The sequence below is a fragment of the Centruroides vittatus genome, unplaced genomic scaffold, assembly GCF_030686945.1.
Source record: "Centruroides vittatus isolate TY-2023 unplaced genomic scaffold, ASM3068694v2 contig_489, whole genome shotgun sequence".
Taxonomy (NCBI): Eukaryota; Metazoa; Arthropoda; class Arachnida; order Scorpiones; family Buthidae; genus Centruroides; species Centruroides vittatus.
The window spans coordinates 77,613-149,213 of record NW_027122277.1 but is presented as its reverse complement, the minus strand read 5'-3'; the positions used below and the strand labels follow the sequence as shown (position 1 = coordinate 149,213).

The window sequence follows — 71,601 nt, the reverse complement described above, 5'->3', positions numbered from 1 at the left end:
TTTTAATATATTTTTCTTTTCATTTTTATTCTTAACAATCGCCATTATGTTGTGCACGGAAGTCCTTGAGTACGCGACTTTATCCAGTGTATTATTATACGACATATTTCTTATTTTTAATGGGTTTATTGATTTGAAAAATGTTGTATAATCATCAAGATGATACTATACAAGAAACGGTTGATGTATCTTTCCTTTTCTTTGTTTTTTTTCTTTTTTCTTTTCTTTTATTTAATTTAATAAAATAACTTGCTGTTGCCACAGGGTATACGCTAGTTAAAATACTTATTTTTAAAAACGTAATATACTTGCATAAAATTATTCATCTCTGACTATTTACACTATAACTTACAACATGAATTCAAATATTTGAATTACAACCAATCACAGATTAGATAAATTCAAATCTAAATAATAGCCAATTGGCAACTAAATAAATTCAAACAACGTTAATTGATTGGTTACGTAAATAATTTGTAAACTGACGTAATTATGCTTTATTAACGTAAGGCGATAACGTCACCAAGAGCCATATTTAAGTCTCGTAATACGTAAACTTTGTCAATGTATTAAGAAACAATGTAAATAAATCAAAATACTTTTGCAAAAATTGAAACTTTTCTTTATTTTTTCTAGATTACAACAGTTAAGTTCGAAAATTTTACACAAATTTTTTTAAAAAAATAAAAAAATTATTCAATTAAACAGAATAAAAATCCATTAAAATTTCATTGCGCCATCTGCCGAATCTAACTGTAAATAAATGGTATAAAATTAAAATAAAATAGTAAATAAATTGCTCAAAATATCTTTATTTCAACGAGTATAAAATGTAAAGTAAACAAAGTTTTAAAATTAATTTTTTATATTAAAACTATTTATAGTTTACATAATATAACATACCAATTTCCATTTAGGCTAATTAAATTTCAATTGGTTTTTTCTGCACATCTCTATAAAATAATTTATAAATAAATGAGCATAAAATTTCAAATAAAATCATAAATTAACAGAAATAAAACAATGAAAACTTACTTGTAATTTCTGAATATATTTCAGTTTGATAACAGGATCTTCAACTGCCGCATGCAAACATCTTTTATAACTTTCTACTTCCTAAACATGCAAAATTTATCAATGTTAGAGCATTTTATTCAATTATTTTCATATAAAATCAAGTTAAATTATAAAATATTTTTAATAAATTGCATAGGAAGAGATCGATATATATATATATATATATATATTTCTATTAAAAACCTACTATTATAAAAGATTGATGCAACTAGAATGCACAAGACATAATAAAACGCTAATAATGTAATAAAATTATATAAAATCTTTAATTTTAAACAGTAATTTATAAATTTTGTGCGGTATTAAATGCTCTAATAAACTATATAAGTTAATTGTAGAGAACACGTGTCATTACAATTCACAAAAACAACGTGTTAAACCATTTAAAAGATATTAATTATAAAATTGCCTTAACTCGTTACATCTTTAACTGCTAATACAGTATTATTTAAAAATTCGAGGAGAATATTCACCTCATCCGAAGCCACGGAACAGAAGAAATCCCTTCTTCCGACGGAATCGTCGACATGGAGCTGATCATTGATACTCTCGAGGCATTTACGATCCTCTTCTAAAAGCTGCGTAACAGATTAATTATTAATAGTTCAGTATAAAATGATATTGCTGTATGATATACATTACCTCTTCTTCAATTTCTTCCTTGATGCAATCCATCAGTTGCTCGATATTTTCGTGGCCTAGAAGAAATGACAAAGAGTTAAAGAAACGTAGAGGAAATGAAAATTTTATTTAAAGATACTCACTGCAATATGCTTTATGAAGTTTTTCGGTAAGTGCATCACCCGTAACAGCAACGAACAAGAAGCAGGAAACAAGAAGCCACAACATCTTCCCGTTCGGCATGGAAAATTTACAATTCTTGTACCGTGAAACGATGAAGCCGCATTGAAATTTTGACGTCTTTTATACAGTTCAAAATATATTTAAAAAAATCACATGACTAAGAAAATAGTGTATTGAAGCATATTATTTTCTCAGAACAATCTTTCAAGGTTATACGAAATTAAATCCCCTTCTTAACAATCTGTTAGGCTGCTAAAAAACAATAAAAATTTACATTTTAGAATATTATATCCCTGAGAAATAATTGTAATTATTATTATTATTAGATTTTACTTTCCTGGCTGTTATATATAAAACAGGGAAAGATATATAAGATCCCTCCAAAGGTTTTTACATTTTTGGAATCAGAAGACCTTGAAACGTCGAGAAATGAAAAAAATGAGGGTTTTTCTGTATGTGTGGATGCTAGTGTGTGTAGGGGGCACGATTTTGTTCACCCTTTTTGAAGTTTAATAACTCCTGTACTTTATGTCGAAAATGTCTGAAATTAAGCAGGGAGGTTTGTATATTAGGGAGATCAATGCGATTAAATTTTGGTGATAAAAGATTGACGGGGTGGAGAGATAAAGCGGGTCATGTGTATCTCGAGGAGGGTCGAACGTAATGAAGATTTTACTGGTTATTAGCATTTACATTTTTTTTTCTTTATAAAACCCATCCTTAACAGATGGCGCCATCAAATGTTGCCGGGAAAGTTAAGCAACTGGTTGCTGGATTATTACTTTAAATAAATTCGAATTTTAATAAGTTTAATCGTGCCGTACATTTTTTAAGACACGGCCAAAAGTTATTGCCATTTATTGCACGGTAAAAAACGAAGAAAATAATTTAATTTTTAATAAATTATTTATTTTAATTGCCTGAAATTTTACGAGTTAAAAACATTAATTTAATTTAAATTTTACATTATCTTCATTGTTTAATGTCTATAATTTAAAGTGTGAATAATAGTCAATTTTTGTTTGCCATTCATTATCTTAATAATAGACCGTGTAAACAATGAAGACAAACAATACGAGAGTTTTATATTTGAAAGCGAGCCAAATAAATTTATTTTAGTGAATGTATTCATTTTTTTTTAAATTATAAACCAAGCGAGAAGTGTAATACACCTTTCGATAGCCACCATTTTCTTATAAACGAAGAAGATTTATGATAATAGTTACGTTAAATTCAATTTTAAAGGTGCAGGAAAATGTTGATTATAATTAGGAAAATGTCATTAAATGAGAACTTGTTTAGATATATATTAATGAACAGTTATTTTACTTTATTTTATTTTAAATAAATGAATAACGTCTCGAGATATAATTTTCTACCAAGCGTGTTTAATGAACAAATACGAAGATAAAACGGCGTAGAAGTTGAAAATAATGTAAAGTATACATATTTATTTTTAAATTAAATAACTGAAATATTATTTGATTCTTTAGAAAATTAAACAATAAACTCATAAATGCAATTAGTTTACTTTCAATTAAATATTTTTATTTTTTCATCAAAAAAATTTATTATTTCCTTCTACATTCTCATCAATTGTCTTGATTTATTTTCATTAAATATTGACAGAAAACGTTTTGATTTACTCGTTTAAAAATGTTTCTAATTAAAACTAGAAATAAAAATTGTACAAATTAAGTATTTTTTAATACATTCTTACAATAGGTAAAGCTGATATATTTAAGTATATTTATGCAATTTACACGAATATAAACAGTAAAAAATCTTATCTTTTAAAATTCAGAATAAAAAATTATACATTTTTAAGATTTTTCCATAATTAATCGATCCAAAATTATACTTTTACAACTGTAAATGTTGCACTGCTTATATACTGTATACTTGATTCCTGTATTATTATTTTTCTTCGATTTCCAAACATTTCTATAAAATAATTAATTATATAAAATCGAACAGTAAAATTTATACAAAGTAACAGGTTTTTTAAATATTTAAACTTACTTTCCAAGCTTCGATAACCTTTTCCATTTCATCCTCTTTGTGATAATTCTCATCCAAACATTCGAAATAAGCATGAATATCCTAAAAAAGTATAAAAACAGTTATAACTTTTAAATTTACTGTATTTATTGTATTAACATAAATTTGTCATTGGGTATAGCTACAAAAGACTATAATCTAAAGAGAAATTTAATAATTTTTTGGCATTAAAGTGTAATTTAATTTATAAAAGATTTTGAGTTAAATTATTAAGGTAATTTTACAACGTTATTATTACGTTAATTATACTAAATTAATGAAAAATTATTGAAATTTTCCAATAAAATCATTTAATATTAAGCAATTTTATATATTCCTTACCTCCTTTTTAGCTTCGTCACAAAAATAATTCCGTTTCTGTTTAATATCTGTGACATCGATATTAGGATTGACTTGAGCAATACACTCTTTAGCCGTCTTTACGAACTGTTTATTATATTATTCATTTATTTATAATAAATTTTCAAATTAATATATATATATATATATTATTTATGTATTTAAAAAAAAACATTCTACCTCTTCATCAATTAGATCATCAACGCATTTTTGCACTTCTTCAACATTATCGTGATCTAAATAAAATTAAATCAAAAATTCGAATTAAATTATACATTTTACTTATTTAATTAGCAATATATATATATAAACTTACCACAATAAGGTTTATACAATTTTTCGTAGGATTCGTTAGCAAAGACAGCAATAAACAAGCAGGAGGAAAGGATCAGTAATATCTTCTTCCCGTTTGACATGATGAATTTGTAATTGTTCTTCGTTGATTGTCTTGTTGGAAGCTTTTACGTCTTTTATATAACCCCTGCTTACGTTAAAAACAAAATAAAAGTAATAAAAACACCATGTGATTTTACAAATAATTTTCTTCGAAGAATCCATATTAAATCAAGCCGCGTACCTATACACGACTTAAAAGTTGCATTTACCTCAAGGTTAAACGTGTTTAAATCATCAAAAATTTATAACTTTACAAAAAGAGTAAAAATATAATCTAATATAAAATTAATTATAATTTTAATGATAAATTTATAATATTTATTTATTGTATAAAGTTATGTAATTTATCTAATTCTCGAAAGTAGTTTCCTCTTTCGCAATTTAACTTCGGAATTTTGCGCATCGTTTCTTTGTTATATGGAAAAATAAGAAAAATTTATAACCGATAAAAAGTTTTATTTTCGATTATTATACATAATTACCAACAAGAAAAGTCTTGTACGAATTATCCGAATAGAAAGATCTGTTTAAGTTGTGTCTGTCTCTTACAGTCTATAACGTATTGATTACATAAGATATAAATAAAATTTATTTATTTCTCTATGTAAATTAAAAATTTAAGATATAATTTTCCACAAAACGTGTTTAAGGATCAAACAAAATGCAATAAAACAGTGAGAGAGAGGTGAAAATAATACATTTGACTTTTTAAAAATTAAATAATTGCCAGTAAAACTTTATTCTTTATAAAATAAAGAATAAATTCTATACCTGTGATTAATTTACGTTTATCAATTGCATTTTTTAAATTCAGAAAATTAGTTGTTTATTTTATTAAATTAATGCCAGACATTTTTCATTAAATATTGACATATTTGTATCATTAAGAAAAACCAATAAACTGCAAAAATATATTTTTATTTTACTTTAAATAATTGTAAAATTTGAGTAAAATTCAAATTATCATTCGTCCATTTCGTTACAAAATGTCTTCTAGAGTTTAAGGTGATAAAATGCAAAGAACAACCCTCTTTTATCTTCCCGTCAGTGTCCGCTGTTTGGAGGTTTGACTGTACTAAGCGAACAACGCTGAAAAAATTTCATGTAAAATTGATAGAACAAAAAGAATTCTTCGAGGAAATCTCCTTTATATTTATTAAATAAATTTATTTAACTCGCAAGTTTTCGCTTTAAAAAAAATCCAATTTAGTTTTAAACGATAAGAAGTTTGATTTTAATGAGAACTTTTAAAATAAATACACGAAATTTGATACGAATATCTTATAAATTAGGAAGGAAAAAAAGCCTAAAGAGTTGTGTATTATTTTATTTATGTCGTTAGTTTGCTTCACTTTCAACCTATTTCTCATTAAAGATTAACCTCAAAATTTTTCTCTTTAAACTATTTCGACTTTAAATAATTAAAATGAAAATTAAAACGTCGAGAAAAAGAAGAAAAAAATATTAAGAAAATCTCGAATATTTAATGAGATCGAACTTAATGACGATTTTACTCGTTATTGGCATTTACAATTTTTTTTAAAATAAAAGACATCGCTACCCTGAAAATTAAGTTTTATCCATTTTATAATAGTTAAAAATATAAAATATTATAACAGATGGCGCCACCAAATGTAACCGGGAAAGTTAAGCAACTCGTTGCTGGATTTTTAAACAATTATTTAAGGTGTTATCAACTTCATCTTTGCTCTGCTCTCAACGCTTCTTATTTATTTTAATTCAATGTATATAATTCTTTAAATAAAATAAATAAATAATTTATTGGTTTTTTTAAATATAATAATATATTTTAAATATTAAATTTATAAGACTGTTTTGATATGAGGCGGATAGCAATGGTCTAGCGTAATAAAGGGCGATTGCTGAATCATCGAGTTTCTCATTGTCGATAATATTCAAGTTCCTAATTAAGTAAAAATAATTGTAATTAATGGGTAATAGAACCCTTTATTCTTTACATGTTCTACATTTTTAATGCAAAAGTTCTTAAATAAATAGCAAATTTTACACTTTATCACGCTTCCATTAATTTAATTCACTCACCTTTTCAGTTGCTTCATTACAGAAAAATTCTTTTAGATTTTGGAATATTAATTTATCTACTGTGGACTGTTCTCAAGTATGCATTGATCAGTCTTTTCTGCGTGATAATAAAGTAATAAATTTCTAAAATAATTAATAAAAAAATTAAATTAAAAATTTTCTACCCTTTCTTCAAGAAGTGAATCTATACTTTGAGCGATCGCATCGATGTTTTATCAGCGAAAATATCGAAGAAAATAGCATAAAAAGGCGAAAATTTTAAATAATTTATTATAAAATGAGATTTTAAAGGTATATTTTCCTTATATTTAACACCAATCTGCAAGCAAACAGCAAGAGGATCAGCATCATGATCAATTTCTTTTTTCTACGGATGCTAAGCTTTTTATACGTAATATCGTTGTATAAAATTTATAAATCGAATTAAATAATTATAGAATGATTAATGATATAATAATTCCTTAAAGACAATAAGAAATTAAAGTTCGTTGCATACAATTTAAAATTACTGCATTTAAATCAGCTTCTTTAAGATTGTGAGTGCTTAGAGATTCCTATTGATCTATTTTTTTTTATTAAAAAAAAAATAAGAAAGAAAAATTATTTTTATATAAATCTCTTATCAAAAATGAGTATAATATTTTGTGATAAATTGAGAAAATAACTTCATTAAAGAAGAAGGAGAGAAAAAAATATTAAAATTTCATCCAAACAACTTGGAAAACATGTTTTTGTTACAGATTTTAATGAGATAATTTTTTTTAAATTAATTTTAATTTTCGAATTTAATGTCTTATTTAATTAAAGAAGAGAAAATTTTAAAAAATATATATTTATATTTAAATTTATTTAATTTATTTTTATTTAATTTTTAGTAACATTTTTTAAAATTTAAATTACTTTTAATGAATGTACAGTACGAAATTATTAACAGTTTATTTTAAATCTTTATTATTTAATTATTATTAATTAAATTTCTGTTTTAAATTTTTATTGATATAATTTAATTCTAAAAAAATTAGGCGAATTTTTAAGCAAAATTCGTACGAAATGTATTAAATATCAACTTTTTATTCTTCATTTTGAGGTTGTAAACAATACTTTTTCCTCGAGGAAAGGTATTTACATATGTAATTAAAATTAATTTTAATTTTAAATTCTGATGCCTAAGAGTACGATTAACACGAAAAAAAGACTTCGATTTAAAAATTTCATTTTATTTTCTCTTTAAATCTTATGGAATTATCAATATTTCATAATCACTTAACAAGAACATTAAGTTTTCGGATCTTGATTAAATGATATTAAACCAGTTTTGCATCATTTTCATAGAAATAATCCGGCAAGTGATGTTATTTCGAGTGTTAATTCTCGTCTATACATCGCTGTAAATGAAAATATAATTAGTAATTTAGATAAAATTTGTTCTTTTAATAAAAATAACCAATGCTAATTAAAAATTACGGATATAATCTTCAATAATTCTTCAGTATTATCTAAATTTTCTGCACCATCATCCAGGCATTTGACGAACTCTTCTCTATCCTAGAAGATGTTGAGATACATCAAACTGTTTTTAATTAAAAGGAAACAGTTGTAGAATATTCCAAAATTAATTTTATATACCTTTTTATTTGCTTCATCGCAATAATAGGCCTTCCTGGAGCTAGGAATACTTAAATCTTTATCCGGGTTTATCTTCTTAGCGCATTCTGTACCAACATCCATAATCTGCATAAAATATAATAGATGGAATCACCAAATGTTACCGGGAAAGTTAAGAAACTTGTTGCTGAATTTTTTTTTTAATAGATAAAATGAAATTAATTATTTATAGATACCGCTTGCATTTTATTATCGATAACACACGTACGAGTAGCTTCGGGATTCTTATGAACTGGAAATAAACAGCATCATTTAGCAAATGAAACTGGAGAATTTGAGTTAAAAACATAAAAAATTCTTTTAAACTCGTTTAAAAGCTTGTGATTTAAGTTAATTACAGAATAACTGAATTGTTTTTTATTATATGTACATATATATTTCTCTTGTACGTAGAGTAGTTTTGCCTATAAAGTATCAATAGTTTTTACGATACAAAGGTGTACTTACCGCAGTATTTATCGAAAGGAATTTTACTCTCACCACTAACTGATATTATAAAAATTAAACAGAAAATGGCTAGAATCATTTTTTCTTCTTGTTTACTTTCTCAAATATCCTTTATAACATTATCTAACGAGTATGGATTTTCTATCCTTATATACGTGAACTTTAAGAACAATAAACAAGGAAAATTCCATTTAATTCTTATTTATAATTTACTTTAATAACTTTAAAATTATCTTTTATATTTATATACTGTACTTTACAGGAATTTTAATTACTTTAATAGTTTCATTCGATTTTATTTAAAAAAAATTATACACGATTTCTCTTCAAATCATTATATTTTATCACACATTTTAGCAATTATTTCGTTACTGGAAACTAAAAAAATTAATAAATTGAGAGGTAAATAAACTAGACATTTTCACATGTTAGAATACAAGAGATTAGGATAGGGAAGAGGAAGATGAGTTTCAAGGAGTGATATTTTGGCACCAAAGAGAAATAAAAAACAGTTACAGAGATACGATAGGTGAGTGAAACAAGAGATATGGAATAGTAAAAAATATTTGAGAACACACAGTGACAGATAACAAAAAAAAAATAAATAAATAAAAAAGACGTGGAAAAGTGTCATCATATAGAGAATAGGAAGGAAAAAATCATTTTAAATTCCAGAAATGTCAAATTACATTATTTATATAACATTTTATAAATTAAAAATGTGTTTATGAGCTTAAAATATTCTTTTTAACTATAATAATTATAAATTTAATCCACGATTTAATGTAAGGAGGCTTCAGATAAGAGCTTTAAATTGAGAGTGAAGCATAGGTTATAATACAAGTCCAGTTTATTTGGCAATTCTTACATCTTTACAACTAAAAGGTTCACTTTTTTTAAAATAAATTCTATAAATTTATGAATTTCTTAGTTAAATGTATTAATAAGAATACTTTGCAATCAATTAATTAGCAAAAATTAATCGATGGAAAGAACTTCTTTTAAAATTATATTAATAAGCGTTCAAACATTCCTGCAAATAAAGAAGAAAATATTAATTATATGAAAGGAATTAAAATGTAAAATTAAAGAATAAAATCATAATTAATTTACATCTAAAAGTTTGAATGCTTCGGGATCATTTAAATCTCTAAGATCTTCGATAAAGCAATTTTCATATTGATCACGTTCCTTGAAGTAACAATAAAAATAAATCAAAAATTGTATTAATAACGAATTAATAAAATAAAATCATAAATTAATAAGATTTAATAAATTATTTATATTTTTAACTCACTTCAGGTGATGCTTCCTCACAAAAATAATCTCTTCTCTTCTGATCGTCGTGCAAGAAAAGATCTGGCTTCAGTTTTGCTGCACATCTACAAGCGATGTCATTCATCTGTAAATTATTATTGTTCATTTTTCTATTTAGGTTTATCAAACATTTAAAAATAAATCATTATTCTTTATAATATAAATAGCTATACTTAATCATTTATAACCTAATCAAGTTTTAGTGAATATTTACTGAATAATTGTTCTTTTTTAATAATTCAATAAGAAAATTACATAAATTTTAACATAAAAATCTAAACACAATTAAAGGAAATACGAGCAATTATTTATTGTGACATAGTCACAATGCCGGGTTGCAAATTTTTAATTTAAAATATATTGGCTCTCCACCTCAAATTACTAGTGGCTCGCCCTGTTACTTTTCCTGTTTGCATGGAGTCGTGCCGGTCATCTATATAACTCCGTTCTTGAGACTAAAGAAAGACAGACAGACGGACGGAGGAACAGGAGACAGTGCGAATTTATAGGTCTGCAATTTTTTCAAATTGCAGCCCAATTAAAATTATTACCCATTCCTCTACCCTGGTCTACCACACATTTACGAACTTTAGCGGAGTCGTGATGAGCTAAAACATTTAAATAATGTAAATTAAAGAAGGTGAGAGTAAAATTTGATGTTTAAAATCAAATTTTCCAACTTACCGCAATATTTTTCGAGAGAAGCTTCAACCAAAACGTTCGATAATAATAAAAAAAAGCTAAGAAAAGACGGGACAGTTTTCAATATTTTTTCCATTTTTTTCCCTACGAAATTATCGTACAAAATATATTTATATATTTTAAAATGTATAAGAAGATTGACAAAAGGACGAATCTTCTTTATTTATATCCATTGGTTTGATTATTGAATAATAAGACACGTGATGATGTAGCATTTTTATTCACGTCATTCAATAATCAAATTGTATTTATTGGTTTATTTTTTCTGTGTAGAATTATTTAAATCTAAGAACAAATTAAATTAAATTTTCCTGATTTTTTTATACTAAAAACCAAATTTTGAATTTATTATATATGTATAAAAAAGCATTGCTAGTGTCATTCTTATGCACCTTGTAGAAGGAGAGAGAGAGAGAGAATTTCTATAAGATCTACATAAAGTATTGCTTCATATATATTTATTTTTGTATACGAAGTTATTTTTTACGTTGGGAAATTACAAATAAACAGGAAAAGTTGAAAGTACAAATTGGATATACGGGTTTGTTGAATTTCTTTGCAAAATAAACTGCAAACTTACGATTGTTACATAGATCTTTCTATATGTAAGAGTAGCTTACACACGACGCCAATGAACGTTTTTCTTGCAAATAAAGTTAAGAAATTCAATTTTTAAAAAATGTTTTTATATTTATTTTACTAGTAAAATTTATATATATATTTTTTCCTCTCTCAATATTTTCTTTTTATTTCTTGAGAAATGTCTTCACGTTACTTCTAACTTCTATTCAGAAATAACTTCCTTTTATTAGATAATTGTTTGTGTTGTTGAACAATGAGAGGAAAAATATTTTTATTATTTACTTCTACTTGAGAAAACCCAATTTTGTAATAAAAATAAAAGCTAAGAAATATTCGAGAAATTAATGCTGCTTAATTGCGCCGAAATTTATTTATTTATTAGAATTAAATTTTAAAAATTTCATTTTAAAACGGTTTATTTTTACTTTCCCGGGTGTTACAGAAGGAAAGTATGGCCTTGGTCAATAAATGACCCCCAAAATTTTTACATTTTTGGACTCAGGATACCTCGAACCTTCGAGAAATGCTATAAAATTCGGATGTTTTTTTCTGTATGTATGGATGTTATTGTGTGTGGGGTACGATTTTGTTCACCCTGTTTGAAGCTTAATAACTCCCGTGCTTTTTGTCGAAAATTTTAGAAATTTTGCAGGGAAATTTTGCAGGGAAATTTGTTTATTAGGGGGATTGATGCTGTTAAATTTTGGCGATTAAAGGTCGAGAGGTGGAGAGATAAAGGGGGTCGTGTTTATCTCCAGTAGAGTCGGACTTAATGACGATTTTACTCGTTATTAGCATTTATAATTGTTTTTAAAAACCATCCCTACCCTCAAAGTTATTTTTTTTTGCCATTTTATAATAATTAAGAATATAAAATTTAAAAAATAAAATATCATAATAGATGGCGCCACTAAATGCTTACGGGAAAGTTAAGCAACTCGTTGCAGGATTCCTTTTAAGAATCTGAACGTTAAAACTATTATTTTCTTTGCAGTTTTGAGAGTTAATGAGGGTTTAATTTAATATTTAAATGAGTTTTGTTATGATTTAAAAGGCTTAAATTGTTAAAAAGTAATTAAATTGTAATAAAAACTTCCCGTTTATAATATTAATTAACATAAAATCTTTTTATTAAAACGAGGAAAAAGAAAATAAAATGGCCATGATTAATGGTGGAAGGATTTTAAAAATAGATACCATCTCACTTTGTGTTGATTCTTCATAGATTTAGAATCTTTCTGGTATAGGACAATAGATTTATATCGCGATAGTATGTGTGAAAAGGCCTTCTTTCTATTGTTAAGCCTCCAGTAAAAGTAAGGTCAATAGAAGAATAAGATTTAATAGAAATCGATCTTGGATTGTCCTGTGGTATCAAGCGGTGTCGCTGTTATAAAAATAGATAGAGATGATTAATATCGGGTTAATTTGGTGCTTAATCATGTTAAAAAAAAAGTGTATATTCTCGTAGTCTTGCATCTAATCAACAGAACCACTACATTTCGGCATTCTGAATTTTCTTGCGTCTTGCACTATTAGAACAGTATTAAAATTATTTAAAAAATCTAGCAACGAGTTGCTTAACTTTCCTGGCAGCATTTGGTGGCGCCATCTGTTACGTATTTTATTTTAAAAATATAAAAACTTGGAAGATCATTTTTCAATCGATTGCGATTTTTCCTCTGTTATACATAACAGACAGAAAAGTAATAATAGATAAAATTAATTATTATCGCATTAATTTGTCTTAGAAAAGTTGGGAATAGTTTTATATATTCACAAAACAACATTTTCACTCGTTAAATCGGGACTTTCTGAGATAAAGTTGCAATCTCACGGTATTATCACTGTGATAAAGAAAAGTTTAAAATGGTTAAAAGTACATTAATTTAGTTTAGAATGTAGAAAACCTTAAGCGATCAACCAGTAGATCGCGACCCCCGAAATTTGCAAATCGTATAAATGGATAACGCGATTTTCCAACATACTAAGGGGTACGGTCGACTAAAAGCATTGGAAAATAGCTACAAAACTAACACTTTCAATCATAATTATTTTTCAATATGTTGTTTACAGTGTGACTATATCATTCGTCCGAATCACGTTACCTTGAGTATAAATAGAAAATTTATAATCCCCACAAGCTTAACCAACCAACACGCTTAAACTATTACTGTTTAATCATCGATTTTACTTTTGCGAAACTCCATAACACATAAATCACTCTCATAGTAACCTCGTTATTTACTTGGATTTTGTACCAAACTTATACATTCTAAATAAATATAAATACCAGCTTAGAAAATACAGTACAAAATTACTTTTTGTTATCTCTAGAGATATTTTCTTTATAAAGAAAAAAAAAGAATATAGTAAATTCTTAAAATATTTGAGTTTATTAATCTCATTTTATGCAGAAATTAAAATGCTGACAAGTATAAAACACTCGTACAACCTTTAATTACTTTACTTGAGGAGAAAAATTCATAAGAAAGTTTACAATCTTCTCTTTCTGATTCACTCGAGCAAATAGCTAGATAAAAGCAACTTAAATAAATTATTATTTCGCTGAATTAATTATTAAATGAGCAGAAAATAAATTAAGTAACATGCAGATTAGTGCGAAAATCACTTTTATATTATCTATTCGTCACTCTGACCGTACAAAATCTTGATTATAGCTTTACTTACACTTGTTTTGATAGGTATTTTTTCATGAGGATAACTTCGTAAACATTCTTACTTTACCAAAACAGCATTACTGATTGCCTCCAGGTTATAAATTACATTAGTTCTGTATAAATAATGCCATTCTCTACGATCTTTTCCGTAACAAATATTTTCTTCTTGATTTTATTAAGGGTGACAAGAAAAATTTAACATTTTCTCCAGTAAGAATTCTATTCGATTTACTTAATTTAATTCTATGAGCCTATATAAAAGAATAATTTAATATTATTTTATATTCATACAAACTACAATTAAACCTGCTAATGTGAGCACCTGCATAAGATGACCATTTTCAACTAATTCTATATATTTTTTAATTAACAAAAATTGTCAAAAATTTATGTATTTTCTTAGCTTTAGCATATGAAAATAGTTCAAGGCGAACTTGCCATTGACGAAATAGTCATATGCCTTAATTACAGTCAAGTTTGTAATCTTATAAACATCAAAAGTTAATTCGAATTCTTATATAATTGAGTATTATTCAATGTTCGAGTTGATGATGATTCATGATACACAATAGTTGGCTTGCAATGATGCGTGACTTTACGACTTAATATCTTTCTACATGGCTAATCTTTAGTAGCTATAACTTCAAATATATGAAAAATATCTCTACAAACTGTGTAAAATCTTTTACATTAAAAATTTTATAAACAAATGATTCGGGCACTTCCTCAATTATAAGAGTATAAATTATTATTCCTCGAAATATATTATAAAATCATGTGATTTGCTCATTAAATTTTTCTTCTAATCAATTTTTATTTAAAGTTTAAATGTTCTAAATCAATGCATAAGACTAGGACCCGAGAGAAGTGAGATGAGGCCTTCTTCCTCTGCGAAAGCCGTAAGAATAAATGAATAAAAATTCTTTTATTCTCATCCATTTATCAAAATAAATTTTAATTTATAGCATTTATAGATATATAAAACACTAAATTTACATGGGGACTAGGCTCTATAATAAGAGACCAGAAGAGCCATTTGGCTATTTTACATTTATAAATTCTAACTCATTTCTTAACTCTAGTTTGTTTTTATAATATACTGAGGGCCTCAAATAGGTAAATGGCCCGGATCCTTTTCGACTTCTGATAGGCCCTTTCCAAACTCGTTAAACGAATCCTCCTATTTTCTTTAAGCTCAATGTCTTAAATTGAGATTACGTTCCTAGAAATACATTTTTAACTATATTATAATACACAGAAATGAATAACAAAAATAATACTTAACATTTAAATATAGCATTTCTCACAGTCATAATAAAAAAATTTATATATGTCGTGAAATCTAGGAAGTTGTAAATGCCATTTTTATAACAATTTATTCCATATTGGAATTGTATATCTTAGACATATATATTTCGATATATTTTAAACTAATAAATGCTTCGAAGTGAAAATATATCAGTGTAGAACTATATATACTGTACTTCACTCAAATATGATATACTGTACTGCACTCGTACCTACACGTACTACCCTCAGAGTAACCATTTATAGGTTGTTTATTCTTCATTCTTTGTCATAATATTTTTAGAATTATACCAGAAAAAATCTTTTATATTCAAAAAATCAGGTACAAACTAATATTTATTACCCGAAGCAAAAGTTTTATAAAGTACACAAAACTCGAATAATGTTATATTTACTCAATTTTATGCGTGAATGGAATTTGGTGTGCATTGTTATATAATGTTCTTAAAACTTTTAAACAATTTTATAATTAGATATAGTATTTATCGTCAGATAAAAATATATTATTCACAAAGTTTAGTGTACTATATTAAAATTTTAATTAAATTTCTATGCAATATTCTTACATTTTTAATAATTTTATTTACTAGAATATTTAACGTGAATAATGTTTATGAAATTTATTCACAATATTTTCAACGAAACGTATTTTTTTCTGTTAAAGTACTTTACCATACTAAAATCGGTGAGCATCTCTTGCCGCCGTGTTTTAAGAAACGAGTCTCTGCGCGAGACACATTTATATCAAATTAATACTTTTACACTTAAAAACATTCAAAAGAACATTATTATTTATTTATTGCATAAAATTAAACTGTATTTAAACAATATAACGATTGATGACTTATATAACGATGTTAACAGAAAAATTCCTTACAAATAATAACCATTTATCAAAGACATTTTTAAATGTAAGATATGTTTTCAAATGTATTCATTTACGACTCCATTGTCGGGTAAAAAGGGTCTAAAGACCAATATAAAATCACGTTTCTGTGAGCACTAGCACAAAAATTACCAGATCAGAATATCTGTACACACTTGAAATACCTACATACACGTTCTATCCCAAACCAAAACTGTGGGAGGAGGAGTATGGTGTATACACCGAAGCCTCAATTTCCGAGCCGAGTGAAAAGAAAACGAAGCGAACCACGTTGTATTAAGTCGATTTTGTATGCCTGATTCTAATGCTCCATTATAATGCCCACTTTTTCTGGTATTTTAAGACTAGAAAAGGTGGGTATTATAACGGAGAAAACACATAGTGCTTTGTAAAGAAAACGTCGAGTATATTATCTATTTACTCTAAAAACGGGTATTAGTGGAGAAGTGCCAAATATTTCGGGTCCTACAATGCTTTAAAGTTTGATAATAAGCAACGCGTTGATAGCGCGTTGCTTGACTTAAGCGCCATCTGTCTGTGTTTACTTTATTATTACAATATTTTTATTATCATTATTTTACTTTCAGCCGGAACAGCCGGAAATGTATGGCAATCGATCAAAAAATGACTCTCCCGAGTTTTACATTTTTGGACTCAGGGGACCTGAAACGTCGAGAAATACAATAAAATTCGAATTTTTTTTCCTTGTATGTATGGATGTTAGTGTGTGTGTAGGTGGCACGATTTTGTTCATCCGCTTCGATGATTCACTCCTGTGATTTTTGTCGAAAATTTTTAAAGATTTGTTTATTAGAAGGATCGATGCTATTAAATTAAGGTTTTGAAGCAATATAAAAATCCAGCGACAAATTGTTTAACTTTCCCGACAACATTTGGTGCCGTCTGTTATCATACTTTATTTTTTAAAAATTTTATATTTTTTACTATTGTAAAATGGTAAAAAGCTTAATTTTGAGGGTAGGGACGGGTTTTTTAAAAATTGTAAATGCTAATAACGTGTCAAATCGTCATTAAATTACGATACATTTCGTATTACAACAGTAACCGTCAAAGAGGTCGAATATAATTTTCCTAGCAATAATTACGTTCGGTATTATTAATAAACACTTAAAATGATTTCTACACATAAGATTACTTTTTAATAAATCATTTACTAAAATAAGCAACTGAAGCAATGTTCAATTTAACAAACAATTATGGCATTGAAATTTTATAAAGTCCTGCATAGCACCTTCTAATGTTAATTATTATCCGTTTTATTCACTTCTAAGAAAATTTCAATTTATTTTTGGTCGAGGACTTTTTAAATAATAAATCATTGTAAAAAATTGAACCATTGAGAATTTAGAATGTAGGAAACAAATTTCGCAAGTAAAGGGGTATAAATATTAGATGAAAATCTACAATATCTGCAGATTTGTACGAAAACTTACAAGTATGAAGATCTTTCTGGGTATAGTTATTGTTTGCTTTGCCATTTATTCGATTGAATCCCGTTCGGAAGTGGAAGATTTTAATAAGGAATATTGCGGTAAGTGCAGCTATAATAAATAAATGAGCTATAAATATATTAATTAGTTAAGACTTACCTTTTCTGTAGCACTAAGAAATCCTGCTCAATTACGGCATTGCGTACGAGAACGTGGAGCCGGAGAAGTAAGAATTATTCTCGTCGTTACTTGTTAGAAAGTTTTAGAAAATTTATACATAAATTTTTAATATTCTTAATTGTGCAGGCTGTAGAAATATTTCGCAGATGCATTCAGAAAGTGAAATATTATTCTTCTACGGATGATTTAACTCGCTTCATCTGCAAAACTAGAACCGCAAAGGTACGGTACTTCACATACAGGATTTAAACGATCTCTTGCAAATTTTATTGTTAATTTTATTACAGTGCTTAAAATTTACATTTATTTAAAAGGAACACGAAGAGTTTTTAAATTGTTTTATACCTGCTATGCATGCTGAAGCTAGTAGAAACCATAGATTCCTCGATGTCGTCGAGGTAAGTAAGAGTTTTGTTTGCTGGGCTGCAAGTTTAAAAAATTTTAGACCTATAAATTCCCGCTGTCGCTGTCTGTCCGTCCGTTTGACTTTCTATCTTTCTTTAATCTCGAGAACGGAATTAGATAGATAAAAGCCGAGACCAGATATAGAAAGATTAACTGTATATAAACTTTCGATGTCAGAAGTATATGAACTGTTCGAAACCAGAAGTCACGTTGTTTCAATTCAAAAAATTTTCCCTGTAAGGAGTTAGATAGATGTGACGGCACGACTTCGTTGCTAAAGGGAAAAGTATGATGTACAGGGGCATGACGCTGATTTGAGGTGGAGAACATATCTTTTCAATTAAATAAATTTAAAAAATATGATTAAAAATTGCAGTCCATGACACAATAAAATAATTGCTCGTTGTAGATTATAAAATTTAATTTATAAATGTTAAACATGTTTTTAAACAATATTTTCCAGGACTGTATGAAGAGTGTCAGAAGACATCATTAAATGATTGCAGAATCTTCAGTAATATTAAAGGTTACGAGAAATTTTTAACAGTTGTTTTTATTGTTTAATCTTATTGCAGTAAAATAAAGCTTACTTCAGATTTAATTTGTGTTTTGATATTTATTTACACATAAGTTAAACAAGCTGCATCTTATGAGTCTCTAGCTTAGAGCCTCATATTTATACACGATCGTTAACTGGTGGAGGGTAAAGGCCTGTTGTGTGTTTTAGCTTAGGACAGCGGCAAGTCTAAGACTAATCCTACAGATTAGAGAAAATTATGCTAATTTAATTACAAGATCTTATATAATATTTATTAAATAAATAAATAATTCACTAAAATATTTATTTATATACAAACAAAGTTATAAGTGAATTTTTTTTAAAGTTTTTCTACAAATAATAAAAGAAAATTATATTTTAAAGCAACCTTCACAGTTTAAATGGCGTACAAAATAACTAATACATATGTAAAAAATATATAAATAATCAAATTAATCATTATAATAGTGCCTTATACTTATAAGGCACTATTATAATGGTTAATTTAATTATTTATATATTTTTTTAAATATAAAACATTATATTAATTTCAAATTGCTTCGACAGATGGCGGAACACGTAAAGAGATCAGTAATATATTTTATGTCACATTTTATTATTTATTTGTGCATTTTTAAAATAAAAATATACTTAATTAATGTATAGAAAACTGTACACAAAAGCTAAATAAAGTTTTAATTTTAAATCATTTTAAATATACACAATTACACGTGTATTTAGCATATTAATATTTAAAATTTGAAAAAGAGCCCTTAGTTATTATATATAGAAATCTTTTTTAAAATATTTCCTATATATTTTCTATTAATAAAAAAATAGTAAATTATATAAGGAATTAAACTTCTAACAAGAAAATGATCTCGATAATCCAATCCATATTTATAGGAAGTTATTTCATTTTTTTTCTTGTAATTTGAGGTTAAAGAAAATTATTTTTTACGACTTTAAAACTAATTTTTATTTTCGATATGGGGCTTGGGCTATTGACAAATGTGGGCTTATTCCTCTCGAACATCATAAAAATAGATTTACATTACTTATCAAAAGGTAATTTACTTTATATAACTTTTTCATCATTTTTTTTTTTTTAATGGAAAAGAGGTACTTCAGACTAAATGGCTCTGTTGACATCCTCTCAGAACACATGAGCGAGATCTTATACAGATGATTATGAGGCCACGATGTCGTGCAAGAGATAAAAATAAAGAAAAGGAAGAATCAATTAAAATAACTTTCTTCAATAACACATAAAATATAAACCCGATTGAAAGTAGTAAAGTGATATTTAAACAAACCAAGAACTTTAATTAAAAATTAAGCTATGGCATTAATTAATTATAAATGCCGGAGAAACATCACAGAAACTAATTATACTTTAACTAGGAAAGATATATTAAATCTTCAACTTTGAAGTGATATTTATTTGTGACTAATATTATCAAAGAGATGTAAAGTTTGACTTCTAACTTCCATCTTAATTCCTACAGAGAAAATTAAAGTATAAATACCATTAAAAACGATTAAATTTTAATAATTTATACAATATAGTTTAAAAAAATAAACAAGTAAAGCATACAAATAATAACATCAATAAGAATATTGAACAATATATGTTTACCATGCAAAGAGCATCTCGTATTAAATTTATTTATTTCTAAATTCAGTAGAAAAATACTGTGGATTTATATATAAAAAAGGATCAGGTAGAAAGACAGGATGAGAGTTATAATTGCCTTCTTTATCCAAAATCGATGAGATGCTAGAGAAAAATCATAGATTTAGCAATTTCTCCTTGCTACATAAATATCTGTTTGCAGTTACAGAATATCGATATATTCGTCCTGAAATGTAAACAATATTTATGGATGTATAACAGAAATTATAGGATTTTTTGTTATATTTTTGAGTAAGAAACTGGTGATTAAAATCAATTCTCTGCCTTGTCTCCACGTAACTTATGATGATATGTTTTCACAGAAAATGTACGAAAAGAAATTTTGGAGAGGAAAAACGCATAGGAACATAATCAGCAACTGAAAATATGCAGTTATTTGCAAATATTTACGTTTGCTACGAGAAAACACGCAAAACAAAAGATTTTTTTTTTTAAATCCAATTCTGGACTCTTTATAAAACTAGAATTCCAGTGAACATAAGCATCATATAGACAACGATATTATTAATAAGTTTATTATTTACAGTTTAAACGAAATTTTTAACATTAACTTCGCTTGCATCAGAATCATTATCATAATTTAAAACCTAATAACAAAAATAACAACTTGAAATTTTTCTTGTACATGTTTGGAAGTGGCCGTTGTAGAGAGGTGGCCGTTATTGAGACTGTATTCTGTAAGTAGAATAATAAGAAAAGTGAATATTTAATTAATTAAGATATTTCAATGTTTATCAAATTGCATAAAAATAAACTATATGAAATAGTTTTTTCAATGATATAATAAACGAGGTCAATTATTTATTGTGACATGGTCACAATTCCTGGCTGAAATTTTTAATCATATTTTTATTGTTGGTGTATTCATATTTTTAATTTATTTAATTTAAAATTTATGCTCTCAACATCGAATTAGTATGATTTGTCCCTGTACATCATACTTTTCCTTAAACAAGAAAGTCGTGCCGGTCATTTATCTAACAACTTACGAAGAAAACGTTTTAAATGGAAATAAAGTGACTTCCGGTCTGCATCGGAAGTTCGTATACAGTTGAGCTTTCCATATCTTGTCTCATCTTTCATCTATATAACTTCGTTCTCGAGATTAAGGTAGAAGAACAGCCAGACTAACGACAGAGGGAATTTATAGGTCTACAATTAAAGAATTCCTTCATGACAAATAATTACCAAGATCAGTGAAAATAAATTTATTTAACGTTAATAAGAATTTATATACGGAGTATTAAAATTACTTTAAATGTTCACATTTTACAAAATTTCATACAGTGATAGAATTCATAAAATCCACAAAACAACGGCTATAAATTACCAATAAAATATTTGATATTTTATTGATAATTGATTATTTCTCAAAATATTTCATTTCAAAATATTACACATTCAAATTCTACATAATAAATTGCTCATTTATTTACTTGTTAGCACGTGGCATATCAATACTCAAAAGTTTCAATTGATTAATTCGTTTCGTAATTATACGTTGAGAAATTTAATAAAGTCACTTTATATGCTTCATTTATCAATTGTTACAAAGTCATTTGTTGCTTGGATACAGTTCCCTCAAGAGTTGTTACGTTTTTGCAAAGGTATCACGAAAATGCCGATTGGTTTACCATATTCGTGCAAAGAATTGCGAAAAATTAAATGCAGGTCAAAGAAATCATAAATCTCTTGTGTCAAATTAGTCCGACTATTAAACTGTGCATAATTACTCGGCGAAAGTGAATATAAATACAGAATGCATTTCGGTTACATTACAATATAGTGCACTTCTAGCAGTTACCATGAAGACTGTACTTGCTGTAGTTGTTGTTTTCCTTGTTATATCTTGCATCGAATCGTGGACTCCGGCAGAAATAGCCGAATTAACTACACAATATTGCCGTAAGCATTTTATTTAAAGATATATTCGTATTTATTTATTTATACAATTTCAATATAAATTCTACATAATTACAGGAATAAATGACCGTCGAGCAGTCAACTATTGCGTGAAAGAAAATGGAATAGAAATCGTAAGATCGTCTTTATTGTTTTCAAATTTCAATTTAAGTAAAAGTAATGCATTTGAGTAAATATTTAAACGATTGTTCAGATCGTCGATTTATTTCGTAACTGCGTGAGACAAGTCAGGTATTACGACACACTGGACGAATTGAAGAAGTTTATTTGTAACACCAGAACCGAAAAGGTATTGTGTTTAATACTATAAAGATGGATATAAATCGATTTGCGATGTTTAATATTTATATTACATACAGGATTACGCAGAATATCAGAGATGCATAACTCCCGCATTTATGGCAGAAAACAAAGCCAATCCAAATTTTCTCGGAATATATCAGGTATACTTGACGTTTCGTTTAATTCTTTTAAGTTTAATTATTCTGATATAATTATAATTTTAATTATAAATTTGTTGTTACTGATACAAATTTTGTCTCGTATCTTTCAGAAATGCTTAAATCAAGTGGAAAGAAGTGAACATACTTATTACTGAATACTCTGATAACTAATAATCTGTTAATTCTTTCTGTATCAAAGTATCAAATAAAATATTTGCATGTAATTTTTGAATATCATATATCTGTTACTTTATAATTACTTTTCAATCATCTACTTATTAGGCTGCAATTTGAAAAAATTGTAGACCTATAAATATTCACTGTCGTCTGTCCGTCTGGCTGTCTTTTCTTCCTTAATCTCGAGAACGAGAACGGAGTTGGATAGATAACCGGCACGATTCTATTGCTAGTAGAAAAGTATGATATACATTACAAATTCCAGGTGGAGAGCATATATTTTAAATTAAATAAATTTAAAATGTGATTAAAAATCACAGCCCGGCATTGCGATGACGTCACAATAATTGCTCGTTATTCGTATATTTTGAGTTTTTTTTTTTCTGTTTGTTTATAGATAAAATATGTATTACTAGATACATTTTCTTCACCGTTTTTCCTATTATCTTCATTCGCAATCCTTCTAAATTCCGGTTGCTAAAATCGTATCATTTATATCATATTATAAAAAGGTTTATAACAATTTCTCGGTAAAGATTAAATATGTAGAAATAGATATCTTAAACATCAAGCTGCAATTTTCAAACTCAACTTGCGTATTAATTAGTATCAGTAAAATGAAAATAGACGATAAAAAATCTTAATCGGTAGTATTTGGCAACTCTCCTTGCCTACTTAATTGCAAAGCGATGTCATTATATCGACATACGAAGCGTTGTATATATTTATAAATGTTATGAGAGACAAAACTAATTGTTAAGGACGTTTCATTAACAAGCAAGTTACTATATTCTTTCACTAGATAAATATAGTTCCTGTAATTCTTGCAGCATTCTGTTTTCTAGCTCCATCGCCTTCTCTAATACTTGCCACCTGTCTTCAATTTCTTGCAATTTGTCGTTTAATTTTGCAATTTTCGCGGAAGTTAATAACTATATTGTCTGCGATAAATGTGTCCTAGTTTAAAATGTACTTTTTATATTTTCCTTCATCTGTTAATTGGTGCTACAATCCGAGAGATGCGAAACATATCTTTTAATTTAAAATCATTATAATTTAAAATTAAAAAACGCATATTTTAATACAAATTCTCAGTAAACAAATAGCTTACTTCGTGTACATTAAGAAGCCACTTTATTTAAACTTCAAAAAACCCTTGTACTCCAACAGTCACTACTATTATTTCGATTTTATGAAACTGTACAATATGAGGTGAAGAGAGGCAAATTATCCGAAATGTACTTCCGTTGTACAAAATAAAGCTTATATTATTTATCACAATAATGTTCGTGTGTTATAAGTTTTACATAGCAGTTTTGTTCTTCTCCCTAAGAACAAAAGAAACGAGCAATTATTTATTGTGACGTGACCATGCCGGGATGCAATTTTAAATATTTTTAAAATTTATTTAATTTAAAATGTCTGCTCTCCATCTCAAATTAGCATTGGCTTTCCCTGTACATCACAGTTTTCCTAATAGCAATAGAATAGTGCCGGTCATCTAACTCCTTTCGGGAAAAACTTTTTTGAAGTGAAATAATGTGACTTCCGGAACAAACCAGAATTTCATATATAGTTAATCGGGCCTCATGTCCCTAATCTTTCTATATCTGGTCTCGGCTTTCATCTATCTCTAAAAGACTTAGTATTATTATATGAAATTTGTAATTAGTGATTAAATAGTATAACTTTTTAGCACTCTTCAAACATGGCGACTTATGAGTATACTATCAATATTTACTGCTTTACACTTTTATGAATGTTATTTAATTTGTTCTCTATTTGTTACTCAATAGTTTTGAAGTTAACATAGCACAATTCATTGAATTATTCTCGAAAAGAAGCTTAACAAATCAAAATATTGTTTGTCTTTCTTTTGTTATTATAGATATTAGATTTTTTATTCAGTTTTATATATAAAATAAACAGGACTACTTTGATTTCTTTTTCCATTATTAATCAATATTAAATGCAAATCTTAATTGGGCTGCAATTTGAAAAAAAATGTAGGCATAAATTCCCACTGTCGTCTGTCCGGATGACTGTCCTCTTTTAATCTCGAGAAAGGAGTTATATTGATGAAAGCGGACACGAAATATGGAAACCGTGAAGGTAGTAGGCCCCGATTAACTAAATATGAACCTTCCATCAAACCGGAATTCAAGCTATTTCAATTCCAGATTTTTCCCCAGAAAGGAGTTAGATAGATGACCGGTATGGCTATATTGCTAACAGGAAAAGTATGATGTACAGGGGCAAGCCAATACTAATTTGAGGTGGAGAGCATATAATTTAAATAAAATAATTTAAAATTATGATTAAGAATTACAGCCCGGCATTATGAGCCACAACAAATTGCTTGCTTCAGAATGAATTCCTTTGATTCAAATATTAATAATATTTGGATATAAATTGAGGAAAAAATATATGAATTAGTTGAAACAAATTATAAACTAATTTATGTGCATAGTTAACTGACTTATTTATTGACATAGTTTGCATTTACAATCGTAAATTACGAATTGAAAAATGTGGATAAATTACATGCCATAATAATTATTACGTAAAATTAATATCCTATGAATGATGATTAAACATGCTTGTCGATAATAATGACATTGTTAAAGATAAAGTTATTAAAAATATGCAAATATATATGGAGTATTAAAATTACTTTAAATGTTCACATTTTACAAAATTTCATACAGTGATAGAATTCATAAAATCCACAAAACAACGGCTATAAATTACCAATAAAATATTTGATATTTTATTGATAATTGATTATTTCTCAAAATATTTCATTTCAAAATATTACACATTCAAATTCTACATAATAAATTGCTCATTTATTTACTTGTTAGCACGTGGCATATCAATACTCAAAAGTTTCAATTGATTAATTCGTTTCGTAATTATACGTTGAGAAATTTAATAAAGTCACTTTATATGCTTCATTTATCAATTGTTACAAAGTCATTTGTTGCTTGGATACAGTTCCCTCAAGAGTTGTTACGTTTTTGCAAAGGTATCACGAAAATGCCGATTGGTTTACCATATTCGTGCAAAGAATTGCGAAAAATTAAATGCAGGTCAAAGAAATCATAAATCTCTTGTGTCAAATTAGTCCGACTATTAAACTGTGCATAATTACTCGGCGAAAGTGAATATAAATACAGAATGCATTTCGGTTACATTACAATATAGTGCACTTCTAGCAGTTACCATGAAGACTGTACTTGCTGTAGTTGTTGTTTTCCTTGTTATATCTTGCATCGAATCGTGGACTCCGGCAGAAATAGCCGAATTAACTACACAATATTGCCGTAAGCATTTTATTTAAAGATATATTCGTATTTATTTATTTATACAATTTCAATATAAATTCTACATAATTACAGGAATAAATGACCGTCGAGCAGTCAACTATTGCGTGAAAGAAAATGGAATAGAAATCGTAAGATCGTCTTTATTGTTTTCAAATTTCAATTTAAGTAAAAGTAATGCATTTGAGTAAATATTTAAACGATTGTTCAGATCGTCGATTTATTTCGTAACTGCGTGAGACAAGTCAGGTATTACGACACACTGGACGAATTGAAGAAGTTTATTTGTAACACCAGAACCGAAAAGGTATTGTGTTTAATACTATAAAGATGGATATAAATCGATTTGCGATGTTTAATATTTATATTACATACAGGATTACGCAGAATATCAGAGATGCATAACTCCCGCATTTATGGCAGAAAACAAAGCCAATCCAAATTTTCTCGGAATATATCAGGTATACTTGACGTTTCGTTTAATTCTTTTAAGTTTAATTATTCTGATATAATTATAATTTTAATTATAAATTTGTTGTTACTGATACAAATTTTGTCTCGTATCTTTCAGAAATGCTTAAATCAAGTGGAAAGAAGTGAACATACTTATTACTGAATACTCTGATAACTAATAATCTGTTAATTCTTTCTGTATCAAAGTATCAAATAAAATATTTGCATGTAATTTTTGAATATCATATATCTGTTACTTTATAATTACTTTTCAATCATCTACTTATTAGGCTGCAATTTGAAAAAATTGTAGACCTATAAATATTCACTGTCGTCTGTCCGTCTGGCTGTCTTTTCTTCCTTAATCTCGAGAACGAGAACGGAGTTGGATAGATAACCGGCACGATTCTATTGCTAGTAGAAAAGTATGATATACATTACAAATTCCAGGTGGAGAGCATATATTTTAAATTAAATAAATTTAAAATGTGATTAAAAATCACAGCCCGGCATTGCGATGACGTCACAATAATTGCTCGTTATTCGTATATTTTGAGTTTTTTTTTTTCTGTTTGTTTATAGATAAAATATGTATTACTAGATACATTTTCTTCACCGTTTTTCCTATTATCTTCATTCGCAATCCTTCTAAATTCCGGTTGCTAAAATCGTATCATTTATATCATATTATAAAAAGGTTTATAACAATTTCTCGGTAAAGATTAAATATGTAGAAATAGATATCTTAAACATCAAGCTGCAATTTTCAAACTCAACTTGCGTATTAATTAGTATCAGTAAAATGAAAATAGACGATAAAAAATCTTAATCGGTAGTATTTGGCAACTCTCCTTGCCTACTTAATTGCAAAGCGATGTCATTATATCGACATACGAAGCGTTGTATATATTTATAAATGTTATGAGAGACAAAACTAATTGTTAAGGACGTTTCATTAACAAGCAAGTTACTATATTCTTTCACTAGATAAATATAGTTCCTGTAATTCTTGCAGCATTCTGTTTTCTAGCTCCATCGCCTTCTCTAATACTTGCCACCTGTCTTCAATTTCTTGCAATTTGTCGTTTAATTTTGCAATTTTCGCGGAAGTTAATAACTATATTGTCTGCGATAAATGTGTCCTAGTTTAAAATGTACTTTTTATATTTTCCTTCATCTGTTAATTGGTGCTACAATCCGAGAGATGCGAAACATATCTTTTAATTTAAAATCATTATAATTTAAAATTAAAAAACGCATATTTTAATACAAATTCTCAGTAAACAAATAGCTTACTTCGTGTACATTAAGAAGCCACTTTATTTAAACTTCAAAAAACCCTTGTACTCCAACAGTCACTACTATTATTTCGATTTTATGAAACTGTACAATATGAGGTGAAGAGAGGCAAATTATCCGAAATGTACTTCCGTTGTACAAAATAAAGCTTATATTATTTATCACAATAATGTTCGTGTGTTATAAGTTTTACATAGCAGTTTTGTTCTTCTCCCTAAGAACAAAAGAAACGAGCAATTATTTATTGTGACGTGACCATGCCGGGATGCAATTTTAAATATTTTTAAAATTTATTTAATTTAAAATGTATGCTCTCCATCTCAAATTAGCAGTGGCTTTCCCTGTACATCATAGTTTTCCTGATAGCAACAGAGTCGTGCCGGTTATCTATCTAACTCCTTTTGGGAAAAATTTCGAATTATTTGACTCATTTATTGAAATAATTTACATTTATAAAGGTAAATTACGGATTGGAAAATATGGATAAATTACATGCCATGATAATTATTATGTAAAATTAATATCCTGTCGATGCTGATTAAAGAAGCTTGTTGGAGATAAAATTATTAATAATGTGCAAGTATGTATGATGTAATTAATATTCGAGGCTATATATTATAATTGTTATCAATCAATCAATCGATCGTTTATTTGATTTGACTTTCGCCTTTACAAAGGGGGTACAGAACTACAAACAACATTGTTAAATTACAAACATTATTGTACTATTTATTATTTAATTACAATTATATATTACTTAAATTAGTAAGACTACGTTAACATATTTAGTGAATAATAAAAAATTTGTAAATTTTATACAACGTTACAGAACTTAAATTATCATCGATTAGACAAGTCATATTAAAGTCATTGTCGAAGAAGAATTCTTTAAGTGTTCAGTAAGTTCACTGTACAGAGAAATGGTTCTTAACATTTTCAAAAAATCAATTAGACAATTAGAGTAAGCTGATATGTTAATTCTACGACCGTTTAATACAATAGTATATTTATTAAATCGTAATTGCATTATTAAAGATTTAATCTTATAGTTTAAATTTGATAACAAATAGTGTCGAGGTGTGTATGGGAAAGAAAGAAATGTTTGGAAAAACTGTACTTTTTCTCTATATAGAGAATGTCTTGAGCCCAATATTTATCTTTCAGTGACTGGAAAAGTTCAGCTAAAACAGTTTTTTATCAAGAAAAATAAGCATAATACGCAAATGAATAACCTAAATCAAACAATAAGCGTTCGACTAAGCAAGACCAAGTTATGACCAAATATTTACTATACAGGGTGGGCCTGCGAAAACGAAACGGCAGAGTGTTCGTGTTCGTCCAAGCAAAGCGCTCGGACAGGTCGATTTTACTCTCGAGGGGACATCTTTTGCAATAAAGTTTTTGCCATTCTGAATATTAACTAAACAAACATTTTTTTTCGAAATAAATGTTTGTTTAGTTAATACAAAATAAATGAGTTTTTAAAATTTTTTGTTGTCTTTTGTATTCAGAATCGCAAAAACTTTATTGCAAAAGATGTCCCCTCGAGAGTAAAATCGACCTGTCCGAGCGCTTTGCTTGGACGAACACGAACACTCTGCCGTTTCGTTTTCGCTGGCCCACCCTGTATATTAATGTTAATTTGTTAGACACCAATTTTCTGAGGACAGATTCTGGAAATTCTAAAATTTTAAACCAATATCGAAAAAAGCCTTTGTTAAACAAATAGCCAAGTGCGGTCTACCGAATCCAAATCTCAAAACGGATCAGGGCACCGAGCGATTAACATGAAATATCGATCCGATAAATCTCAATTGAGGCTTCTCTAATTCATAAACAAAAGACGGACCCCAAATCGGAAACACAAAACCCAGACTTGAACGTATCAAAGAATCGAACAGTCGAAAATATTATTGATGGAAGACTGCTTCATTTTAATCGTAAGCGATTTTTGATAGCCGACAGTTGAGACACCGATTGACGCGAAAATGATTAGAATTGTACAAACCAATGAATATTACGATAAATGACCTTGAGACGCGTCCGTTACAAAAAAACCGTTAAGATTATTCAAATAGCGTTTAATTTGGCTCATTGCAAAAATGGATGCGAACAACGTGCATTATCGACACTTGTTTCTTTTCTTTTTTCGTAAACGCAAAAATGCTGTACAAACAGCAAAAAAGATATGTGATGTTTATGGTGAGAGTGCTGTATCAGAATCAACTGTTCGAAAGTGGTTTGCAAAATTTAAAACGGGTAATTTCAGCCTTGAAGATGCTCCTCGCTCAGGAAGACCTCCTGTTATTGAAGAGGACCAAATCAAAGCATTATTGGATGAAAACCCTCATTACACAACTCGAGAGATTGCAGACATAGTGAAGTCATCAAACAGTACTGTATTTCAACATCTAAAGAAGCTCGGATACGTGAATCGTTATGACATTTGGATACCTCACGACTTAACGGAAAAAAACTTACTGGATCGCATCTCCATTTGTGATTCTCTTGAAAAACGAAATGAAAATGACCCTTTTTTGAAGCGTTTAGTGACAGGTGATGAAAAGTGGATCATTTATAACAACATCAGCCGAAAACGATCGTGGGGTAAGAAAAATGAATCACCATTAAAAACTCCAAAGGCCGGTCTTCATCCAAAGAAGGTCATGCTCACTGTCTGGTGGGATTGGAAAGGAATCCTGTACTATGAGCTGCTTCCACAGAATCAAACAATTGATTCTGATAAGTATTGTTCCCAATTGGATAAGCTGAACATGGCAATTAAAGAAAAACGTCCGGAACTGGCCAATAGAAAAGGCATTGTGTTTCACCAAGATAATGCCAGACCTCACACGTCTTTACGAACACGCCAAAAATTATTGGAACTAGGCTGGGATGTTTTACCCCACCCCCCTTACTCACCCGACCTTGCCCCGTCGGACTACCATTTGTTCCGTTCTCTACAAAATTCCCTTCATGATAAAAACTTTGATAGTTTGGAAGCTTGCAAAAACCACGTGGATCAGTTTTTCGCGGAAAAAACTGGAAAGTTCTACGAAGAGGGTATCATGAAGCTGCCCCATAGATGGCAACACGTCATTAAAAACAATGGCGCATACATAGTGGAATAAAAGTATATTTTTAGTATTAAAACAATTTCTTTTATTTCTCTTAAAAATCGCTACGAACTTTCCGAACAACCCAAATATTATTCGATAGAAGACTGCTTCATTTTAATCATAAGCTTTATTAAATTATCAAGTTTAAGTTTATATTTCAAGAACAATTTATCTAAGTGAAAAGAAAACGAACTCTCTGGAGTAAAATAGATACCCAAGTATTTGTAAGACGACAAACATCCAACTCAGAATTACTTAAATAAAATTTATCACCTTTTCCCAACCTCCCCCCTCTCCGAAAAACCATTACTTTAGATTTAGCTTCATTAATATGAAATTTATTAATCCTACAATAATCCTGTAAAAGGTTAAGCTTCTTCTGAAGGGCAATAGGAGAATACGTAAATATTGCTATATCGTCGGCAAACAAAAGATAGTTGGCTCTACCTCAGATGATATAGATATACCCAGCATCATAACTGTGAAAAAAATCCGGAAGATCGTTGACAAATAAATTAAACAAAATTGTACTAAGTGGTTCGTCCTGTGAAAGACGTTAATTAGCAATTACTGATTTTCAGATACAACGATTAACTTCAATTTGAAAGACTGTACCAGAAAACAATTGTCTTATAGGATTAATAAAGAACAAGAAATACCTTTTAAAAGAAGAAATCATTTTTGAAACTTTATTAAGAGCTTTCACCTAAATAGAGTCACCATTGAGTTTTTGACAGATGATAAAATTTCAGATGCCAAGGATCGAACCTCTGATGAATCACCGTTTAATCCGGCGATAACAATATTATTTCGCTGACGCTCGTTAAACGACGAGTCCGGGGGCCTTTTTATACTCTCTTTGAGTGGTAAAGGGCCTTAAACCACAAAAAAACGACGAGTCCAAGAGATATAAAAAATAAGAAGACTGGGCAGTAAAAAATATTTTATACGGTGTGTTTGACGAATTCCGCACAGCTCTGATAGAAAGTATCAAAGATCAATAAAAAGAACGATATTCTCATAAGGTTTTTTAAGACAATGCAAAAATTGTCAGCGTACAAAAAGGCGCTATCAAATTTGGCAGGTTATACATAAAAGTACTTTTTGTTTCATTTTCTACTTTCGAAATCTTGCCACTTTTGTCGAATGCTGACGCCTTCTTGGAAAATCCGTACGTAACACGAGACTATGGGAATTCCACGTACTACAGTATATATTATTAAATACTATTTATACATTGCTAATTTCAAGTACTTTTATCATTGATATTCAACCCAATACTATGAAAATTCCAAAATGTTCATGTACTTCTTAAATATTAATTTTTTTTCTTCATTTGTCGATGTCAATTAATTAAATTAATTCGATCAGGCTTCGCCTTTAAAATGTTTATTCTTCGTGAAAGTAAAATAAAAATATTTCAAATTAAATGATTTATAAGAAACTAAACTTTCGTTGTTGCTTTTTGTATTAAACTAAATTACACGAACAATTATTTATTGTGACATGGACACAACGCCAGATACAATTTTTAATCATATTTACTTAATTTAAAATATCAATATATGCTTTTCACTTAGTGTCTTCCCTCTGTAGATTATACTTTTCCTGTTAGATCTCTATTTCCGATTGCTAGCGATCATCTATCTAACTCCTTTCGAAGAAAAATTTTTGAATTGTAATAACTTGACTTCCAATTTGCATCGGGGCACAGTTAATACAGTTAATTGGTTAACAGTTATTACAGTTCTCGAGATTAAGGAAGAAAAGACAGCCAGACGGACAGACGACAGTGAATATTTATAGGTCTACAATTTTTTCAAATTGCAGCCTAATAAGTAGATGATTGAAAAGTAATTATAAAGTAACAGATATATGATATTCAAAAATTACATGCAAATATTTTATTTGATACTTTGATACAGAAAGAATTAACAGATTATTAGTTATCAGAGTATTCAGTAATAAGTATGTTCACTTCTTTCCACTTGATTTAAGCATTTCTGAAAGATACGAGACAAAATTTGTATCAGTAACAACAAATTTATAATTAAAATTATAATTATATCAGAATAATTAAACTTAAAAGAATTAAACGAAACGTCAAGTATACCTGATATATTCCGAGAAAATTTGGATTGGCTTTGTTTTCTGCCATAAATGCGGGAGTTATGCATCTCTGATATTCTGCGTAATCCTGTATGTAATATAAATATTAAACATCGCAAATCGATTTATATCCATCTTTATAGTATTAAACACAATACCTTTTCGGTTCTGGTGTTACAAATAAACTTCTTCAATTCGTCCAGTGTGTCGTAATACCTGACTTGTCTCACGCAGTTACGAAATAAATCGACGATCTGAACAATCGTTTAAATATTTACTCAAATGCATTACTTTTACTTAAATTGAAATTTGAAAACAATAAAGACGATCTTACGATTTCTATTCCATTTTCTTTCACGCAATAGTTGACTGCTCGACGGTCATTTATTCCTGTAATTATGTAGAATTTATATTGAAATTGTATAAATAAATAAATACGAATATATCTTTAAATAAAATGCTTACGGCAATATTGTGTAGTTAATTCGGCTATTTCTGCCGGAGTCCACGATTCGATGCAAGATATAACAAGGAAAACAACAACTACAGCAAGTACAGTCTTCATGGTAACTGCTAGAAGTGCACTATATTGTAATGTAACCGAAATGCATTCTGTATTTATATTCACTTTCGCCGAGTAATTATGCACAGTTTAATAGTCGGACTAATTTGACACAAGAGATTTATGATTTCTTTGACCTGCATTTAATTTTTCGCAATTCTTTGCACGAATATGGTAAACCAATCGGCATTTTCGTGATACCTTTGCAAAAACGTAACAACTCTTGAGGGAACTGTATCCAAGCAACAAATGACTTTGTAACAATTGATAAATGAAGCATATAAAGTGACTTTATTAAATTTCTCAACGTATAATTACGAAACGAATTAATCAATTGAAACTTTTGAGTATTGATATGCCACGTGCTAACAAGTAAATAAATGAGCAATTTATTATGTAGAATTTGAATGTGTAATATTTTGAAATGAAATATTTTGAGAAATAATCAATTATCAATAAAATATCAAATATTTTATTGGTAATTTATAGCCGTTGTTTTGTGGATTTTATGAATTCTATCACTGTATGAAATTTTGTAAAATGTGAACATTTAAAGTAATTTTAATACTCCATATATATTTGCATATTTTTAATAACTTTATCTTTAACAATGTCATTATTATCGACAAGCATGTTTAATCATCATTCATAGGATATTAATTTTACGTAATAATTATTATGGCATGTAATTTATCCACATTTTTCAATTCGTAATTTACGATTGTAAATGCAAACTATGTCAATAAATAAGTCAGTTAACTATGCACATAAATTAGTTTATAATTTGTTTCAACTAATTCATATATTTTTTCCTCAATTTATATCCAAATATTATTAATATTTGAATCAAAGGAATTCATTCTGAAGCAAGCAATTTGTTGTGGCTCATAATGCCGGGCTGTAATTCTTAATCATAATTTTAAATTATTTTATTTAAATTATATGCTCTCCACCTCAAATTAGTATTGGCTTGCCCCTGTACATCATACTTTTCCTGTTAGCAATATAGCCATACCGGTCATCTATCTAACTCCTTTCTGGGGAAAAATCTGGAATTGAAATAGCTTGAATTCCGGTTTGATGGAAGGTTCATATTTAGTTAATCGGGGCCTACTACCTTCACGGTTTCCATATTTCGTGTCCGCTTTCATCAATATAACTCCTTTCTCGAGATTAAAAGAGGACAGTCATCCGGACAGACGACAGTGGGAATTTATGCCTACATTTTTTTTCAAATTGCAGCCCAATTAAGATTTGCATTTAATATTGATTAATAATGGAAAAAGAAATCAAAGTAGTCCTGTTTATTTTATATATAAAACTGAATAAAAAATCTAATATCTATAATAACAAAAGAAAGACAAACAATATTTTGATTTGTTAAGCTTCTTTTCGAGAATAATTCAATGAATTGTGCTATGTTAACTTCAAAACTATTGAGTAACAAATAGAGAACAAATTAAATAACATTCATAAAAGTGTAAAGCAGTAAATATTGATAGTATACTCATAAGTCGCCATGTTTGAAGAGTGCTAAAAAGTTATACTATTTAATCACTAATTACAAATTTCATATAATAATACTAAGTCTTTTAGAGATAGATGAAAGCCGAGACCAGATATAGAAAGATTAGGGACATGAGGCCCGATTAACTATATATGAAATTCTGGTTTGTTCCGGAAGTCACATTATTTCACTTCAAAAAAGTTTTTCCCGAAAGGAGTTAGATGACCGGCACTATTCTATTGCTATTAGGAAAACTGTGATGTACAGGGAAAGCCAATGCTAATTTGAGATGGAGAGCAGACATTTTAAATTAAATAAATTTTAAAAATATTTAAAATTGCATCCCGGCATGGTCACGTCACAATAAATAATTGCTCGTTTCTTTTGTTCTTAGGGAGAAGAACAAAACTGCTATGTAAAACTTATAACACACGAACATTATTGTGATAAATAATATAAGCTTTATTTTGTACAACGGAAGTACATTTCGGATAATTTGCCTCTCTTCACCTCATATTGTACAGTTTCATAAAATCGAAATAATAGTAGTGACTGTTGGAGTACAAGGGTTTTTTGAAGTTTAAATAAAGTGGCTTCTTAATGTACACGAAGTAAGCTATTTGTTTACTGAGAATTTGTATTAAAATATGCGTTTTTTAATTTTAAATTATAATGATTTTAAATTAAAAGATATGTTTCGCATCTCTCGGATTGTAGCACCAATTAACAGATGAAGGAAAATATAAAAAGTACATTTTAAACTAGGACACATTTATCGCAGACAATATAGTTATTAACTTCCGCGAAAATTGCAAAATTAAACGACAAATTGCAAGAAATTGAAGACAGGTGGCAAGTATTAGAGAAGGCGATGGAGCTAGAAAACAGAATGCTGCAAGAATTACAGGAACTATATTTATCTAGTGAAAGAATATAGTAACTTGCTTGTTAATGAAACGTCCTTAACAATTAGTTTTGTCTCTCATAACATTTATAAATATATACAACGCTTCGTATGTCGATATAATGACATCGCTTTGCAATTAAGTAGGCAAGGAGAGTTGCCAAATACTACCGATTAAGATTTTTTATCGTCTATTTTCATTTTACTGATACTAATTAATACGCAAGTTGAGTTTGAAAATTGCAGCTTGATGTTTAAGATATCTATTTCTACATATTTAATCTTTACCGAGAAATTGTTATAAACCTTTTTATAATATGATATAAATGATACGATTTTAGCAACCGGAATTTAGAAGGATTGCGAATGAAGATAATAGGAAAAACGGTGTAGAAAATGTATGTAGTAATACATATTTTATCTATAAACAAACAGAAAAAAAACTCAAAATATACGAGTAACGAGCAATTATTTTATTGTGACGTCATCGCAATGCCGGGCTGTGATTTTTAATCACATTTTAAATTTATTTAATTTAAAATATATGCTCTCCACCTGGAATTTGTAATGTCTTGTCTCTGTATGTACCGTACATCATACTTTTCTACTAGAAATAGAGTCATGCCGGTCATCTATTTAACTCTTTTCGGATGAATTTTTTGAATTGAATTGACTTTCGACGTAAACCGGAAATTGGGATTTAGTTAATCCGGGCCTCCTGCTCATAATCTTTCCATGTTTGCTCTCGACATTTTTTTCCCTAACTCCCTTCTCGAGATCAAGGAAGAACAGACGGACGGACGGACGGACGGATGATAGTGAGAATTGATTGGTCCACAATCTTTTTCAAATTTCAGCCCAATTATTAACGCGTTTTTGTTTATGTTAACGTAATTAATCGATTAGAAACGGAAAACTTAAACGTATTATTTAGCAAAAATTAAAACAATGTTATCGGTAAAATTTTTAACAAGATTGTAGATTCTAAAAATAAAATGATTTCTATGTTAAAACAAGTAAATAATAAGTTATAATAAGTAAATAGGTCTATTTTATATAACCTAGAATGTCATTTAAAAACACATTTACAGAAAGGAGATAGATCTGCCTACATTATACAGAATACAGATGAATTAATCAATGGTTTATTAAAAGGTAACATTAAACAATCTTTTCGCATTATGAGCCTGGATGTTAAATCAATGTGCCCCTCTATTTCTTTAGAAATGATTAAAGAAACTATTAGTAATTATAAAATTCCTGAATACATGTTGAATCTCAGAGAATTTGTTTTTAAAAACAATTACTTTAAAATTTCTACAGGCTACTATTGACAGAGAAAAGGAATCGCTATGGGATTGATAGTTGGACTAAAATTGGCTGATATGTGTATGATAAAAATAGATGAAAAGATATCACATGTTCAGGTTATTCAATATTACGCAAGGTATGTTGAGGATATACTAATAATTTACGATTCACAAACAGTAACATTTAAAGGAATTGAGGAATATGCAAATAAGCTGGATAAGAATTTAAAATTTTCAAGTGAAGAAGAACTAAATCAAGAAATGAATTTTTTGGGCATTACTATTAAAAGAGAAGATACGAAAATACTTTTTCGTAAGTATGAAAAACTATGCAATACAAGAAAAACTATAATTATTATTCATATTGTCCTATAGAAACAAAGAAGAATGTATTTCCTATGGAATTAAAAAAGATACTAAACAGGACGACACTATATGAAGAAATAGAAACTGAGACGAGACAACTATTCAAAACATATTTATTAAATAATTACTGTATGCTGTACAACTGTTATATACAAAATAGATATAAAGTTAAGAATAAAACAGTAGATAATTTATATATTAAGTTTCCTTATATAAATAATTTATTTGAAAAATATAAACAAGTTCTTAAAAAACTTTCTATGGTCATAGTGGCAAAGCATAAAAATAAGATGACGAATATAATTAATGTTATAAATAATGAAGATCAAAATATACAGAAAAAAACAACTAGAAATTGCAGGAGTTATTTATAGACTACGTGAACATGTCTTAGACCAAAGTATTATATTGGAGAAACAGGAAGGAAATTGAAAATACGTTTAAAAGAACATGAAACAATCATTAGGTTAAAAAGCCAAGAATCACCGTGGTATTTACATTGTAGTAGATTTAATTGTAAAATAGACAGAAATAATGTTAAAATACAGTATTATATAAAGTTAAACATTGTATTAAAAGAAGAATTATTGAACATTTTTGTATCATATCATATGCAAATGTGATAAATCTGAATACCGGAATGAATGTAAATGCATGCTGGGAAGAGATCACCCGGCATAAAAAGAACAGCAACCGGCAGTTAATTGTATCTACTGATGAGGCCTGACTGCAAGGCGATTTGGACGTTTTGAAATTGTGGAGAATGGAATTTGTTAAAAATAAAAGTTTAGTATTTGTTCGTTACTTCGTTTGTCTGTCTCATTAAGTCTCTCGAAGTCGGATGTAAAGAATACTCTTTACATCCGACCGAGTATATTTACTTGTTTTATCCTAGAAATAATTTTATTTTTAGAATCTACAATCTTGTATTATTTAGCCACTTATTTGTTGATTTTATAAGTGAGTACTGAGGCAATGAAAGATCTTGTCTTTTAGTACTCTTTCACAACTTTTATGAATGAATAATGCATATTTTATGCACTGGATATTGCAGAATAAGCAAACCAGTCTTCCCGGCTACTAGAAACAATGCTATCTTGTTATTTGTTTTAAAACTGATTTCAATTATTTATATAGTCATAAAATGAAACATTATCACTGACATGCAGATTCTAAAGAGAATAAATGTGTCACATAAATTATATATGAGTTAGGTTAGATGCGTGATAACGAATGCCTTAAGGGGCTGTTTATAAATGACGTCCACACCAGAAGGGAAGGAAGGGCTTACGACAAGTGGAATAAGAGAGAAAGAAGGAATTGAGGTTTAGAGGTCCGTTTATTTCATTAAGTTTTATACAGTTTATGCATTTATTACAATAAATTTGAAATAAATATGTTTTTTTGTATACTTATGGTATCTATAATTCGTGAAGTGGTAAAGGTTTTAAGGAGGATCGAGTTTTGTTGGACGTCCGAAGAGGGGAGGGGGTTGGACATAGAGTGACAAGGGGAGAGGAGGTTAAAATACGTAATTTATGGATAAACCGTAAGCTTGCATTCTCAAATCTTACCTTACGATTTAAGAAACTTCCTGGTTGTACGACTTAGGAAACATGATAACGTTTTCGTTGCTCATTAAATTTTTACTTTTCCGGCTGATATATATAATAGAGAAAAGGTATAGCGATCGATCAAAAAAATGACACCAAGATTTTTTAGATTTTTGTACTCGGGAAACCTTGAAACATCGAGAATGCAAAACATATTCGGAGATAATTTCTGTATGTATGGATGTTATTGTATGTGGGGGGCACGATTTTGTTCCCCTTTTTTCAAGCTTAATAACTTTTGTGCTTTTTGTCAAAAATTTCTGAAATTTTGCACGGAGGTTTGTTTATTAGAAGATTGATGCTATTAAATTTTGGTGATTAAAGGTGGAAGGTGGAGAGATAAAGAGGGTCATGTCATATCTCCAGTAGTTTCGGACTTAATTACGATTTTACTGATTATTAGCATTTATAATATTTTATAAAACCACCCCTATCCTCAAAATTAAGCTTTCTGCCATTTTTTGAATTATGCCAGTGTCGTTCCTTTTACAATATACAACACACTTCTTCGTTCTCAGTGTTTCGTTTTTTGAGAAAATAATTTTAGTAAAATAAATATAGTATACGCAGTAACTCAGATTTATTTTTAAATGTAAATAACTTATAGTTTAAATTTTATGAAATAGGAAGTGCAATGTCTTGCTCTTTATTTTAAAATCATTTAAATATTTATTTTTAGATTGTAGAAAAACTGTCTTTGTTGGGCTGCAATTTGATAAAAATGTACACCTATAAATTTCCACTGTCGTCCATTCGTCTATCTGTCCAGCCTAAATTTCGTAAACGAGGTTAAGTAGATGAAATTCAAAACCAGTTGTGAAAATCGTATATGCAGGAGGTCCCAATTAACTATGTAAAACTTCCGGTTTGTACCGAAATTCACATATTTCAATTCAAAATTTTCCCCTGAAAGACGTTAAATAGATAACCGGCACGACTCTATTGCTGTTGATCTAATGCTAACAGGAAAAAGTATGATGTACAGGGGCTTACTAACAGGAAAGGTATGGCGTACAGGGGGCAAGACACTACTAATTCGAGGTGGAGACTGGAGAGCATATATTTTAAATTAAATAAATTTTTAAAAAATGATTAAAAATTGCAGCCTGGCATTATGACCATGCCACAATAAATAATTGCTCGTTAAAATTATTTTCTTTTGTTTGATCTGCTGTTTTATATTTACATTACATACACATACGAGATAATTTAATAATTTTGTTCACAGAGGAAATCTAAATACAATTCGATCATGTATATTTTCAGTCAACTAACACACACGACGGAAGAGATTTGTATCACGTGACAAAGACTGATTCGATCTTACAGATCAGTCTATCTGAAAAGAGAAGTACCGTATATGAAGCTTCAGGTAATGCTGCGAGTTAAAAATATTTCATAATTCAATGTGCTGAATTTTCAAAGATGGCGCCATCAAAATTTTAAATGCTGCCGGGAAAGTTAAGCAACTCGTTGTTGGATTTTTGTTTCTTGTAATCTCAAATTTTATGCTTAAATGTCAGAAATTTTAAATCGATCATAACAGTTTTAATTTTTTAATACATATTCTATACATACTGTATTACGTTCTATTTTATCAAGGAATACGAAACTACTTTCCGTACTTAGACTAATGAGCATCGTCTCCATTCCTATTCTCGGAGAGACTCTAGTTATTTAAAATGGTCTAAATATTATATTTGAACGTTTTTATGTACTTTTACGAACAAATGTAGGGCCAAGTCCCACACCATTTGGCCTTCACCATTGTGAGCCTAGCAGAAATCACGATTGGTACGATTAAAATGGCCTTCTTAGTGCTTACAGAGTATAAAGAGTAAGAAACGAGGGAAAATATTAAACGTTTAAAAAACAATTAACAAAATATTGAAATAGTTTATTTTAATAGTTTAACATACATTTCGAGTTACACAATTAAAAGAAAATTATATAAATATTTATTCGTGTCCTGAAACTTCGTCTAAACATTTCTGAAATTATAAAAATATATTCATTTAATAAAATTTAAATTTGTATACATTTGTTAATTGAAGGGTCAAAAGTCAAAAGGGTGAAAACTAAAGTAATTGTCGTGAAACGATGCATAAACTAATCCTAAAGTGTCTATGGGCCAATAAGTGAATATTACTTATAACCTTTTGACTTTCAATTCTTCAAGTATTTAACTAAAACTAAACGTCATCTCATTGAATACCTGAGTGATTTCCAAGAGATTTGGATTAACTTTGCTTTCTGCATTCGCTGCAGGGGCAAAGCATTGTAAATACTTTGCATATTCCTATATACATATAAACAAAAACAATTATTAATAATTCAAACCAATTAATATCCATTCCTGTAATAAATAAATTACCGCATCGGTTCTTGTGTTGCAAATAAATTTCTTTATTTCGTCCAAAGTTTCGTAATATTTTACTTGTCTGGCACAATTACTGTAAAAATCGGCAATCTAAAAACAGTGTATATATACAAGATTAATTACGATTATTAATTTTAATTTAGAAAGAAGAAAATGCATTTTACAATTTCCACTCCATTCTCTCTCAAGCAATAGTTGAATGCTTGGCGATTTTTCATTCCTTTAATATTAAAAATAAATTAACATTTGCGTATATATATATACTTACAATTATCCAAAGTTTATATTATACTCACCACAATATTGTCTAGTTAAATCATCAACGGTTATTTGACGTTTTTTGTTGTAATTCTCGTATCCAGAGACGGAAGCGAGAGCGACAGAGAGGACAACTAATGCAAGAATTGTTTTCATTGTTTCCTATTGGCAGTTTGATATTACTTACTTCAACAGGAATACATGGCATTTTTATAGCCAGTTTCGAACAATTTACAGAATTACCTCAAATTTAGATATAAATCTTTGTTTTAAATGACACTATTCTCTATTTTCCTCGAAATAATTTTAAACATACTTCATACTTTACAGATAAGGCGAAGTATTTTTATATTATCATAATTAGGACTACAAAATCTACTATAAACGTTTTAGGTGATAAATTGCTTTGTCATAATAAGTAATTGAAGTCTGTATAATAACTCATATCAACGTTTAAATTGTTATCAGTTTTAATAGTCTGCTAAATATCAAATTAACGAGTTGATTGCTACATTAATTATTATAGTAATGCGGTACACGTTTAATGAACAACGTCCTGACAAGCGTTGATTATTGATGGAAATTAAATTGTTTATTTAATAAATTTCTAATAATAGAGATGATTATTAAATATAAAAAATACACAACTTATTTAAAGTATTATATTATCATAATTCAAGAATTTCGTACATTGTATATATCTTTAAACACTACTGAGATTATATTGTATCCTATTGTCTTAGGTCTTGTAAATTTCTAGTCATAATTAACAGAGGTGATGGGCCTTCTTTGAATTAATGCGAGATTTAGCGTTATTATATAGCTAGAAAAGACAGTAAATACAGTTTACAGTGTAGGTAGGATATCTTCTGGAAGATTGTTTTCATATTTATATTTTAAACTTATAATATTAACAAAAAATATCTTTAAATGACATTATTAAGGAAAAGAATTATTTATTGAAAAAATTAACCGGCAGGAACTCGAGGTGTTAAGTAGTAGCCTGTAACAAAGTAATTTTAGTTTCGAATCGAGAGAAAATTAATATTAAAAAACAGCAGCCGAAATATACGATTTCCAACGTCATGTAATAGTTTTTAGTTAAATTGTGTATAAATATTTTCGAGGAAACGTTTAAGTATATTCATTATGTATAATTACATATAATTTGACTGGAAATAACATTTACACATTTCTAAGAAATCAGGGTCATATAATAAATACGATATGACCCTGACCAGGATATTGATAGAAGAGAACCTAATTAAAGAATTAATTACTAAATAGCCTTTTATAATAAAAAAATTAATTATTGATTTAATAGAAACTAAATTTATAAATCAGAATTTTATAATATCCAAATTTTTGGCAAAAGCTACAAATCAATGCTACAAATGCTAACGGAAAAGTATGATGTGCAGGGGTAAGACACTACTAATTTGAGGTGGAGAGCATATATTTTAAACTAAATAAATTAAAAAGATGATTAATAATTGCAGCCCGGCATTGTGACCATGTTACAAGAAATATTTGCTCATTTATGGCTTAATCTTTTATCAATTATATATTTTTACGGTTGAATGTATCTTAAAATTCTTCGAAGTAAATTATACAATTATTACTAAACGCACGCCTTTCACAATGTAAACTGTATAACTATAAATATGCAGAAAATTCGAATAAAAATATACTTTAATCGAGTTGAAGAAACAATCAACAACACAATGAAGATCGCATTAGCTATAGTTGCTTTTGGCATTGCTACTTCTTTCTCCGAGTGCCGTTCCACTTATCCTGTTACTGTAGAAGATTTGGATAGACAGTATTGTGGTAAGTACTGTATTTATTGTCTATAAAATATAAAATATCGATAAAATTGTTATATCAGACGAGCGTTTACCGATAGACAATAAAATAAGCATATTTTTTGTTGGTTAGAACTACATCATCCTGAACGTTTTCGATACTGCATGTTGGAAAATGATGCCGAAATAGTAATATTATTTATTTATTATTATTTTAAACTAATATTAAATTTTTATAAATTTGTGTTTCATTTTAAATTAATTAAATAGTCTGTAAAATTGCATCGTAACTGCGCCTTACAAGTGAAATATTATCAAACTTTGGGAGAAATAGCTAATTTTATTTGCAAAACAAGAACTGACGAGGTATTATAATTTAATAATTAAGTTAGTTTATTTCTTTTCATCTAATCTAATTTAAAATTATGCTACTTTGAAGGAATATGCAAAATATTTAAGATGCTTCGTTCCCGCTTTGGAAGTAGAATTTCATGCTAATCCAAAATTCATTGATATTGTTCAGGTAGGGAAGAATTTTTAGAAGTGTTAACGAAAATATAAATAAAAATGAATTTATTTATATTAAAATTAAACAATTTTTATTAAACTTTTTGATTTTATTATTTAACATTAATAGAAAGGAATATAAATAAATATTTTAAAAATATTTTCCAGAAATGCTTGAAGAGTGCTGCAAGTGAATAAACGACAATGTGTTTAATATATCAAACAGCTTTCTAAGATATTAAGAAATATGTTTATATTAAGATATTGTTTCAATAAAGTTTATTAGTAATAATCCACAATGTGTCATTGAAATTTGAAATCAAGCAATATTGCCTCATTGAATCCGAGAAATCAACTGTATCAATCAGTATTCTAAATTATATAATAATATCCTTTAAAACTATGAAAAGAAACGAGAAATTTACTGAATTTTCAAATATTTAATATTTAAATTTATTATTTTTATTAAATGTGTTTAAAATTACAGAAAAGTAGTCAACGTGTTTTTAACTCAAAAAGAATGATAAATTTTGTGTAAAAACCACTGCAAGACTGCAAAATTTCGACAAAAAGGGCAGGAGTTATTAAGCTTCAAACAGGGTGAACAAAATCGTGTCCCCCCACACACTAACATCCATACATACAGAAAAATTCTCCGAATTATTATTAATAATTTTTTTCATTTCTCGACGTTTCAAGGTGCTTTGAGTCCAAAAATGTAAAAATCTTTCAGGGTCACTTTTTGATCGATCGCCATACTTTTCCTCCGTTGTATATTGTTATATATAACACCCGTAAAGTAATAATGAATATACCTTCGTCTCAACCATATATAAAGAAATCCACAAGAATCAAAAAAAAAAAAAAAAAATGAATCGTTGAATTTTGATTGAACGGAAATTCATTCATTCTTCATTGGAAATGTATACATTTACCTTAACTGCAGATTCTTATTGATGTAATTTTAGCAATTTCTCGAATTGCACATATTAAAGGATTGTAAGAAACTCATAGAAATTAGAGAATCATTTAAAATACCACACATAATTTAGCAAAGTTTAATGCAGGATTTTAGAGCAAACCTGTACAAGCTATCAAAGATGGAACTATATAAAGTTATTAAAGGAATATTATAATTGAGAAATTACCTATAAATTATTAAGGATTTGTTAATAAATTTAAGGAATTAATTTAAAATGTTGGAATTAACGGACTAGTGTTTATATAATAAATTATTTAGATTAGGAATATTCAAGAAACCGTAAGCTTAAGTTTAAAATGTTTTAAATTCTTCTATGTCTCGGGACATGCAGGTGTGATGGGTAATGAGATGGCAGACGCTGAGGCAAAAGATGCTTATAAAGATGAAAACTTACCTCTGACTTTACAGCCTTATTCTAGAAATGTCCTGACAAGGATAATTTATGACCATCTTGTCTTTGCCTGGAACCAGTCATGGACTTCTTCAACCAAAAGAAATGTCGCCAAGATGTTCTACCCATCAGTTTATGATTTTCTCCGGAATCCAATTAAGAATTTTTCCTATTCCTTTTCTCAGATACTAACTAGACATGATAATTTTAATTGCTATCTAGTTGGCGCGTAATTTGGCCAGCAGTGCCTTCTGCTCATGCGCAACGAGTAAAGCTGAAACTGTAAAATACGTAATTTACGAATGTCGTATCTATGAAGTTGAACTCTTCAGGCTAATGCTGGAAGTCCTGTCCTTAGGATATAGTTGGCCCTGTCCAGCCCATATTCTTTTGTCCAAGGAACTGTGTGCTTATTTTTCTAGTTTGATTAAGGATATTTTTATGAAAAAAAAAGGTTAACTGCTTCCTCAAAATCCAGTGTTAGCTAACCATGCTTGATAATGCATGCGCACTGTTCATTTTCTTACCTACCTCTTGTCGTTTTATGTATGTAATTATTGATTTAGTGTAATACTCACTTCGGAGTGGTGTACTCAAATAAAAAAATAATAATAATAAATTATTTACTTCAATACTTGTCTTTCCCCTAGGCAATAGGTATTTTCCTCTTTACTAATAAAGATTATTATTGTTATCATCGAAATGTTTTAAGTAAAAATGGATCAGCTTAAGTAGTACTTTTTACATCTTTCAATAAAGTTAGTCTACAAATTCGAAAATACTTTTAAAACTTTCTTCCTTTTATAATCCTTAAAAAAATTTACAAGACAATTTAATCAGTTCTTCTGCGTAATTTTAAGCTTGAGAAAGTTTCAATGGAAATTATTTATCATATAAAAATGGATCTTAAATGTAACGACATTTGACGTACTTAAATTTATCAATTAAATATATTAATTCTTTATCATCAACCCAAACGATAAATACAAAAATTGCCAATTAAAAATCTTTATTTAAATTTTAATCGGTTATTGCAAATTATTCGAAAGTTGTAGGTCTTTATTAGTATTTTGAAACCTCCTTTAAGCATTTCTGAAAATATAAAAGTTGGTTATAAATAAATATATCAATAAAAATACTTTTAAGTAAGCTTAACGATTAAAAGTAATTATAATTAAATATTTATAATTATTATTAATGCCTAATGTAGATTAACATTCAGATAGATGGTCGGATGGCCAAGGCGATTAAGGTGCAACCCCAAGAATTTTTGAGAATGATGTCCTCTTTACTCACCATTAGCCCACTCCATTGTGGGCCTGGTCAACCCACTGGCCCGATTTTAAACAGACCCTCTTGGTGCCACAGAGCGAAAGAGGGCCTCAGATATTTAAATTAAACTGAATAACTTATGAAATGTGTCCATACCCGATAGATATCTAGAAGATTTGGATTAGCTATATTTTCCACATAGATTGCTGGATAGAAGCAATGAAAATATTTTGTAAGTTCCTGTAAGACAATAATAATAAAGCAATGAATAAATGTTAGAATATTAATTTTTTTGTTAATTAATGAATGAATTACCTCTTCTGTACTACCATTGCAGATAAAAATTTTTAATTCATCCATAGTTTTATAATACTTGACTTGCATGATACAATTGCGATGCAAATCGTTAATCTATTCGATTATTTAATGGTCAACATAAATGATAGAAAATCAACTATTCAATTAAAATGATAAAATGGTAAAACTCTTACAATATTCACTTTGTTTTCTCGCAAACAATAATTGAATGCTTGACGATTACGAATATCTATAAAATTTATGTTTAAATTTAATAATAATAGATTAAAATTAATTTCGATAAAAATTACTTACTGCAGAATTGTTTAAATAAATTATTAGCATCGATGTTGTTACACGAATGGATGGAAGCTACAGCAAAGAAGACTATAACCAAAGCTAGAAGTGTCTTCATTGTTTCCAATACAGCAATTCTTATCTATTAAACAGAAATCTACCAGTATTTATACCCAGTTCCAATAATTATTTATGGCACATTCGAAATGATTTATGTAAACGAAATTCATTTATAAACTCCTTCAACCGCGTCTAACAAAATATTTACTTCTAATATCACATTTTAATTAAATACAAACATTAAGTTAAACTCTTCATTTACAGCGTCACAGCTAAGAAACAAATTGCTTAGTCAAGATAAAGTGCTAAAAATACTTTATATATATTAAGAATTGTGCTGTTAAATTGAAAAATAATGAAAATTAATAATTTTAGATTAGTGCTCTTGAGCGCACATTCGATTCATTGTAAATTATGGAAATTTCAAACTAATGTAAGGTGACAGGTAAATACAGGTGAATACAGTGACCATTTGTGCTGCTGCCTTCAACGGTCAGATTAGCAGGTTTCACTGTGTAATAAATACTATGAATATTTCGATCAATGTCTGTTACGAAAAGTAACATTTCGGTGTTTTTATTAAAATTCCAGCTATCGTACACTTCCTCACAAAGCATCTAAAAATGACTAACTTAATGAACGAATACAACAGGCATTTTTCAGCATAGTTATACAATTCACTAACAACAATTTCGTAATGGGTGACTGATTGATTTATCATCGCCCAGAGCAAACCGCTGAACATAAGGAGGTGAAATTTGGTACACAGTTAGGATACGTCATGAAAACGCACACCAAGAAAGGATTTTTGGAAATTCCCCCGCAGGGGGGAGAGGAAGAGCATTAAGGCTTAACATGAAGAACGGCTTCTACTGTACTATTTCAGATGCGATCTTTTGTTTTCAACTACATTTAGTCTTCATTGAGTACTTAGGTGTATTAAATTGACAACATTTCAGACATTGTAAAATATTTTTATATATTTCGATTTTTCAACCAAATGTTCGAACAGTTTTAAATTCGAATTTGTTATTGCATATTGGTTCATTATAGAACGATTGTAAACGTTCCAGAAAATTGATCAAATCGAAAACAGTTCAAATACATCAACTGCTGTAAATGAATCGAATGTCGAGAATCAAATAATTCGTTTGATTCTCAGCAGTAGGTGTTTTATAACAATTACTATGGTTGTTGAAATATTGAATATAAATGGTGTTTGCTTGCAAAATTGGTGTGGGCAAAGTCGCAGGTAACAGCTAGTAGTTATATATGTTACAGTCAAAACCCGTTTTTAGTTAGAACGCGTTTTAACTAGTTGAAACTAGTTTATACTGGATGTCCTTGTTAAAACCCGTTTTGTCTAGTTAAAACTAGTTTTAACTCAAATTCATTTTTGACTAGCAGTAAATTCTAGTTTTAACTAGGCAAAACGGGTTTTGTCTAGTTAATTTATTGCTGTACATGTTTTGATTTTAGATAAAACTAGTTTTAACTTTTAACATTAGTTAAAACTAATTTTAGCTACATAAATATGTTTGGGAGAAATAAATAGTTATGTATAGTGATTCGGGAGGAAGATGCCTAACATTTTGCTTATGAAGGAAATTGTAGCGATAATTTGGAGGCCTCTAACGAAAATATCATATTCTTGAGCATGTTTTTCAAATAAAACTTTGAAGTACAGTATATGAAAAATAATTGTATATTGTGTTTGCAATGACGACTTTTTTACTGTCTGGCATTTTAGGCATCTCACCCTAAGTATCTGGGTGAGATGCCAAATGCCATTAGGGTAAGATAACAAATATAATTGCATAAAATTAATTTTCGAATATCTTAACCAAATTTAATTTATTGCATATGTAGTACAAAGTACTTCATAGTAAGTATAACAGCGCAGTATAAGTATTGTTAAGTTTCCGCCCGTTCTAACGTGCTCTATAGCTAGCTGAAAGCTTTTTTCAGTCCAATAACCTTTTTGAGAAGTCCTTATATAATTTCTATGCATATCCTGCAATAAAACGAGAAAACAAAAATTTATTAAAAATAGGCATATTGAAATTCAATTAACAAAAAATAGGCATGTTACCCCAAGAAAAATGTGGCATCTTTTCCATTTGTCAGGGTAAGGTGCCTAATGGAGTCACGTGTTCTATCATGTCCGATCGAGATCGGCGGTAGCTCACAATGGAAACTTTAGAACCTTAACTCACACATTAATTATTTTTAGCATTTTTTAATAAATTTTATTTTAACTTTTAGTTTTAAAATGATTCTAGAAACATTTCACACAAAAACTTCGTTCTTGCATTTATTCTTCTCAGATGTAGAAAATGAGGTAACGGTAGCCAACTACAGCTTTCCGCACTCAATATTGGCCCAACGATTCAACATACAAACACATGACAATATCTGACGTTACCGTTTGAAAATATCAAAAAGTAGGCATCTTCCCCCGCTTACCATCTTACCCCGAATCACTCTATATGTTACAGTCAAAACCAGTTTTTAGTTAGGATGCGTTTTAACTAGTTTGTACTGGATGTCTTTGTTAAAACCCGTTTTGCCTAGTTAAAACTAGAATTTACTGCTAGTCAAAAATGAATTTGAGTTAAAACTAGTTTTAACTAGACAAAACGGGTTTTAACAAGGACATCCAGTATAAACTAGTTTCAACTAGTTAAAACGCGTTCTAACTAAAAACGGGTTTTGACTGTAACATAAATAACAGTTAACTGAACATATATGTCTATTTTTCGGATGAGGTTTTATATAAATCACAACTACATCACTATTATTTAACCGATAATGTAATCACGGATGCAGCCACGGCATTTATTTCGGTTTAAAAATATTCATAGAAATTAAATGAAAAACTTTATCCTGATTTTTATTAATTTATTATTTATTCGGTCTCTACATTGAACGATAATTCAGAGAAAATAATAAATAAATAAATTGATTTCAATTGTCTGTAATCTTTCATTTTGTTTATTTTTACATTTCAGTCCACCGCTCTGGGAGATCCGAGATCGAGTCTTGGCTGGTCGAAAAACCCCAAGACTATTATGGGATGTGTCGGACTCATCCTTCACCATTCGCCGCCTCATTGCTAAGCTGCCAAATCCACGATGAGCTCTATAAAGGCCCTCTTAGAGTTCACAGGGCGGCAATAATTGGAAAAAGTGCGCTTTAAGAATGAGGACACCTTAAGAAAATGCCTCAGGATTTCGCCAGTTGTAAATCCACACAAGTTTCATAGTGATGAGTTTCAGAACTAAATTTTTTCTTCACGTAAATTTCTTCTGTATGTCCGGAAACGTTAGTATAGAAATTTGGTTGATATTTTTCTAAATAGCATTGATTAGAAGTACTTTAATTACGATCATCCTGTGTGTAAAAACTATAGCTAAATGAAAACTTCAGGAACGAATTGCTCAAATTGGCCGGTAACATTTGGTGGCGCCATCTGTTATCATATTTTATTATTTTTTTTAAGTTTTATATTTTTAATTATAAAATTGAGAAAAGCTTAATTTTCAGGGTAGGAATAGGTATTATAAAAATTGTTAAGATTAATAACGAATTAAATCGTCATTAAGTCCGATCCTATTGAAGATTCACACGACATCCATTATCTCCTTACTCCTTCGACCTTTAATCACCAAAATTTAATACCATCAATCCCCCTAGTACACAAATCATCCTGCAGAATTTCAAAAATTTTTGACGGAAAGCACAGGAATTATTAAACTTCAAAAGGTGAACAAAATCGTGTCCCCACACACACTCACACACATACACACACATACAGAAAAAACCTCCGAATTTTTTTCATATCTCAACGTATTTATAGCAAATAATTTTTAATTTTTCCTATTATATAGTAAAATAAATACAAAACAATGTTAAAATTCATGAATAAATAAATACTGTACACAACTAGAATTATGACGAAGATTTTAGTTTTTAATTGTAACTTTTCCGGTTGAAGAGAATATGTAATAAAGTATTATGTATATTAGTAAAATAGTATATAAAAGAGATATTTTTTAAAATAAAATAAGTTATACAAGCAGAAAAATTTTGCACTAGATTAGCTTTTTAAATATAGGAATAAAGTAACCTCTCAAAGAAAAAAAAATTAATACACTTGCAAAGATTTCAATCTTATAATTCATTTTATGCTTGAATTATTTTAATTTATAAAATAATAAACCGTGATAGCTTGATATTTTTATATTTACATTATATATTGATATATATATATATATTGTTTACTATAAACTAAATAATGTATATATATATATTATTTAATGTATAGTAGCATTCCCTGGTACTAATTAAGCGAAAGATCGTGGAAAATAATGAGAAACACAAGAAATAGTTCAAATTTTTCAAAATTTTGAAAGAAAACATTTATTATAAGGTATGTTGCCCAAATAAAGCCCATTTAATACGTTTAAAGGTGTAAAGGAAAATAAGGACGAACGAGTCAAGATAAAATGATTAGATAATGCTCCACCTGGTGACAGCTATAGTAACTATGTTGAAACACCTATTTGTTGTTACCTAGTCTTTATCGATGTTTGACTTTATGTAAATTTAATTGCAATTTATTTTATGAAATAAAATGTCTATAGTCTCTAATAACGTGTGTCAAAATCTATTAATATTTCGCATTATATCTCAGGACTGGATGACAAAAGTTTTGAACTTTGGCAGGGTTATATAGAGCATTGATGATATTAAAGCATTGATTAAAGGTCGAGAAGATGGAGCATATTCAGTTTTTTTAAATATCAGATACGATTCGAGTTTCCTAGAACAATCAAGACTAAAGGAGACTTCATTGTTTACGACGAAACAATTAATAGAAATTTCATAAAAATCTACTTAATACAAAATGATTAGAATGCCTGATAATGTGTAAGAATAGTGGCGAATAACCTGTAACTGCAAGTTTTTAAAGCATATTTACTGTTTCCTTACTGTTTCATTGTTTATCATGGTTTAAGAGAGAGGGACATCTGGTCCTGTTATCGAGTAGTTATGAAATTTCAAACACGTCATTTTTCAAGGCTAAACATTCACTGATCGTTACGTTTCGCGAAATGAGGAATTGGCACAATGATACTTAATGACGCAATGAGGAATACTTGACTGATACAACGCAACAGACTTTAGACATAAACACTCGTGGCAATTAGATGGTGATGATAAGCACAATTTTTTGTGCCCACCAATGTCTGAGTAGATAAACCACTGGACACTGGTAGTTGGTCGCAACTTTGAGCCTTTCCAATGGGATGGGGCAAAGTCGAGTGGAGTTTTTCGTGTCTTCTTCACGTGTTTAACATTTAGATTGGGAGAACTTTCTACGGAATTCCCCCTTGGAAGATCATCCTCTTGTCGCGTTGCCATATCCATGAAACCACCCGATTCATCCGCCAACTGATATATTTTTACTATAGCACTAGAACGCTGCGGTAGAAAGTTTTATTAATCAATCTTTTTTTGTATTTAAAATAATATTAATAGAATGTTCTTTGACGAGATATAATTTAATAAAGTTATCTTATAGTGTAATTTAAATCAATCGTATTTTAAATGGATATTAAGCAATTAGCAATAATAATAATAATATTTAATTATTAAAATAGTTATGCAAGTTACTCAAAACGATTTTCTTAATGACTTAAATTTATCAATTATCTTACTGATTATGTAAGTCCGAAAGTAGGTCAAATAACTTATTATAAGGTTTTTAAAACATTATTCTGAATAATAAAGCGTTAAAAATTTCGAAATTTTATTGATATAAATACAGAAAATGATTTTCATTAAACTATTCTAACAGAATAAATCCAGTGGAAACAATGAAAACTTTCTTATTTCTCATTGCTCTTAGTCTTAATATATTTTCCATCCGAGCAATGGAATGGGATTTAGTAAGAGAATTGGACAGACGTTATTGTGGTAAGCATATTCTGACGATATTCATTTTTTAATTTATTATAACTAAAACGAGATTTTTATGTGTTTAAAAATATTAGAATTAAAGAATCCAAAGGCAGCGGATTACTGTATGCTCGAAAATGGTGTAGATATTGTATGACTTATTGTAATTTAATTTATTTGAAAAATCAATAAAGCAAATTAATTTACACTCTTCAACCGATTTTATAGGCTAACCAATTATTTCGCAATTGTGTAATGCAAGTCAAATTCCATCTTACCATGGAAGAGTTAGTTGATTATTTTTGTTTTGACATGAGTGAAAAGGTAGTTCAATCAAATTAATCAGTTTTATAAATTTTATTCGTGATGATTTAATTATGCATTAAGATTCATTTTGTTATATTTTTAGGAATATGAAGAATATTTACAATGTTTTGTTCCGGCTTTAAGTGTAGAAAATAAAGTTAATCCAAAGCTTTCAGCAATTGCTGAGGTATAATATTTAATACAACTATATTAGGCCTAAACATCCCGGTATGTACAGTACATAGAAACATAACCAAAAGATGGCCTTAAATAATCGGGCTATAATTCCGCTAATTTAATGATTAATGCTAAGTAACTTGCTACTACAGACAGACGTTAGGCGCCATCTCTTAACTAAATTAATAATTATAATAATTTAGAAGCATTTGGAAGTAAATAAATGGAGGTCGTCGGTTCACGCCCGTTCTGGATCAGTTTTTTTCTTCCAGATGGTTCTAAATTATTTAATAAATTTTTAAAATTACAATTTTTAATTTAGTTAAAAGATGGCGCCTAACGTCTACCTCTAGTAGCAAATTACTTAGTATCAATCATTACATTAGCGAAGTTATAGCCCGATTATTCAAGACCCTCATTTGGTTACGTTTCTATTTAATACAACATTTTCATCTGTTTAATTAAAAGGCATTTTTCTATAAATAAAAAATATTTAGTCTATGTATTTACTTTTGCTTCAATTTTTTTCTCAAATTTATTTTTTGATAAAGTATTCATAATTAAATGTTTTTCTTTACCTTTAGAAATGTATTAAAGAGAGTGCAAACCACCAACTATAATTCATGTAAAGATTGGCTTAAAGAAATTTATTTTGAACTGAAGAAGCAAAATTAAATTCTTCTCTTTGAACAAATGACTTAAACGAAAATGTAAATTGGCATAAATCGTGAAAATAACGTATTGTGATAGTCACCAATATGTCACCATAGTCGTGTCATATATACATAACACGATTATAATATATATACAGTATATACACTTTGTAAAAATTCTAGGATGTCCAGTTTTTTCCTCTGTCTTTGTTACTTCTCTTATTGGTCTTCCTGGTTTATTGCCTAGAGGGATAGTAAACACGGCGGGAGTGGAGGGAGAATCGTACGTAATAGGTGGAGGAAAGACAAAAACAACAAACTAGATCTGCGTGCAACGAAGAATACTTTTCAATGTGCAAAAAGAGGAGGAAAATAACTAGGACTGGTGACCCCAAAAGTTGTACGAAATGGAAAAAACGGCATTATGTCTTATGGATTTCGACGTTGGTAGTAGGAGTGTACCGTTCCAACTTTACGTCGACAAAAGCCACGATAGACGACCAGATCCACCATTTTGGGGGATTCCTCTTTTGTATTGACTTTTCTCATTCCTCTTCCCTCCTCCGTATTTTTCTTACTTTTAGTTTTAAGATAGTTTAAGGCATTGCGAGTAAGAATCATTATACATTTGTGGCGATTATTACAACATTGTAACGGGATCTCGAAATAAATTTTTATTTCTTACATAACGATTTTTATTTGGGTTTTTGCCAACAAGAAATATAAAAATCTCGTAGTATTCAATTATTCAAATTATTTTAAATTTTAGTCTTCCATATTAGTTTTTAATTTTCATAAAATTTATTCTATTTCACGCTATCATCAAGCTATTTATTTTTTAGCAGCATCATCCACAAGGAAAGAGTTTTAATTTGATACCTGCGCCGTGTTTTTAGCTCCAGCTGTTTACTCAAAGTAAGTCGAACAAACTGAAACCCTCTTAAATTAATAAATAGACATACAATATATTAGTATGATAATCAGGATAAATGGTTTACTTTATCGATTATATGAGAAGTATTAGAAAAAATAAAAAGTGTGCAGAAGTTTAACAAAATAACGGCCAACAATGCTTAACAATGACAGTATTGTTATAATTATCCCATAGACATAGAGTACCTTTGCCACTCGGCCAAACCCGAACCATTGCACCTTTCACAAAACTTTCTCCAGCGGCATCATCTATGGGGCAAGAGCTTCAAGATACCTGAGCCATGTCTGTAGTCTCAATCGTTTACTCAAACTAAGTCGAAAAAGCTAAAAGCCCCTTTCAATTAATACATAGATAACTAACATAGAACACTAACATAGCCTTAACATAGGATCAGGTGACTTTCGAAATCTGGTCGCTGTTTATTCATGCATATTTTATGATACCTTTACATATAATATATTTAATATATTTAGTAATTAGATTTTAAATTGCTTTTCATACAGTATGTAGTTCATTATGATTCTGTAAAAGATTAATTAGAAAAGTGATCAATAGAAGGTTTCACCAAATCTCAAAGACTATTATAGTGTAGAGAGGCTTGTCGCCATGTGCCCTGTGCGGTGATATACCGTATTATTAAAGATAAACCATTGTAAATCCTTATCCTTATAACAACTGATTTGATATTGAAGCCATGTTTATTATTTTCCAGATATATGATATCACAAAAAACATTATAAGATTAAAAATTGCGCAACTTTTCTTTTGTGTTTTTAAAATAAGGTTCCTTAACTTTAAGTAATGCCGTTATTAAGTATGGTTAAGGAACCATATAAAGCTGAAGATTGAGATTAAGGCTTTTCCGCAGCACTTCTCAGTTCTGCAGAGCACCATTGCAAGGGGTAGCTTAAGACATTACTAATGTACTGTACCAGAAAAGTTCAATTATACGTTAAAATCTGTACAATGCCCCACTCGCGTTTAAATTTAAAAATTAAAATTAACGTGAATTAATCTTAAACGATAAAGTTTTAAATTGCTTTGTTCAATATTTACATTCCAGCTTTTACAAGCATCCAAGAAACACTAATATTTTCAAGCATAATCCTGAATCTCGACTAATTATATTTACTGTAGTATTTTATTAATGTTAATATTAAAATATTAAAATCTTATTGACATTAACTAATATTAATAAAATACAACATAACTTTATTTTTACTGAATTATAAACTCATTTCATTGTTGGCATTTGATATTTACAACAAGTGAATCGATTTCGAGAATTTCCGGTTTTTGACGGCACTAATTAAATCAAAATGCCCAAGTATAAAATGTCAGTGATTAGAAATATTTAATTAATTATATTTCATAATAGAATAAGATTCAGATTACAATTCTTATATAAACTGGAATAATAATTTTTACTTTCCCGGCTGTTGTATATAACAGAGGTTCGGTATGGAGATCTGCCAAAAAAATGACCCCAAGATTTTTACATAAATGCACTCCGGGGACTTTGAAATGTCGAGAAATGCAAAAATTTGGGGTTTTCTTTGTATACATGGATGTTAGTTTCTGTGTATGTACGGCTCCATTTTGTTCACTCACTTTGTTCACTTCACACTTAAATTATAATGATTGAATGTCGAAGAGTAGGAAGATAAAGAGGGTTCGTTCATATTTCGAGTAAGGTCGGACTTTAATGGCGATTTTACTCGTTATTAGCATTTACAATTTTTTTTATAAAACCTATCCCTACTCTCAAACTTAATTTTTTGTCATTTTATAATAATTAAAAATATAAAAATTTTAAAAATAAAATATCGTGACAGATGACGCCTTACGCGCAAATTTAAACGTTGCCGGAAAAGTTAAGCAACTCATTGCTGGATTTTTTAAATAAATAATACTTCATTCAATCGGTAGTAGAAATCAAAATAATGTTATAATTATAATTTTAATTTAAAAATGATCAGGGGAATAACGAACTTATCAATCAGTTTTTTGAACAATAGATTTCAAAGTGGGAGGAAGAAATCAAATTTATTTATTTCTGTATCTAATAAATATAGCCTACTCTATTTTTATAATTGTAAAATAATAAATGTAACGTTAAATAAAGTACAGTAATAACATTTTTATTATTTATTATGCGAATTTTAATGATGTCCCATTCTATTCATTATTGATAGAAAATTAAAATTTAGGCCTAATACAATAGAAAGGGAATTTAGGTTATTTGTGGCAACTTTCAAATTCTGGCCTACATACTTAATACTAAATACGTTTTGAATACGATTAGGTCTGAGTAATCGAATAATTTCTGGGATAAGAAATTTTACTATTTTACCACATTTTGTATGAAAGATTTAGAACTGACATGGTGAAGTATTCATCTTATTTGTTCTTTAAAAATAGAAAAACTATAAGATTAAAAAGAGAATAATCATTATAGATGAATAACCAGATAGAAAAGAGATATTCAATTATTAAATGTTTTATGATGCACTTCAAGAAGTTAATATTCAATAATTATTGGATTGATCCATTGAAAACTATCACATAAAATTTCTATTAACGAGGAGATAATGGATGTCAACACTTCTTATGTATCATCTATATACGAAATTTTAAAATGGGCAAATCTCACACGTCATTAGAAAATGAAATTTTAGGAAAAGATTTTGAGCTCATGATATTTATGATGTTAAATTCTGAAGTGGAGCTAAATAAGTAGAAAGAAATCCTCGTAAATTTTTACATGTTCTGAACGAAAGCTGTGTCTTCTGGTATCCTTTTTATTGTAACTTCATTATAATACCACGAACTACTATATAAGTACGTAGGGCGCCCGTATATTGGCACTTGGACACATGCTCCCTTTTCATCCTGGTTGCCCTTTTCCTATTCCCAAACAGGTCCCAAACAACAGAAAATTCGAGCGTATTCTGTAAATATACTAACGAATGATATTTGTCCATTGACCTATGCAACTTCGTGGTATGTTGATCAAAACCCCATTCTTTGTTTTCGAGACGAAGGTGCAACCGGCGCCACCTTGTAGGAGCACTGATCCGACGTTGAATCATAATTTGAAGCTTCTTGCATAATATACGATGCCCTTTTTTATAGCTTGTGTCCCCTCTTTTTCACAGTCTGCGGTCGCCGCTGTAAGTAAATCACTTATTTTCCGATAAATTTAATACCAGAATTCTTACCGAATAATTTATTTCTTTGGAGGAACAGAAACTACATAATAAAAAGTAAGCAATACACTTCTGATCCTTTTTATATCATGGTCATTCCGTATCTCTAAAATACAATGGACGATGGAAACATTTTAAGTTGTAACATAATTTTAAAAAATGGGAACTTAACATTTGAATGTTATTAAATTACATATTTTTGAATACATAACTGGAAAAATTCAAGCAGTTTGATTTACTAGTTTAACGTTCACAAGAAAACTATTAGACGTGTAGCGCAATCACCTGTTAATACACATTATATATACAGTAATCCGTATTAATTTCCTATTATGTCGCAATGTTTCTGTTTGTTTTCGTCATAGTTATGTATATGTCAAAATAGTAGAGGGCTTTAGCCCCCACTTGTTCAAAAATTTCTTGGCGATTCATTGGTTTTCGATGCTGGCGTTTCTATTATTTTATTTTTTTTTTAATGAAGGTAAAGAATGTCGTGACAATTTTACGCTTAGTACTGTATTTTACATATATTTAAGAATAAGTTTGTAACTAAATAAAGATGGAAATAAAGCCAAGTGTTTAATTAAAACTCAACAAAGAATTATTTTAAATTAATGCCAGTCATGAGAATTTTAACTTTAATATTGTAATTTTGTTAAGATTAAAAAAAGTTCTGAATCCATTTCTCACTCTTCCAACCCCGTGGACACAAAAAAAGCAGCATTATTAATTAACCATACCCATCAGGAAATTTTTCCTGGTCGGTTTTAATCGATTCGGTCGTCGGGCCGTCATTAGTTTTTAATTAGAAACTGGTCATTATTAAAGAAAAATAAAAGTTTGTATTAAATATTAACATATAAGAAGCCAAAATTAAAATAAACTCTAACTAGCTTCAAGATTTGTTACAACTGACTTGTGAGTTATATTGCAGACCTCATTGAACAGGGTTTTATTACAGGTCTAATTTAACATATTATTCAATTAATAATATGTTCTATATTAAAATTTTAATGGATATACTCTAATTAAAAGGTTATTATACAAAAGTTTTAAAATTTATAAGTTAAATTAATAATAGCGTAATTATAATTGCATTAATTAAAAAACGTATATATATATAAATGCATAGATTTACGAGTATTGTAGATTGTATTAATTGTCTATAAAAAATTAATTTTCTCAATATGCTGTTTATGAAGATTTTCATTTTAATTGCGTTTTGTACGGTTTACATTCAAGGACAACTTGCTGATAGATTGTGTAGAGAATACTGTTGTAAGTATCTTTAAATGTTCTTTCGTTAATTATTGAAATAATATGAGAATATTAATTATAATTTATGTCAGCGAGTAAAAATCAAGCAGGTTTAAGGTTCTGTGCTATGGAAAACAACGTGGAAATTGTAAGTTGAATTTTACATTAAATTTCATCGAAGAAAATCACGTATAATTTATTTATTCTATATTTTTCTCTGCCATCTCACGCAGATTCTCGATATATTTCGAAATTGTGTATTGCAATTAAAAAAATTTTATACATTGCACGAAATGACAGAATACATCTGCAATAATATTAATGGAGAGGTTAGTAAGTGTTTACAATTAACTTATATATTTTTATGTAAGCTAATCGAAATTTTAAATAAATAAATGTGTTTTGAAGGAATTCGTTCAATATAAAAAGTGTGCAGAACCAGCTTTAGCTGCAGCAGCCGAGCATGATGCGAATTTTTTGCCCACACTTGACGTAAGAAAATGATTACAACATCGATATTTGAACAGGAGAAATCGAAAATTGACAGAAAATAATTATATAAAGCGTATAGTTATATTACTTAAAATCTTATTGAAACGTTTTAAAAATCAATTTCTTTTCGTTTACTTACAGAGCTGCTTAGCTGTTTACAATAATTGAAGATGAAGGATAGAATCAAGAAGTTTTCATCAGCCCTTCCTTCTCTGTATCTGATTTTTTCATTTATCATAACTTTCTATCGGATATTCTGTTTTAATGATCATACAATAATTTCTTCATTTATAATTGTATTAATTATATATTTTATTTCTAAATTGTAAATAATAAAACGGCATCAATTTAATTTCTTTAATTAAATAATATTTCGCATGTTCTAGCACTTATCAATTGCAATTGTCTGAACTGTCCGAAAGAATGTCTTCATCGCGCAGTAAAAGTGACTTATTTAGTTACAAAGCAAAAAATTAGTTTTTATCGCACACAGTGATTCCTCGGAACTCGAATTCAGTTCGTTCCTAGAGGACGTTGGCGTACCAAAGCAATTTTTCCCATAAGGAATAAAGTGAATTAGTCGTTTCCAAACCTCAAAAATACCCATTTTTATTCTAAAAAATCATAATTTAAGTTAAAATAACGCAATTAAACGCTTTAATTAATTAAAAAACAACGAAAATAATAATAATAATTCTCACGCCAGTCACCACCTTGCTGTAGTGAGAGCAGTTTCTGATGAACCGCAGAGCTATGCCGGCTGGAGTATCTGCTTCTGGTAGGGTCACCAATGCCAGTGACATTTGTGGGGAGAAATGAAACCAAGAGTGACTGAACCCACATCTGTGGAAATCTAACCACGATGATAATACGATTCAAGTGTAATACCTACTCGGGTTAACAAGGTCCGCGCTCGTGAGTTAGGCAGAGGCACACAGTCGAAAAACGTGTCGCAGTTTCTCTTGGCCATCTGTGGTGAAAACAGCACTGGTTCAAGTATGGCTACTGTAATGTCCATACCAGTTTTGGAAACCAGCCTAACGTTTTCCGCCGATTTTGCCCAGTTCGCATCCCATTTGATTGATTGATAGAAATAGTGAACTTTTATATCAAGTAATTGTAATTAAACACATTGAATTACTTTTTTATTTTATTTTTTTGATTTACAAAAATCAAACGTAAAGGACAAATAAAAAATAATTTTATATACCTTCATTATATTAGCATAAGAAACATTTAAATATTTGTAAGAGCAAGAAATTACTTGAAAACCGTGCATAAATTAAAAAGAAACATATTACATATTTGCTTGGACGTTAACATTAAATTTGTTATTTCATCAAAAAAGTTGAATCTGATTTCTCAATTTAAATTCGTAATCTTTAATCTTAGATTTGGACGAGATGTTCGATCGTTTGAACTCCTATATCGGTTCAATGGCTCTTTGTCTTTTCTTTATTCTTCACCAACACTTCAGTCAGGAAGTATAGTTGAAGTTCTGTTTGACTTAAACATTTAATTTATTACCGTTAATTAGAATAATAAAAAATATAATAAATAATGTAAAGGTTTCTTTTATGTTTTATGAAATATCTATTTGTTTGACCGTTCAAATTCCTTTCTGTAAATTTATTTACCATGTAAACTCGGACCTCATCCTTTTTTCCGGGGATTGCAATATTTTTCTGAAAAATTCCTTAAACATTAAAAAAGCGCGTTAGGAGAGTTTTATCTACATCAGACATTTATGCAAAAATAATACATATTATTGCAGTTGCGGTGTTGAAAACTGTGAAATAATAATTAAAATTCGAATTTGTACATAAATTATAAATACCGATAAAATATCCTTACATTTCCACCTTAGTCATTTCTGGTTCAGAAAGTCCGTAATCGCGAATGTTTATACCTTTAATCAGCTGATTTATAGCAAATTGTTATAGCAAAAGCTAATGGTTGATTTATTTGAAAATGAAATCTTCAAGATGCTGGCTATTTTCACGATTAACATAAATTTATGTTTAATAAGTGTTGTATGTTTAAGAAGTGTTTAATAAGATGAAAATCAAAGCTTTGAGATATTATCCACCTTACGTAATGATGAACAGCTCACGTTCAAAACTGCTACAAGGCGAAGAGTTTTTGAAATTTTTAATTTATTACTTCTTATAAACACTTCTATTTACTAAACTTTTCATATTAGATAATAAATGAAAATCATGGGTTAGAAATATTATTCACGTTATCTAATGAAGCAAAATTAACACAGTGCCTAAAGTCAAACTATAAAGTTTAAAATTATTCTAAAGTATTGTCTTGTATTACTAACATCGCCTGATTAATTTATCCGTTTCGATTTTTAAACATTGAACAATAATTTTGCTTCTTATTGTACCTTTTAACCGTGTTACACTCGCTCTCGTTCGCCCATTGCTTGTCGGGTCCGTGGTGGATAATAGACGTAACTGATCGTTTAACTTCGCGCTTGTATTACAGAAATTAACGATCAGATTTACAGAGAACATTTTCAGTTTTCGTCAAAACAAAATAAAGATAGAAATTATCCCTTCTTAAATTACGTTTATTAATTAAGATACATTTGACAATCTTTTAAAATTGCTAACGGCGAATCGTGTCTCGACGTTATATACTTTCTTTCGCCTTCACCACGCATTTCTAAACAATCAAAAATAAATATTATTAATAAATTCAATATATTTTATAGCGATAATTTTAAATATATTTTGACAATTCGTAAATTCACGAACTTACAATGTAATGTGAAAATTACTGTGAGTAGAACCAACTTAAGAATAAGTTTCGGTTTGATAGTGAATTCAAAACAAATTAGGTATTTTATTTTTAATTATTTCGTTTAAATATATATAATTAATCCATATTAACTAACTTGTTGATACTTCGAATCAATTATTGTTTTCAACTCGACACTTAAACATTTAATACGAACAAATATTTCTACTCACGTGAGCTACATCTAAGAATTTCGGATCCGCTCGAGCTTCTGCCCTCATCGCCGAGTCGTAACATTTCAGATATTTCTCGTGTTCCTTCAAAACGCAGAAATAATTAATTACACGAGTAATTTCAACCGCTTTGTACAATACTGTAATTAAGTCAAATGACCAACCTCTTTAGTTTTAGTTTTACAAACGAATTCGGTTATTTCTTCCAAAGTTTGACAATATTTTACTTGTTGAGCACAATTTCGGAACAGATCGACCGCCTGCATATTAAACACATATCAGTGATAAATGATAGAGTAAAAAGTGTATAAAATGATAAATCTTACGATTTGAAATCCGTTTTCCACCATGCAGTAGCGATAACGTTCGGGATGCTCCAAAGCTGAAATTAAAAATAAGCACATTTAGGAGTAATGTAGGCTACGTTTTGATAAGAATGAAAATGCTTGTAATTTTTGATACTTGCCACAATAATCCCTGTTTAGATCTTCCACATAAACTAAAGAGCCGTCAATAGACGAAATGGCGAGAAACAGAATCGCTGAAGTTATTATAATTTGCATGGTTGTCGGTATTCTTTGTTTCTTAGTGCTGGATTCTTTCACATATTTATAGTCGCTGGGTGTCCGGATTGGTTTATATTTAAGTAGTTATCGATAAATAACAAATTGGTTTAAAAGAAATAATTATTTGAGATGCGGGTCGAGGTTTCTGATAAGGCAAATTACAGTTCGGATAACATTTTAATTGTATAGTTAAACCTTAACCCTTTTACTTCAAATAGATAGGTGTAAAAAGTATTTATGTCAACAAATCGGATGAAATAATAAGTAGTAATAATTAGTTGTTGCTAATTAATCAAATATAAATTATATTTAATTAAATTTATTTCTTTGTTTATTACAAACTAACAAAATTAATAGAATGAATCGTTATTGAATCTTTGGTTTGACGTTTTTACACTTTTTAAAATAATTTTGCTGTTAATAAATATGTTACTTTAATTTTCTATCATAATATTAGATAAAAAGTTAATTTAGGTTGATTTTGTTTAGAAATGAAAATTCGCGTAGATAATTAAATAAACGTTTCATATTCTAAATAGTTTTTAATAGTTTTAGATCAAGAAGTGTGTGTAAAGTTGGCATTGTTTGTGCTTTTAAACTAAACTTATTAATTGAATAAGTTTAAATACTTTTAAATTAACATCTGTATTGTATGTTGAAACGTCTTTTCGTCTCGACCTGGGACTTAAACTAGGTGTACAGTACATAGTATAATCAATGTTACTGAAGCGGACGAAATCGCTTTCGACTTTTACTATATTTCCTCTACTTCCACTCAGATTTCGTGTAAAGTTGTAAAACAAACAAAATCCTTTTGTTCATTGAGTTTCAATGGGTGAAAAAAGTTTCAGTTGGATGAAAAAAAATTACGTTGTTGAAAATGTTTGCAATGCTTGCGAATATTTTCACAAATCACTTATATTGGCAATATTATCATTTAATATTTTAATGGTTTATTCCTTGTTTCACGCTCGTGTGTAGTTTAATTTGAATAATTCTTGCTTGTAAACAGCATTTATTCATGAATATAGTTAAGTACAGACTACAGCAAAGTAGTTATTTGTAATGTTTAAGTATACTATTCTGAATAACTATTCGCAATGACGAAATTAAAGCATTCGAGGTCCTTCTCGCTGCTCGATGGCGGGCACTTTCATTTAAAATTAGTGGATAATCTGGAAAATTAATAAGCATTACTTAAAATAATAGAAACAAAACTTGATTTTTTCACAAATCAGTACACGCTGTTAATCTAATTCTGACAAAAATAAGATAAAATAAAATTAATTAATTAATTACGATAAAATGGACATTACTCGTTATATTCCGCATAGCGCCATCTGTTGACAAATAAATTAAGTAAATTCTAATTGTTGGTGTGTTGATAATAGATTGCTGATTTTCTGATTATTGATAATATATTGTTGGTTTTTGTGCCGACACCTGCCAAATGGCTTAATGCCTGCCTAAAGCCATCGTCACTTTGAAATCAAGTTAAAAAGCTGTGAGGGTCCATGTATTGGGAGACAGATCTGATCTGTAGAGAATTTTGCTAAACAACTTTTCAACGTCGGTAATAATAAATTTACTGAAGATCCGGATACTAATTTGATAACACTTACTACATAAACCATAAATGGATACACGGAGAGCAATATTGGTATCTAAAACAAATGTGTTGCTGAACTGAATTTGTATGTCCAAGCAGAAATGTACTTAATGTAGCTGGTGGAGATTTTAAATTCCTTATAACCAGCTGGACTATCACCTCATAACCTATAGCTAAAGGTTGAAGCACCAATAATGTTTTGAGAAATTTGAACTCATCAAAGTTATGAAATAGGACGAGAATGATCTTTTATCTTTGTCCCTCAAGCCCAAACAACATTTTTGTTTTTTGCAGTTTCATTATTATAAATATTCGGGTCAATAAGTGCAAATTTTAGTTACTAATTTTAGTCCTAAATTTTAGACCTGAATTTTTAGTTTAGGATCATTATTTTTATCGCCCTCTCTCTCAATTCCACACCGCCTCAAAAACCGGAACAAAGCCGGGCACACGTCGCTAGTCATAAATAAGTTTAATCATTACAGAAAAATTTTATTGTTAAATTTAATTTGTTGTTTAGAAAGTAACAATTGCTTAAATTAAATTCACATCTTTTAAACTGTTAGCACCGGAAACAATGTAATATTTATTTTTAATTATTAAAAAATTGTCATATTAAATGATAGAAACACATATAAACGTAATTTAGAATAAAATTATTTTATTCGTTTGTAATATAATTTAATTAGTTTAATGGTGTTTTAAGAAGGATATTCGAAATGAAAAATCGATGTTTGGTGTCATCGCGGAAAAAAAATATGAAAATTGTCTTCGTCAGAAATGATTATCAATTATATAACGTTTATTAATATTACAAGAAATTAATTTATCAACTTTCACGCCTAATACAATTGTCCATTGTTAATTCATATAATTGATATTTGATAATTATACTGTTTTGTAATTCAAGGCCGTTACATTAATTGTCAATAATATCCTTCAGAGGTCTTATAAACAGGGACAAAAAGTAATCGATAACATCAGCAATTGGATAAAACCACTATAATTTACAATAATAATGCATAGACTTGTTTGTTAATGATCATATTATTTTGAATAACTTACAGTGAAAACATGTGGTATGCATGGTTTTCCTCTAAATTTTTGACAAAAAGTTTCATCATAAAAATTGGAAAACGATGAAAACCATAATTGATCCTGGTTTTAACAGCTTTATTATTCTTGTTGTATAATCTCATTCATAAAATAATGTGTTGGTATGTTGAAATTGTTTCTTGCATTTTGTAGTTGTGTCACTTTTGAAGCAAGGACATGATTTTTACTTCGAGAAATAAATAAATAGAATTTTTTTCTTTTGTTTGAAATTTAATTTCTCAAATTGTTTATAATGTTCTCTTCTCTAGTATAAATGGAGTATTTCCATGTTTGTGATGTGGAGTTTCTTTGTGTGACTTTACGGGACTTTCGAGCAATTGGGTCCAAATAAACGGCGACCCGGTTTGCTCTTTAGCAGGCCTCCTTCTGTCGTTTTTTGAACAAATTAAATAGGTAGAACGTTTCTTCGTTAATAAAAAAGTCTGAAGAATTTCACTTCTTGTTAGCAAAAATAATATTAAATTTATGGGGGTAATACAGGCCTGTAAGTTTTCTCTAGACCAGGTTAGAAATTCCCTAATTTGTCCTCGCGACGATCCTAGACTTTTACTGTCAATTTTTATCATTAATATAGCTTTCGCGGAAAACTTCGCTTAATTAATAAATACAGCAACACCCCGAGTTACGTAACATGCGACTTACGTAACTCGAGATATTACTGTACTTCTAATACAAAATTTAAAATATATAAGAAATATTTATCTGTAATGGCGATAAGCGAGGAAAATGAATTAAAAAATGTTTGGGCTTGATAGAATGAAGTGAAGCGAGGTAAGAGAGAGTTGCCGAGGAAATGCATCTCGAAAGGTCTCCTTATAGAAATTATACCCAATTTAGATGTTAAACGTCTGAAAAAACTCCTTGTAGCTCGTTAGATATGTGTGAATCCGCCAACAACTACCAACTGATCACACTCAGTGAGAAATTCAACTTTTATCTTTATCATTTTGCAAACTCAATTCGTCAATGCAGTAATTTATTTTTGACTAAAAGTGTACAAATTATAAATCTTAAAATCACATTCATTCTGTTGAAAATTGAATGGTAAATATAATACAATAATATATATAAACAGCAAAAATATAATAAAATTATTATTAATTAGACAATACATTTTTTAATATAAACAACAGGTGTTAAAGAATTTCAAGTGTCTTACAAAATATTTACTAATATCAGCATCTCGGGACTCGGGTCTCGGGACTCTGATATTTTGATATCAGAACAAAGAAATTAATTCGGATAGAAAACATCTATTTCCGAACCTTCTTTGACTTGCGTACCCCTTGGCAGCCCATTTTTTAAAACTGTACCTGTACCCTTACACTAGAAAAATGTTTGTACTGTACTTTGGATAGTTGTATTTCAAACTTGTTGCAACTGTAAATAAATAGCGGTTACGGCAAGAAAGGGGTACAGAGCCGCTGAATTGATGAAGATTAAAAGATTAGATACTGTATAGATACAAAGATTAGTGTTCGGTGTTAGATCTACTTTTCTATTTATTACATTATTGCTCTTTGAGGTTGTTAATAAAATAAAAACTAATAAACTGTATACAGTATTTTATTAACTTTTTAAATACTTACTTAACACAGATAACGTAATTTATATACTATTTAATTAAATATTCTTCATATTTTATTAAGTTTTGTAGTTAATTAAAATTGTTAATTGATTGATGGAAAAACATCCGTAATATTGCACATTTGTATATCTTTATATCTTTAAATACCCACTTAAAAAAGTAGAAATGAAACAACACGAGACTAACACTAGATAAAAATTATGTATTTCGCCATTCCTCATTGACAATGATATGTAATACTGAATTCTTAGTGGAGTGTTAATTATGAAATTTCGATATAATCAGAACGGTAATTTGCCTTATCAGAAACCTCGACCCACATCTCAAATAATTATTTCTTTAAACCAATTTGTTATTTATCGATAACTACTTAAATATAAACTAATCCGGACACCCAGCGACTATAAATATGTGAAAGAATTCGGCACTAAGAAACAAAGAATACCGACAACCATGCAAATTATAATAACTTCAGCGATTCTGTTTCTCGCCATTTCGTCTATTGACGGCTCTTTAGTTTATGTGGAAGATCTAAACAGGGATTATTGTGGCAAGTATCAAAAATTACAAGCATTTTCATTCTTATCAAAACGTAGCCTACATTACTCCTAAATGTGCTTATTTTTAATTTCAGCTTTGGAGCATCCCGAACGTTATCGCTACTGCATGGTGGAAAACGGATTTCAAATCGTAAGATTTATCATTTTATACACTTTTTACTCTATCATTTATCACTGATATGTGTTTAATATGCAGGCGGTCGATCTGTTCCGAAATTGTGCTCAACAAGTAAAATATTGTCAAACTTTGGAAGAAATAACCGAATTCGTTTGTAAAACTAAAACTAAAGAGGTTGGTCATTTGACTTAATTACAGTATTGTACAAAGCGGTTGAAATTACTCGTGTAATTAATTATTTCTGCGTTTTGAAGGAACACGAGAAATATCTGAAATGTTACGACTCGGCGATGAGGGCAGAAGCTCGAGCGGATCCGAAATTCTTAGATGTAGCTCACGTGAGTAGAAATATTTGTTCGTATTAAATGTTTAAGTGTCGAGTTGAAAACAATAATTGATTCGAGGTATCAACAAGTTAATTAATATGGATTAATTATATATATTTAAACGAAATAATTAAAAATAAAATACCTAATTTGTTTTGAAAATAAATTATTTTGTTTTGAATTCACTATCAAACCGAAACTTATTCTTAAGTTGGTTCTACTCACAGTAATTTTCACATTACATTGTAAGTTCGTGAATTTACGAATTGTCAAAATATATTTAAAATTATCGCTATAAAATATATTGAATTTATTAATAATATTTATTTTTGATTGTTTAGAAATGCGTGGTGAAGGCGAAAGAAAGTATATAACGTCGAGACACGATTCGCCGTTAGCAATTTTAAAAGATTGTCAAATGTATCTTAATTAATAAACGTAATTTAAGAAGGAATAATTTCTATCTTTATTTTGTTTTGACGAAAACTGAAAATGTTCTCTGTAAATCTGATCGTTAATTTCTGTAATACAAGCGCGAAGTTAAACGATCAGTTACGTCTATTATCCACCACGGACCCGACAAGCAATGGGCGAACGAGAGCGAGTGTAACACGGTTAAAAGGTACAATAAGAAGCAAAATTATTGTTCAATGTTTAAAAATCGAAACGGATAAATTAATCAGGCGATGTTAGTAATACAAGACAATACTTTAGAATAATTTTAAACTTTATAGTTTGACTTTAGGCACTGTGTTAATTTTGCCTCATTAGATAACGTGAATAATATTTTTGTTTTTTTATGACTTTTTTAATTTTGTAAGTTCTGGAAAAATAAAAGCTTCTGAGCATTTAATGTAGAAATTAATTGCACAGTATAAAAAATGTTATTCGGTTAAATTCAAATGAGTTTTTCAATATACTCGTTTAATTGTTTCTACATTTCAGAAATCGCTAACTCATCACGTAATAAAAATTCGACATAATTTTCGTTATGTTTTTTTAATCTATAAATACATTAGAGAAATATGTTTCTAATTTAATTAAATCAGATATTTTTCTACTCAAATTATTTAATCTGCTGATCAGAGAGAGTAAACTTTGATTTATGTTGATAGCCAAATTTTCTGCATCTGACTTCTCGCTAATAGAATAATTAACAGGAAAAATTCGTTGACTATTTTATCGTTTTACGATATGCAATTTAGATATTTATAATACTTCAGACGTTCATAAGAATAACAATATAAATAATTGAACTGATAAAGTTAAACAAAATAAAACTTGAAAGCTTTAATTTTGACTTCGAGTTTAAAATAGCTTTTATTTTCTCGCCTGTTATAACATAATATCGTATACGTGTCAGATTTTACCCTCCGAGTATGTAGACCTATGTATGTGTTGGCATGTATTTCGTTTAAAAACTGAGAATGGGATAGAAATTAAGAAAAGAAAGTTGGCGTGGTAAGTTGTATATAATGGGCATAGAAGTTATTAAATTTTGGTGATTAAAGTTCGAGGTGGAGAGAGAGAGGTGGGAGCAGGTGTCATACCTCCAGTGGGATCGGACTTAATGAAAATTTTACCTGTTATTGTTAACTCGTTTACAGTATTTTTAGAAACTCATTTCTACTCCAAGTAAGCCTTTTTCCTTTTTATAATAATTAATAATATAAAAACTATTTTAAAATAATATCTCGTAAGACATTATTTTAAAATTGCCCTACAGAGAATTTGAACTTCCTGCGAATGTGTCTTAGGAGTTTGTGTTTCTTAAACAAGTTTT

At 28.7% G+C, this 71,601-nt stretch overlaps 7 protein-coding genes and 4 long non-coding RNA genes across 12 annotated transcripts; 4 read left to right on the top strand and 7 right to left on the bottom strand.

Moving 5' to 3' along the window:
* Positions 1–599: 599 nt before the first annotated feature.
* LOC136978128 (uncharacterized) lies at positions 600–1,988 on the bottom strand. Its single transcript, XM_067273785.1, has 6 exons — positions 1,842–1,988; positions 1,720–1,775; positions 1,551–1,655; positions 1,036–1,116; positions 904–953; positions 600–753 (listed from the first exon to the last, which is right to left on the bottom strand). The coding sequence occupies exons 1-5, from the start codon at positions 1,939–1,941 to the stop codon at positions 930–932; spliced, it is 366 nt and encodes a 121-aa protein (XP_067129886.1). The 5' UTR covers positions 1,942–1,988; the 3' UTR covers positions 600–753; positions 904–929.
* A 1,419-nt stretch (positions 1,989–3,407) lies between these two features.
* LOC136978127 (uncharacterized) lies at positions 3,408–4,741 on the bottom strand. Its single transcript, XM_067273784.1, has 5 exons — positions 4,598–4,741; positions 4,462–4,517; positions 4,264–4,368; positions 3,904–3,984; positions 3,408–3,825 (listed from the first exon to the last, which is right to left on the bottom strand). The coding sequence occupies exons 1-5, from the start codon at positions 4,695–4,697 to the stop codon at positions 3,799–3,801; spliced, it is 369 nt and encodes a 122-aa protein (XP_067129885.1). The 5' UTR covers positions 4,698–4,741; the 3' UTR covers positions 3,408–3,798.
* Positions 4,742–7,937: 3,196 nt separating this feature from the next.
* LOC136978126 (uncharacterized) lies at positions 7,938–8,957 on the bottom strand. The gene is made up of 5 exons (XM_067273783.1): positions 8,854–8,957; positions 8,583–8,638; positions 8,368–8,472; positions 8,206–8,286; positions 7,938–8,126 (listed from the first exon to the last, which is right to left on the bottom strand). The coding sequence occupies exons 1-5, from the start codon at positions 8,930–8,932 to the stop codon at positions 8,106–8,108; spliced, it is 342 nt and encodes a 113-aa protein (XP_067129884.1). The 5' UTR covers positions 8,933–8,957; the 3' UTR covers positions 7,938–8,105.
* Positions 8,958–22,722: 13,765 nt separating this feature from the next.
* On the top strand, positions 22,723–23,186 carry LOC136978125 (uncharacterized). Its single transcript, XR_010881178.1, has 3 exons — positions 22,723–22,811; positions 22,882–22,965; positions 23,076–23,186. It is a non-coding gene; the product is annotated as an uncharacterized lncRNA (long non-coding RNA).
* Positions 23,187–26,686: 3,500 nt separating this feature from the next.
* LOC136978124 (uncharacterized) lies at positions 26,687–27,150 on the top strand. The gene is made up of 3 exons (XR_010881177.1): positions 26,687–26,775; positions 26,846–26,929; positions 27,040–27,150. It is a non-coding gene; the product is annotated as an uncharacterized lncRNA (long non-coding RNA).
* Positions 27,151–33,231: 6,081 nt separating this feature from the next.
* Positions 33,232–33,695, bottom strand: LOC136978123 (uncharacterized). Its single transcript, XR_010881176.1, has 3 exons — positions 33,607–33,695; positions 33,453–33,536; positions 33,232–33,342 (listed from the first exon to the last, which is right to left on the bottom strand). It is a non-coding gene; the product is annotated as an uncharacterized lncRNA (long non-coding RNA).
* A 7,923-nt stretch (positions 33,696–41,618) lies between these two features.
* Positions 41,619–42,504, bottom strand: LOC136978122 (uncharacterized). The gene is made up of 5 exons (XM_067273782.1): positions 42,387–42,504; positions 42,255–42,310; positions 42,085–42,180; positions 41,926–42,009; positions 41,619–41,701 (listed from the first exon to the last, which is right to left on the bottom strand). Exons 1-5 carry the CDS (start codon positions 42,502–42,504, stop codon positions 41,669–41,671), a joined length of 387 nt encoding a protein of 128 aa, XP_067129883.1. The 3' UTR covers positions 41,619–41,668.
* Positions 42,505–43,857: 1,353 nt separating this feature from the next.
* On the top strand, positions 43,858–55,154 carry LOC136978121 (uncharacterized). 2 transcript variants are annotated; one of them, XM_067273780.1, is made up of 5 exons: positions 43,858–44,178; positions 44,287–44,342; positions 44,424–44,519; positions 54,333–54,416; positions 54,991–55,154. In XM_067273780.1, exons 1-5 carry the CDS (start codon positions 44,013–44,015, stop codon positions 55,024–55,026), a joined length of 438 nt encoding a protein of 145 aa, XP_067129881.1. In that variant the 5' UTR covers positions 43,858–44,012; the 3' UTR covers positions 55,027–55,154. The 2 variants fall into 2 exon arrangements, with proteins under 2 accessions (XP_067129881.1, XP_067129882.1); XM_067273781.1 differs by lacking the exons at positions 54,333–54,416; positions 54,991–55,154 and adding exons at positions 44,593–44,676; positions 44,829–45,155.
* On the bottom strand, positions 46,904–48,062 carry LOC136978120 (uncharacterized). The gene is made up of 5 exons (XM_067273779.1): positions 47,918–48,062; positions 47,797–47,852; positions 47,621–47,716; positions 47,462–47,545; positions 46,904–47,125 (listed from the first exon to the last, which is right to left on the bottom strand). The coding sequence occupies exons 1-5, from the start codon at positions 48,015–48,017 to the stop codon at positions 47,096–47,098; spliced, it is 366 nt and encodes a 121-aa protein (XP_067129880.1). The 5' UTR covers positions 48,018–48,062; the 3' UTR covers positions 46,904–47,095.
* Positions 55,155–60,693: 5,539 nt separating the features above from the next.
* Positions 60,694–61,160, top strand: LOC136978119 (uncharacterized). The gene is made up of 3 exons (XR_010881175.1): positions 60,694–60,788; positions 60,868–60,951; positions 61,093–61,160. It is a non-coding gene; the product is annotated as an uncharacterized lncRNA (long non-coding RNA).
* A 2,422-nt stretch (positions 61,161–63,582) lies between these two features.
* LOC136978116 (uncharacterized) lies at positions 63,583–64,339 on the bottom strand. Its single transcript, XM_067273776.1, has 4 exons — positions 64,262–64,339; positions 64,100–64,195; positions 63,936–64,019; positions 63,583–63,627 (listed from the first exon to the last, which is right to left on the bottom strand). Exons 1-4 carry the CDS (start codon positions 64,337–64,339, stop codon positions 63,595–63,597), a joined length of 291 nt encoding a protein of 96 aa, XP_067129877.1. The 3' UTR covers positions 63,583–63,594.
* Between the last annotated feature and the right edge of the window lie 7,262 nt (positions 64,340–71,601).

Coding starts and splice junctions, on each gene's coding strand:
- LOC136978128 (XM_067273785.1), bottom strand. CDS start 1,941: ATGCCGAACGGGAAGATGTTGTGGCTTCTTGTTTCCTGCTTCTTGTTC. Junction 1,776..1,841: donor ACTTCATAAAGCATATTGCA/GTGAGTATCTTT, acceptor CATTTCTTCTAG/GCCACGAAAATATCGAGCAA. Junction 1,656..1,719: donor AGGAAGAAATTGAAGAAGAG/GTAATGTATATC, acceptor TCTGTTACGCAG/CTTTTAGAAGAGGATCGTAA.
- LOC136978116 (XM_067273776.1), bottom strand. CDS start 64,339: ATGTGCTTATTTTTAATTTCAGCTTTGGAGCATCCCGAACGTTATCGC. Junction 64,196..64,261: donor TGGAAAACGGATTTCAAATC/GTAAGATTTATC, acceptor TTTAATATGCAG/GCGGTCGATCTGTTCCGAAA. Junction 64,020..64,099: donor GTAAAACTAAAACTAAAGAG/GTTGGTCATTTG, acceptor TGCGTTTTGAAG/GAACACGAGAAATATCTGAA.
- LOC136978122 (XM_067273782.1), bottom strand. CDS start 42,504: ATGAAAACAATTCTTGCATTAGTTGTCCTCTCTGTCGCTCTCGCTTCC. Junction 42,311..42,386: donor TTTAACTAGACAATATTGTG/GTGAGTATAATA, acceptor TTAATATTAAAG/GAATGAAAAATCGCCAAGCA. Junction 42,181..42,254: donor GAGAGAATGGAGTGGAAATT/GTAAAATGCATT, acceptor CACTGTTTTTAG/ATTGCCGATTTTTACAGTAA.
- LOC136978121 (XM_067273780.1), top strand. CDS start 44,013: ATGCAGAAAATTCGAATAAAAATATACTTTAATCGAGTTGAAGAAACA. Junction 44,179..44,286: donor TTTGGATAGACAGTATTGTG/GTAAGTACTGTA, acceptor TTTGTTGGTTAG/AACTACATCATCCTGAACGT. Junction 44,520..54,332: donor GCAAAACAAGAACTGACGAG/GTATTATAATTT, acceptor TTATATTTTTAG/GAATATGAAGAATATTTACA.
- LOC136978127 (XM_067273784.1), bottom strand. CDS start 4,697: ATGTCAAACGGGAAGAAGATATTACTGATCCTTTCCTCCTGCTTGTTT. Junction 3,985..4,263: donor GTGACGAAGCTAAAAAGGAG/GTAAGGAATATA, acceptor ATACTTTTTTAG/GATATTCATGCTTATTTCGA. Junction 3,826..3,903: donor AGGTTATCGAAGCTTGGAAA/GTAAGTTTAAAT, acceptor ATTATTTTATAG/AAATGTTTGGAAATCGAAGA.
- LOC136978120 (XM_067273779.1), bottom strand. CDS start 48,017: ATGAAGACACTTCTAGCTTTGGTTATAGTCTTCTTTGCTGTAGCTTCC. Junction 47,717..47,796: donor GAGAAAACAAAGTGAATATT/GTAAGAGTTTTA, acceptor ATAATCGAATAG/ATTAACGATTTGCATCGCAA. Junction 47,546..47,620: donor GCAATGGTAGTACAGAAGAG/GTAATTCATTCA, acceptor ATTGTCTTACAG/GAACTTACAAAATATTTTCA.
- LOC136978126 (XM_067273783.1), bottom strand. CDS start 8,932: ATGATTCTAGCCATTTTCTGTTTAATTTTTATAATATCAGTTAGTGGT. Junction 8,473..8,582: donor TCGATAATAAAATGCAAGCG/GTATCTATAAAT, acceptor TATTTTATGCAG/ATTATGGATGTTGGTACAGA. Junction 8,127..8,205: donor AATTATTGAAGATTATATCC/GTAATTTTTAAT, acceptor TTTCATTTACAG/CGATGTATAGACGAGAATTA.